General features: G+C 42.1%; 2 protein-coding genes across 3 annotated transcripts in view; both read right to left on the bottom strand.

Annotated features, from left to right (window-relative positions):
* trappc14 (trafficking protein particle complex subunit 14) overlaps window positions 1-10,849 on the bottom strand; it is a 26,186-nt gene extending 15,337 nt beyond the window's left edge. Inside the window, exons 1-7 of the mRNA XM_041882690.2 lie at window positions 10,075-10,849; window positions 8,720-8,815; window positions 8,298-8,427; window positions 7,914-8,000; window positions 2,436-2,556; window positions 1,844-1,991; window positions 1,470-1,531 (exon numbers count right to left, since the gene is read on the bottom strand). Coding sequence (XP_041738624.2) covers window positions 1,470-1,531; window positions 1,844-1,991; window positions 2,436-2,556; window positions 7,914-8,000; window positions 8,298-8,427; window positions 8,720-8,815; window positions 10,075-10,566 — 1,136 coding nt within the window. The 5' untranslated portion in view covers window positions 10,567-10,849. The remainder of the gene's footprint in view (window positions 1-1,469; window positions 1,532-1,843; window positions 1,992-2,435; window positions 2,557-7,913; window positions 8,001-8,297; window positions 8,428-8,719; window positions 8,816-10,074) is intronic.
* A 6,144-nt stretch (window positions 10,850-16,993) lies between these two features.
* gal3st4 (galactose-3-O-sulfotransferase 4) lies at window positions 16,994-68,348 on the bottom strand. 2 transcript variants are annotated; one of them, XM_041882692.2, is made up of 7 exons: window positions 67,996-68,348; window positions 30,165-30,284; window positions 22,373-22,523; window positions 22,091-22,237; window positions 19,872-19,992; window positions 19,358-19,560; window positions 16,994-18,915 (listed from the first exon to the last, which is right to left on the bottom strand). In XM_041882692.2, the coding sequence occupies exons 2-7, from the start codon at window positions 30,278-30,280 to the stop codon at window positions 18,184-18,186; spliced, it is 1,470 nt and encodes a 489-aa protein (XP_041738626.2). In that variant the 5' UTR covers window positions 30,281-30,284; window positions 67,996-68,348; the 3' UTR covers window positions 16,994-18,183. The 2 variants fall into 2 exon arrangements, with proteins under 2 accessions (XP_041738626.2, XP_041738625.2); XM_041882691.2 differs by lacking the exon at window positions 67,996-68,348 and adding an exon at window positions 32,713-33,075.
* Window positions 68,349-72,089: the final 3,741 nt, after the last annotated feature.

The following is a 72,089-nucleotide window of genomic DNA, read 5'->3' as shown; positions in this document are numbered from 1 at the left end:
CAGAAGCGAGTTACGGGGACGGTAAAAACAGCTTGATTGCCGTAGCAACATCAGGGAAACTGGGCAGAAGTGAGTGGTGCTTGAAATACAGCAGTTCTGCAACATCTTTAATTGCGCCTCTCATTCTCCTTAATTGCCAGCCTAAACACGGTACGGAAATAGATTAACTGTATAGGATGCTCTGGGAACAGGTCGTCTGGATACTGGACAGCCAATAAATTGGCAGATGCAAACAGATGATCATCTTTAGCAGACAACAGTTCTTGAGGGCTTGCGATTTCGTTCATAATGGTGAACTGATGTTTGAGTTGTGTGGTTGCAATATCAACAGTCCCTTATCTCTGGGGTATCTTGGCATGCATCATTCAAGACTAAGTTTAAATTGTGTGCAGCGCAATGGACATATAATGCACAATGTCTCAGGAAATACTGTCTGGGTTGGCAATACTCAGTATAGAAAACAGTCGGGTTCGGGGGCCAAACTCGGACCTTGCGGGGGTCCACTGTGTTACGCCAGTGTGTAGCCTGTCACATCTGTCAGCAGCAATCGTGATTAAACACTCTTAAAAACAATGTTGAAAAGGGATCACGTTAGCTAGCTACACTAGGTAGGCCTATTGAAAAAGTACATTAGGTCTATTTACCACTATGTTAAGCCAGCTGTACTAAGTTTCTACCGGTCTGGTAGCTTGCAAAGTAAACATTATCAGCTAACAGTACATCGGCAAATGCGCCCTTCTGCTGCTTGACAGGCAGAGCCCACAAAGGATGGGATATTACCCTAAACCACTCATACTTGTCTAAGGTATAATTCACTTAGTTTATATCACTCAAATATCCAATTAACGGTGGCCAATATTGAGAGATATACTCATGCATCTGAAATTACATGATCAATTGATGTTAACTGATCATAAAGCATGCAGTTACTTGCTGTAAACTATAACTCTGAAGATAGAGCTAAATGCGCGCAATTGTTTTGCCTGGAATAATCAGATATGTGTAGTTCTGACTATACTCTTCAAGAGGTGATGATATTATAACCAAATAGTTAACATGTATTTAACAATCCCTTGAAAACGGCACACACTTGTCAATGGTTTTAGTCTCCTTGCCCCCCAGCAGGCAAATCGAACGCATAACAACCTACAGGATTTCTATGGTTGGGCCATTGAGGTTTCGTGTATTATGGTGCATTTACATGACACTACAACATTCTATGGCAGCCATGCTAGCGCACCATTAACATTACATGGGGAATATTTAAGCAATGCTGTGTAACTGAATGTCTAGAACAATATTCTTAATTATATGGCTCTGGTTGCAACTAATAGTGGGTGGAGATGTACATGGGGAAGGGAAGGCTAGTAGTTGTAATGGGGTTGTTATAATGGAGTAGGTATAGTGAGTATGTGGGGTAGTTATAGTGATTATGAGGCAGTTCTATCTATTAGTAGATGTAGACCTACCTGGTAAAGGGAAGTTTAGGGGTGGACCACTGCAGCACAGCTACCAAAGGAACCTCCAGACCCTTAAGCAGAGAGCAAAACACATTCCCATTCCTCACATGATTTCATGCTGTATACATAAGGACATTCTTGGCAGATTTTTCATGCATATGTTTCATCTAAGACAGATGAAATGATCCCACACTAAGTATGATATCATAGTACCTGAAATGAATCTCACTGACACAGACACTCCCTTCACTGCCCTTTACATCACAGACTAGGACCATTTTATTTAATATTACACATTGCTCTTGTTTTTCCCTCTCCCTCTGTCCCTCTCTCCTCTCTCTATACCCCCACCTCTCTCGCCATTCCTCCCTCTCTCCTCTCACCTCGTTGCTCTCTTCCTCCGGCTGGTCTCTGAGCTGCAGCTGAAACAGCAAGTTCTGCTCCTCCAGGGCAGAAAGCATGCTGGGAAGGTGGGAGGAGCTACTGTTCATCCTGTGGAAGGACGCCATGGCAACCTCTGCTGATTGGTGGCTGCAGACAGGAAGTAATGGACGTCATCGCCATGGTTACAAAAGTTATGTACTTTTTATATTCTGATCGAGATTCATAAAAAAAATAAACAGTAGTATGGCAAACAGACAACATTCAGACACTCATTATATCTTTAAGCAACATTTTAGAACAAAATATTGAATATGTTTCAACACTTATAACTAGCGTCCCTGAAAAGCACTTGTGTGAGCGTACCAGACCTTGTCCGGCAGACACTGATGCTTTTTTACCCTTAACGGCAAAAGTTGGTATTAATGGTACTGTAATCTGATCCTAGATCTGTGATTAAGGGAGTGTACTAGATATTGTCCACCAGAAGGACAGAGCCATCAGGCACTGATCTACGGTCAGTTCTGTTTCACCCCTAATGGTTAAGTTTAGGAATGGGGGTCCCAAAATCCTAGATCCTAGATCTGTACTTACCAGACATTGTCCACCAAAAGCACAGAGCCATCAGGCATCATGGGGAGGTAGGACGCATTGAAGTTAGGAATGATTCTCACGTCCCTAACACAGACCTCCTCCTGGGAACTGGAGTTTAATACTGGAGAAGGGGGAAGGAGAGTGAGGGATGGGAGTTAGAAAAAGGACAGAGGGGGAGGGGGACAGGAAAGCATAAGAGAGGAAGGAGTTTAGGTGATGTCATAATACTATTGTCTTTAAAACATTTGGGCACTATTTATATACCGTACACACATCGTATATACAGTGCCTTCGGAAAGTATTCAGATCCCTGGACTTTTCCCACATTTTGTTACGTTAATTCTAAAATTGATTAAATAAAAAATCTACACACAATATCCCATAATGCCAAAGCGAAGAAAAAAGGGTTTTAGAAAACAGAAATACCTTATTTACATAAGTATTCAGACCCTTTGCTATGAGACTCGAAATTAAGCTCAGGTGCATCCTTTTTATATTGATAATCCTTGAGATGTTTCTACAACTTGATTGGAGTCCACCTGTGGTAAATTCAATTGATTGGACATGATTTGGTAAGGCACACACCTGTCTATATAAGGTCCCACAGTTGACAGTGCATGTCAGAGCAAAAATCAGGCCATGAGGTCGAAGGAATTGTCCGTAGAGCACCGAGACAGGATTGTGTCGAGGCACAGATCTGGGGAAGGGTCCCAAAACATTTATGCAGCATTGAAGGTCCCCAAGAACACAGTGGCCTCCATCATTCTTAAATGGAAGAAGTTTGGAACCACCAAGACTCTTCCTAGAGCTGGCCACCTGGCCAAACTGAGCAATCGGGGGAGAAGGGCCTTAGTCAGGGAGGTGACCAAGAACCTGATGGTAACTCTGACAGAGCTCTGGAGTTCCTCTGTGGAGATGGGAGAACCTTCCAGAAGGACAACCATCTCTGCAGCACTCCACCAATCAGGCCTTTATGGTAGAGTGGCCAGACGGAAGCCACTCCTCAGTAAAAGCCTTGGAGTTTGCCAAAAGTCACCTAAAGACTCTCAGACCATGAGAAACAAGATTCTCTGGTCTGATGAAACCAAGATTGAACTCTTTGGCCTGAATGCCAAGCGTCACATCTTGAGGAAACCTGGCAGGATGGTGGTGGCAGCATCATGCTGTGGGGATGTTTTTCAGCGGCAGGGACTGGGAGACTAGACAGGATCGAGGCGAAGATGAACAGAGCAAACTACAGAGAGATCCTTGATGAAAACATGCTCCAGAGCGCTCAGGACCTCAGACTGGGGCGACGGATCACCTTCCAACAGGACAACGACCCTAAGCACACAGCCAAGACAATGCAGGAGTGGCTTCGGGACAAGTCTCTGAATGTCCTTGAGTGGCCCAGCCAGAGCCCGGACTTGAACCCGATCTAACATCTCTGGAGAGACCTGAAAATAGCTGTGCAGCAACGCTCCCCATCAAACCTGACAGAGCTTGAGAGGATCTGCAGAGAATAATGGGAGAAACTCCCCAAATACAGGTGTGCCAAGCTTGTAGCGTCATACCCAAGAAGACTCAAGGTTGTAATCGCTGCCAAAGGTGCTTCAACAAAGTACTGAGTCTGAATAATTATGTAAATGTGATATTTCCGTTTCTTATTTTTAATAAATTTGCTAAAGTTTCTTAAAACCTGTTTTTGCTTTATCATTATGGGGTATTGTGTGTAGATTGATGAGGGAAAAAAACGATTTAATCAATTTTAGAATAAGGCTGTAATGTAACAAAATGTGGAAAAAGTCAAGGGGTCTGAATACTTTCTGAAGGCACTGTAGCTATATATACAATAGGGTTGGGCGGTATCCAGATTGTCATATGATCATACCGTTTCTGTACCATACCGGGGTATACTGTAATACCGGAAGTGCACAAGGGGGCACTATAAAAACATTTTTACGCACAAAACTATTTAGGCAACAGGGATCTTGATCCAGGAGGGGATTGAATGTCTGCTGTATCCAAGAAGCTTGATCTTGGCATCTAGCCACTTAGCTAGCAAGTTAGCAAACCAAATGCCCTGAGCTGGATCTAATTATTTGACACATCTTAGATTTCTTATAGTTATACTTAAAGGTGCAATATGCAGAAATCGCTCCGCCATTTCCTAGTTGCTTGAATTCTAATAGTTTGCCTAATTTCAGTTTATGTGATAAAACAAGCAATCATTGTACCATCTAAACCGCTGTAAAATATATTTTCAATAACCCAAAATATTGTATTTTCAGCTGTTTGAAGCTGGTGTACAAAACTGAAAGTAAAAGACGCAAAAATTAAACTTAAGAACGGGAAGCATTGAAATAGAACAGATGTACAGCTTCTTAGACTTGCTTTCAATGAGAATGACATATCTATAACTCCCATTTCTATGTGAATTTGGTCGGGTTGCCCAAAAAGTTATACATTGCAGCTTTAACTTAAATGGTAGAAGCAGTGGCGTAGTGTTTTTACAGTATTGAAAATCATACCGTCGGTATTTCAAAATACCCCAATATACGGTATAAATGGTATATTGCCCAAGCTTAATACACAACCCTCACTAATGTCATCCACATCCCATAAAGACAATACACAATACTGTAAAATTCTACTATACATACTGTAAATATACATCCACATACAGTGGGGAAAAAAAGTATTTAGTCAGCCACCAATTGTGCAAGTTCTCCCACTTAAAAAGATGAGAGAGTCCTGTAATTTTCATCATAGGTACACGTCAACTATGACAGACAAAATGAGAAAAAAAGTCCAGAAAATCACATTGTAGGATTTTTAATGAATTTATTTGCAAATTATGGTGGAAAATAAGTATTTGGTCAATAACAAAAGTTTCTCAATACTTTGTTATATACCCTTTGTTGGCAATGACACAGGTCAAACGTTTTCTGTAAGTCTTCACAAGGTTTTCACACACTGTTGCTGGTATTTTGGCCCATTCCTCCATGCAGATCTCCTCTAGAGCAGTGATGTTTTGGGGCTGTCGCTAGGGCAACACGGACTTTCAACTCCCTCCAAAGATTTTCTATGGGGTTGAGATCTGGAGACTGGCTAGGCCACTCCAGGACCTTGAAATGCTTCTTACGAAGCCACTCCTTCATTGCCCGGGCGGTGTGTTTGGGATCATTGTCATGCTGAAAGACCCAGCCACGTTTCATCTTCAATGCCCTTGCTGATGGAAGGAGGTTTTCACTCAAAATCTCACGATACATGGCCCCATTCATTCTTTCCTTTACACGGATCAGTCGTCCTGGTCCCTTTGCAGAAAAACAGCCCCAAAGCAAGATGTTTCCCACCCCCCATGCTTCACAGTAGGTATGTTGTTCTTTGGATGCAACTCAGCATTCTTTGTCCTCCAAACACGACTTGAGTTGAGTTTTTACCAAAAAGTTATATTTTGGTTTCATCTGACCATATGACATTCTCCCAATCCTCTTCTGGATCATCCAAATGCACTCTAGCAAACTTCAGACGGGCCTGGACATGTACTGGCTTAAGCAGGGGGACACGTCTGGCACTGCAGGATTTGAGTCCCTGGCGGCGTAGTGTGTTACTGATGGTAGGCTTTGTTACTTTGGTCCCAGCTCTCTGCAGGTCATTCACTAGGTCCCCCCCGTGTGGTTCTGGGATTTTTGCTCACCGTTCTTGTGATCATTTTGACCCCACGGGGTGAGATCTTGCGTGGAGCCCCAGATCGAGGGAGATTATCAGTGGTCTTGTATGTCTTCCATTTCCTAATAATTGCTCCCACAGTTGATTTCTTCAAACCAAGCTGCTTACCTATTGCAGATTCAGTCTTCCCAGCCTGGTGCAGGTCTATAATTTTGTTTCTGGTGTCCTTTGACAGCTCTTTGGTCTTGGCCATAGTGGAGTTTGGAGTGTGACTGTTTGAGGTTGTGGACAGGTGTCTTTTATACTGATAACAAATTCAAACAGGTGCCATTAATACAGGTAACAAGTGGAGGACAGAGGAGCCTCTTAAAGAAGAAGTTACAGGTCTGTGAGAGCCAGAAATCTTGCTTGTTTGTAGGTGACCAAATACTTATTTTCCACCATAATTTGCAAATAAATTCATTAAAAATCCTACAATGTGATTTTCTGGAGAAAAAAAATCTCAATTTGTCTGTCATAGTTGACGTGTACCTATGATGAAAATTACAGGCCTCTCTCATCTTTTTAAGTGGGAGAACTTGCACAATTGGTGGCTGACTAAATACTTTTTTCCCCCACTGTATGTAAGCCAATGTGCTGCACAGCATGTATACGTAGGAGCTATTACATATATAAACTATTGAGCTATTGTGTAACACTGTGATAACACTGTGATAACACTGTTGGCGGTGTAGTTATGTACTTGGGACATGTTTCCTAACCATCTGTTAAGGAGGGTCTTGGTTATTTGTCATACTTTTCTTTCCTTTTGCCCTTTTAACATTGGGTGGAGCTCTGCTATTGTCCAGGGCCTGTATTCACAAAGCGTCTCAGAGTAGGAATGTTTACCTAGGATCAGGTCCTCCCATTTATGGAATTAAAATCTAAAAAGGCAACACTTCTACTCTGAGACGGTTTGTTAACATGGGATCATAATCGCTAGCTGGGGACTTTGCGTGGGCCCAACCCAACTATGAACCTGCACTATCACTGGGTCAGTCTCGGTACCACCAGAGAGTCAGTGATTATCCTGGCGGTTGATGAATTAAATACAGTGAATTAACAGGATTTTACACACATGAGAGGGTTGTTATTGATCTTAGCCCTGCGCTGAGGACTAGGATACAGTTCCGTGGATTTATGTGGCTAAACCCCTTTCATAAAAGGCTAAAGCACTTCCTTAAACCAGCTAAGCCTTGTTTCAATCTTAACTTTGGTCACCAGGAGTCATGAGCTCTTGGCTCTGCTTCAGAGTAGAGTTATCGGACTCATAAATTCTAAGCCCCTACCCTCACAGTTACAGGCTACAGCGAGGGCCCAAATTATTCTATTTTCAGGTGGTCAGAAAGAACTCCTGGTCATAAGCATTTGTGGTTAAGTATAGAATAGGTTGTATTCAAACAATAAGGCATGTGAACCCGTGGATTATAGTGAATAATACACATCTAAGGGGAATTATTTAATAAATAAATAAACCACACTATAGCCCAAGTTTAACAGAGTTAGTCCCCCTCTGCTCCCTATCTTTGAGAACGATCAGGTGCGACAATGTTAGTATTCCCCCACCACAATATAGCAGCGTGTAAAAGTATTACACTCTTAGAAAAAAAGGTGCTAACTAGTAAATAAAAGGGTTATTCGGCTGTCCCCATAGAATAACCCTTTTTGGTTCCAGGTATAACCCTTTTGGGCTCCATTTAGAACCGTTTCCAAAAAGGGTTCTACCTGGAACCAAAAAGGGTTATCCTATGAGGACAGCCGAATAACCCTTTTGTAGTCTTCCCCCACCTTTGAGGACGGTCAGGTGCTTCCCGGAGACAGTCATCTGTTGACATTTCACAGTTGGTGGAGGAAGAACACTCAACGTGGTGCTGACTGGACGGGGGGACGGGGGGGTATGGGGGAGAAAGAGAGAGAGAAAAAGAGAGAGGGACACTTTTAATACACATTACACTGAATGTATATTGCAGTTGTTCATCATCGTGAATTGCGTTGTTTTACTTTATATTGAAAATGTATTTTAAATAGGTAGGCCTATACTCATTTGGTAGGCCTTACAGTGAATTTAGATAATGTTTTAGAATCTAAGATAGTAATTATCCTTCTCAGTCACAACCCAGAGGGGGCCACTGGAGAGGCAGTGTAAGCTGCAAGGCAGTGTAGGACTCTGACCCTGGGCTTTGAAGGTATTAAGGTCTTGTCTGAAGGTGTGTGTGGGGCTCCTCAGCTGTAGGATGGTGAGGTAACCATGTTCCCTGATCTCTGCCTTTTCCACCTCCTGCTTCCACACCGTCACTATGATCTGACATAGACAGGAAACTAGAGGTTACAACAAGGTTATGAACATGCATAGAGGTCATATCAAGGTTATGAACATGAATAGAGTCACTCCAATCTGACATAAACAGGAATAGAGAGGTTATGACAAGGTTGTGAACATGCATAGAGTATAGTCACTACAATCTGAGACAACACAGAGTGGGGGAGGAAATGGAGAGACGATGGGAACACGGATAGAGAGACGAGTAGAGAGAAAAAGTCTCTCTCTATCACTCACTCACTCACACACAGACACACACTGCATGACTTCTCACCTTGACCTTGAGGGTGTTGACGGGGAGTTTGTCCAATGAGACGGTCAGAGGGAATATGACCTCATCGTTCAATACCACTGGCTCGTCCATGGGTGACTAGGAGAGAGAGGAAGAGACAGAAATACGCTATTACAAACAATGAGAAAGCAAGAGGGAGAGACAGGGAGGGGGAGGGAGAGAAAAAGAGAGTGTGTGTGTGAGACAGCGAGTGAGAGTGAGAGCGAGAGAGAGAGAGAGAGAGAGAGAGAGAGAGAGAGAGAGAGAGAGAGAGAGAGAGAGAGAGAGAGAGAGGATTATGTAAACAATGGAGGAGGATGTATGGACAAAGAAAGTTTGTATTCTATATTTGCACTATAGATTACCGATTGAGATGTGAGTCATTCCACCTGCTAGTACACTATTATTATGATCAAATGTAATAGAAGAGGGATCTATCTTTCACAAAGGATATGGCAAATAGGAGTGTGTGCAACAAACACTCATTCATTCGCTCTATTTGTCCCATGCTTACTATTGACTTTCATAGTGGGTGGTTGTTACCCTGGATTGCCAACACCTCAAGGTTAAGTTAATTTGTTTGGCTATGAGGTTGAGTTGGCATGTATGTCTGAATTCTCTGCCAATGTAGTCTGAAAATAATTAATAGGTTATTGTTGTCTGTCTTGCGAGGCTTGATAACAGGCAAGTGTGAGCAAATACTCCTTACACCATCTCTCTCTCTCCCTCTCCCACTCTCTCTCAATGTCAAGTTTGGACAAATCGAAATAAGTGTTGGTTGGTTAAGACTCAAGAAAGTTTGAGGCGTCTATTTCACAGTGACTGTAGCTAGAACCAACCTGTGCTCCTTGCCACAATAACAAGCTGTCTGTCAGACACACCTGGGTTCACATACTACTTGACATTTTTCACATACTTTGAGCGTTTGGTTTAGTCTGCCTGGAGTGCCAGGTGGGCTGCGTTTATATTTTTGGAACTGTTCTATTAGTGCCATTGCAACAGGAATGCTCAATCAAGCACAAAGTAGGTTATTTGAAATTATTCCCAAAAGTATTTGAACCCAGTTCTGCTGTCAGATAGTATTTTAGATTGTTCCAACTGTCATAGGTCAGTGCTTGCAGGAAGTTGAAAAAAGGTCTGGTTGACTGTTGTGGTTTACATTTGTACTTCTGCTGCACGAGCGTTGCACTTTCTTATATGCTCAGGAAATGTCAGCACTTCCTATTTTACACAGCAGGTGTACACGTAGCCTATTATAAACCTCAATACGCTATTAGCTAGTTGTTATGTTTATAGTCCAATCATTGTGCCATATTTTCCTCCAATTATGACTACTGCCATTCATAATTTCATATTACCTGAACCGGTGCGCGCCGATACTGCCGTCCATCACTCCCCGTGTTATTGTGTATGAGAAGTGGCTTGCATTCTCTGAAACCTCGATTCCTGGACTCCCTTCTGGCTGTGTGGACTGTACCCGAAGCAAAGTCAACCTCGTCGGGATCCTCGTCTACACCGTCGTCGCTGTAGCTTCTCTGGAACTCGTGGGGGTGAAGTTGGGAGCGATGTCGGCTCTCTCCAGGGCAGACACTTGCTACAGCAGAGAGGGACCCTACCAGCTCCTTCCAAGCACGGGTACCGCTGTCACTTGACCCGCTTCCCTTTGTCCCGCTCGAGCCCGACACTCCATCTCTGGACCGCAGGACCAGCAAGAACTGTACCGTTTCGCCGAGGTAGAGGTGACTGCGCCGGGGGAGAGTTCGGTATTTTGACGGGTCGGACAGGTCCGTGATGGGAACGGCAGGGAAATACATAAAATACTCGCATTGCGATTCCATCATTAGAACCATGGCTAGCTAGCTTCTTTATCCTGTTGATAGCTTGCTATAGAAGCACACAAGCTAATACTATTCAAACCCCTCTCGGAGTTAATATTCTTCGTGTACGACCTGCATCGACAGCTGGCCTATTTTTTTACAAATATCTCTATAATAACAAACATTTAAAATCCAATTCACTGTGTCCATCAACAGTCGGTGAACCTGCGACTGACGCTTTCACTGTGCAGCATAGCTGTGCAGTGGACTCCAGTACAACTAGTCGACCACAGAGAAAAATAGCAGAATATTTAAACTAGGCAGCAGTATTCAACTGCCGATAAGTGGAGATAACAGACGCCCACATAGCAAGCCTTTCTCTCACCATTCAGGTAGGCCCAAATAATCTCCCAATACATTTGAAATTGTGTTTCACCCTACATGTTATAGCAAAATAGTTAATGTATTATTAAAAACTGTGAACTTGTTTGACAGTGAATGAAATACACTTGATCTTGTCAGTTGAAAATCCCTTTAATCCCATTGTAAAACTTGATCATGTGATCAATTTGCAACAAAGGCTAGAGATTTGCAATTTCTATTTAAATAGATAAGCCACTCAAAGCCATACTAGGATCACAGACAAAAACTTTGGTCAGGAAAGAAAAATGGAAAGAAAAAAACAATGAATGAATGCACGCATATATATATACCAAGGTTTCAAATGAAGTATAAACTACTTTTTTACATTTTTTTTTTTACTTCAAGTAACAAAGAAGATAGTGATACAATAAATATGGTTTTCTGAAATATTACCTTTGATGTCTGCAAAATGTATGCTCTCAAGTATGGTAGAATAGTCCCAATTTAAATGAGAATTCAATTCCTATCAAACCAGTACATTATGGGTTTTGTTTATACATTTTAGGCTTAGAGAAGTACTTTTGTATTCCCTCGGTTTACAATTCAATCATAATGATATCAATTCAATCAATAATACTCAATGGTGGAGGGACAATGTATTTAAGTTAAATTTCAATGCTTCAAGACCTTATTCCACTTTCCAGAATGATCCCTATTTAATATGTTTTTTTTTTAATGGCAGTGAGAAAACTTTGAATAAAGAGAAAATAAGATGTTCCATGATTCCAGGTGAGTATACTTCAACTCGACATGAGACAAGAACCCTTTATTTCAGTAGTGTACAGTACCATTAATTCTCAAACAGACATACAATATGTAACATGGTTCCATTCAAGTCAATAGTGGAGAGGTCAACAGAAAAGTATTATTGTCACAGTACCATAGCAATCCGCACAAGCGGGAAATATGCCTTCAAACTAGCCTTTGAGGCAGCTCAGCCTCCAAGGATGATGTTTAACCAACTCAATCCAGAGTTGGTAAACATCAGTCTGGCAGGCAGAGCTGTGTGTGTGTGGTGTGTGTGTGTGTGTGTGTGTGTGTGTGTGTGTGTGTGTGTGTGTATGTGTGTGTGCATGCGTGCGTGTGTGCAGTGGTGTAAAGTACTTAATTAAAAATACTTTAAAGTACTACTTTTTAAATACTTTTCTATACTTTTACTTCACCACATTCCTAAATAAAATAATGTACTTTTTACTCCATACATTTGCCCTGACACCCAAAAGTACTCATTACATTTTGAATGTTTAGCAGGACAGGACAATGGTCCAATTCACACACTTATCAAGAGACCATCCCTGGTCATCTCTACTGCCTCTGATCTGGGGGACTCACTAAACACAAATGCTTTGTTTGTAAATTATGTCTGAGTGTTGGAGTGTACCCCTGGCTATCCATAAATAAATAAAAACACTACAATTGTGCCTTCTGGTTTGCTTAATTTGAAATAATGTATACTTTTACTTTTGATACTTAAGTACAGTACCAGTCAAACGTTTGGACACACTTACTCATTCCAGGGTTTTTCTTTATTTGTCCTATTTTCTACATTGTAGAATAAACTATGAAATAACACATATGGAATCATGTAGTAACCAAAAAAGTGTTAAACAAATCAGATTCTTCAAAGTAGCCACCCTTTGCCTTGATGACAGCTTTGCACACTCTTGGCATTCTCTCAACCAGCTTCATGAGGAATGCTTTTCCAACAGTCTTGAAGGAGTTCCCACATATGCTGAGCACTTGTTGGCTGCTTTTCCTTCACTCTGTGGACCAACTCATCCCAAACCATCTCAATTGGGTTGAGGTCGGGTGATTGTGGAGGCCACGTCATCTGATGCAGCACACCATCACTCTCCTTCTTGGCCAAATAGCCCTTACACAGCCTAGAGGTGTGTTTTGTGTCATTGTCCTGTTGAAAAACAAATGATAGTCCCACTAAGCGCAAACCAGATGGGATGGCGTATCACTGCAGAATGCTGTGGTAGCCATGTTTGTTAAGTGTGCCTTGAATTCTAAATAAATCACAGACAGTGTCACCAGCAAAGCACCCCCACACCATCACACCTCCTACTCCATGCTTCATGGTGGGAACCACACATGCAGAGATAATCCGTTCACCTACTCTGCATCTCACAAAGAGGTTGGAACCAAAAATCTCAAATTTGGACTCCACCGGTCTAATTGCTCGTGTTTCTTGGCCCAAGCAAGTCTCTTCTTATTATTGGTGTCCTTTAGTAGTGGTTTCTTTGCAGCAAATCGACCATGAAGGCCTGATTCACGCAGTCTCCTCTGAACAGTTGATGTTGAGATGTGTCTGTTACTTGAACTCTGTGAAGCATTTACTTGGGCTGCAATCTGAGGTGCAGTTAAGTTTAATGAACTTAACCTCTGCAGCAGAGGTAATCTGGGTCTTCCTTTCCTGTGGCAGTCCTCAAGCGAGTCAGTTCCATCATAGCGCTTGATTGTTTTTGTGACTGCACTTGAAGAAACTTTAAAAGTTCTTGAAATATTCCGGATTGACTGACCTTCATGTCTTAAAGTAATGATGGACTGCCGTTTCTCTTTGCTTATTTGATCTGTTCTTGCCATAATATTTTACCAAATAGGGCTATCTTCTGTATACCACCCCTACCTTGTCACAACACAACTGATTGGCTCAAACGCATTAAGAAGGAGAGAAATTCCACAAATTAACTTTTAACAAGGCACACCTGTTATTTACATTCCAGGTGACTACCTTATGAAACTGGTTGAGAGAATGCCAAGAGTGTGCAAAGCTGTCATCAAGGCAAAGGGTGGCTACTTTGAAGAATCTAACATCTAAAATATAGTTTGATTTGTTTCACACTTTTTTGGTTACTACATGACTCCATATGTGTTATTTCATAGTTTTGATGTTTTCACTATTATTCTACAATGTAGAAAATAGTAGAAATAAAGAAAAACCCTTGAATGAGTTGGTGTGTCCAAACTTTTGACTGGTACTGTATATTTTTTCGTATATTTTAGCAATTACATTTACTTTTGATACCTAAGTATATTTAAAACCAAATACTTTTAGAATTTTAGTCAAGTAGTATTTTACTGGGTGACTTTCACTTTTACTTGAGTCATTTTCTATGAAGGTATCTTAACTTTTACTCAAGTATGACAATTGGGTACTTTTTCCACCAGTGTGTGCGTGTGTGTGTGTGTGTGTAGTTGCATTCTTGCCATTCTTTTCATGCATAAATACTTCATAAACTTGGGTCAAGTACCGTAAATGTTGTGTGTTTTTGCATGAATGTATAATATTGTTAATATTATAATACTAATTGCGATAATCAACATAATGAAATGGTGTATCAATGTGTGTATGTTTCCAAAAACAAAAATGAACAAACAGTTCAAAACTTTTTACACTATTTACCTTAAAATAATAAATACAATATATACAACAATATAACGATAAATACAGCAAGCTGTTGTTTTTAAAGCCCTTTTCCGAAATGTGCTGTTTTCTAAGGCAAGAAATAGCTGTTTTATTAGTGTTTGTTTGTTTGTTTCTGAAATGGTTGTAGTTCCTGGATGGTACATTGAATTGAGTTTGTAATGGATTTTGTAACATATTAAAATGATTCGTAATAACATGTTCTTGAACAATCACCATCATTCAACATCTCCTTTTTCTCTTAAAACCACCAAAAACCTCCATCTCTGTCACTCTTGGTCAAGACATTCAAAAACTACAAAAAACAAACAAACATGGAGGCAGTGAAATGGGCTTCTAGGTTAAGACACCCGCCATAACTGTAGTTCATAAGGATGTAAGACATAGAAAAGGCAGATAGATAGACACAGTGAAAGACATAGCAGTTGTTGTAACTTCCACATTCTATAGACGTTTTGAATCTAACAGTTCAAATAAATTCAAAAACATATTTCTGTTATTCCCTGGGTATGAAAACAGAAAACGTTTAAAACGGAAATTAGTGTTTTCATTGGACAAATTCTGGTAGTACCTCCTCCATTTCAAGATCATTTCTTCAGTTTCCTACTGAACATGACCCTATTTTGATCATACATGTTGTTAGCCATAGACACTGCCGATATTGTTTAAAAGATTACTTAAACATTTTCAGACAGTCACAGATTCTATCCAAATAGCACAGCTTGTTCTGCCAAAGACATTTGTACCTTTGTGTACACATGTTTTATACCGATTCCTACGCGCTAGTAAGATATTTAATAAATATTGACATCCTGGTACTCAGAGGATTCAGTGGCATTGCTATAGCCTGGTCCCAGATCAGTTTGTGCTGTACAACCAACTCCTATGGTTGTTGAGTGACGATCATAGGAGTGGCTAGATAGCAGAGACAGATCTGGGCCCGTATTTATCTAGTCTCAGAGTAGGAGTGCGGATCTAGGATCAGGTCCTCCCTGTCCACAATGATCTGATTAATTATGATCTAAATGATAAAATACTTTGAGATGCTTGATACATATGGCCCTAGGCTACCGTTACACTTCCACACCAGCAGATGGCGTACCTTTATATATATGCGGCCCATGGTCACCTGACACCACCTGCGCTGCCTGGCTGGCTGAGCCACTGAGACCTGTGAGAGTGCATTTCAATGAGCTTCCATGACTCACACTTAAGCGGTCAAGCATGACAAAGTAAAGTGTGTGCGCGCTATAAAAATGTATGCACTCACTAACTGTAAGTCGCTCTGGATAACAGCGTCTACTAAATGACTAAAATGTAAATGTTAAATGTACTGTATATAGCCAGGACAAACATATTTTCACGATTTCACTAATATCATCAAAATCAATGAATCATAGCATGTTTTTGGGCTCATTCGGTAGTTTTTACCTGATAATGTAGAATCCTTCTGGAAAATAATGTTAAAAGTACCATTTATATTCCTAAAACATACATTGAAAGTTATACTGTGGCTGCTTCCTGTTGTTATGGCTTTTTATTCATGGCCCAGTGTCAAAACACCGGTTTTAGATGTACAAATTCATTATCAATTTGTTGAAATAAGTTGTGATATTTTGAAGACCAATACATAAAAGTTACTCCCTACATATGTGTCACACTTGTGTTCAGATGACTTGTATTTTGCTAAATAAGTACCTTATAAACTGCACACAGGCCAACATTTACCAAGCGGTCACTCAAGACTGGAATTGATGAGCTTGTTTTACTGTACTCAATATCACGCGCAAATTAATCACTCACATCGATATTGTTTTGAAATCAATGGAACTGGGACAATAACCGCGGCGACATGTACTGTTTGCGCTTTTCTAACAGACAAACCTCAATGAACTTGGGTATACTACATATATCTGTCGATAGATAACAACTTTTCGCAGCCATTTATCAACGTATATCTCTGTGAGAAGATTATTTCGGTAGATAGCCATTGGCCAATAAGGAAAAGGAAACAGCACTTTTTGGACTGGATCATTTCAGTGAATCACCACCTCACATTGATTTCTAAATAGCAACAGGGGTTGGCTTTCATTTGAATGATAGCTTAACCCTCAAATCCATGAATTCATATGAGGCCACTCGTCCAGTGTCTATACAGGTCCACATTTTTCAGTGTTAAATTAGCACACTGCTTAGTGTACAGCCTTATTTGCATATTTCCCAGAGTGCCTTGCCTTTTGAGTGAATTGTAGTTTTACCACCTATAACTGTATTTGTTAGTGACAGAGACATGGTTGTTGCATTCATCCATTTAGTGAGATCCTAAGCGAATATGTTATCATTAAAATTACATTATTTAACACAATACAAAAAGTATTTAATAAGGCCTTATTTTGAGGGCCTTGTTTTACCCTGATACAGTGGCCTGAAACTCATGGTTTTCAGGCCTGCAAGTCACATTATGATGGCTTGCAAAGTGATGTGTAATTCCTATTGGAATCCAGCCAGATTGGTATATCCAACATTTGAATTTCTTATTTACCTGCAACCTGCATTCAGAATGACTGCTGGGTTAGGAAGACAAAGATATCAGAAATATGATTATGATGGATGTGGTTTTAGTTTAACACTGGTTATTAACACCAACACTGGGGTTATTTTACACCAAACAGTGTTAATGTAACACTTACCGAGTTAATTTAACATCTGAATCAACACTAGAAATGTTACACTGAAAAATCAACACTAAGTAACACTGGCCCATTTGCTGTGTAGCTCGCATTTAACACCCGCATTGAGTCAGGGAAACACTGTGTATCCAATATTACTGTATCTATTGAAAGCCACACTAAAAGGTTCAAAGTCAGACATGCTAGCTATCCATTCAACCACATTGCTTCAGTTCAGATACAGTACATTACTGCTGTACACTTCCATTCCTATCAAAGTACCATGGGTTAACTTAAGAGTTTTCTCTCCTAACTCCCATCTTGGATACATCACAGTTAGGCCTATTCTGAGATTCACTGCTCTCCAATGCTGGCTTCGTAACAGTGGAGGCTGGTGAACGGAATGAATAGAACGGTATCATGTGTTTGATACTGTTGCTTTCATTGCATTCCAGCCATTATGAGCCGTCCTCCCCTCACCAGCCTCTACTGCTTCATATGGTTTTCTACACCGGACACACTGCGTTCAAAGGGATGGAGTCCATTCCTATTCCTATTCTCAGTCAGAACATGCAACTCACATCAGTTGGGAATCCTTCCTCTCCCATATGTAGCTATGTCTGACTGCCTGGCTGCTGGCTGCTGTCATATCATATAGGCCATCTGTGTTAGTGTTCAAGAAAGGTAATAGCCTAGTTATTATTCTAAAAACAAAAACCGACTGGCTTAGTTCTCGATCGTGCAGGAGACTATGTTGAACGTAGCAGTTGGACCACCAAATGTAACTTTCTCTCTCGATCAGAGAAGCAGACGTTTTGAACGACATCTGGCCCACTGAATGCAATGCAATTCCATTTCAAGTCCCATTGAAAAACAGCCACAGCATTCATAAAGTCCATATGAACATGAAATAGTCATAACCAGTCGTAAGTTCAGCCAGAAGAAAGAGAATGTACAGTAAAGTAGAGGTGCAGCAGGGTTGGAGGAAGAATGGGTATTTTTTCCAACAAGTCTCTTGAGTACTTTAGTAATAGAAATACTCAACAAGTGCTTGAGTAAGAATACACAGGCTCAGTCAGGGTTTTTGTCTTCTCCATTCTCTCAAGGCAGTGAATTCTGGATGGAAAACTATCTTATCCTCCCTTTCCCTCCTCCTCCTCCTCGCAGCAATGTCTGGTTATTATTATTATTACTACGAGATAACCGACTCCCGTCCTCCCCCGTCCTCACTCCTACTCCTCCTCCTTCCCCCACCCCCAGCTCTCCTGTCCTGAGTTGGGAGGAAGGGTCTTTCCTCACGTAGGCTCCCCCAGCAGGGATAGCCGGGGCCTGAGCTTGGGCAGCCTGGGGAGCAGCCCTGGGGAACTGCCTGGCGTCTAGCAGGTCTTTATACTGGATCTCCGGCCTGATCATCCTCAGACAGGCCTGATGGGTAGCGTTGTCCAGCCCAGGCTGGAGCTCATATCCCAGGATCTTCACCAAGCCGCTCTGGAAGGGCCTGATGGTCTTGTCGCGGATGCGGCTGGCCTCCACAGGTCTCCCGCCGTCCCTCAGGCAGGCCCGGGCCAGCACCTCCCGGCGGGTCCGGAGAAGGGCGACCTCCTGGTCCATCCTGGTTCTCCCGAAGCGATCCACCTCGTTCCAGAAGGAGCGGTTGAAGGCCTGGTAGAGGTGCCAGTCCAAGGCGTTCCACTCGCGGAGCTTTAGACGTTGGTCGTCTGTGAGAGCCAGGGCAGGGGGCTGCGCAGCAGCCGCTTTACCCACCCAGGAGCTGCCTCCGCTGGGCTTCTGCTGGCGGGCGTTGAGGCTGAAGGAGACGACGGCGTCCAGCGGCCAGCAGAGGGCGTGACGGAGCAGGACCTGTATTCATAAAGCGTAGGTAAGAGAGTGCTGATCTAGGATCAGGTCCACCTTGTCCATTAAATCGTCTTCACTGTATCGAAAAGGCAAAACCTATCCTAGGTCAGCACATTCATAAAGCTTCTCAGAGTAAGAATGCTGATCTAGGATCAGGTAATCTTATTCACTAAGGCAAAATGTATCCTAGATCAGCACTCCTACCCTGAGACGCTTGATACATATGGCCCCAGGACCTGTATTCATAAAGCGTAGATCAGGTCCACCTTGTCCGTGCATGTAATCTTATTCGCTGTATCTAAAAGGAAAAACTGATCCCAGGACCTGTATTTATAAAGGGTCTCAGAGTAAGAGTGCTGATCTAGGATCAGGTCCACCTATGGATAAAAGCTAAAAGCGTCTGCTAAATAGCATTTATTATTATATATTATAATAGTATATATACCATGGATTGGTCAAAGTGCTCAGAGACCAAGATGAGTTTGAAGGCGCGTCGGACAGCTGCTTCGCCACGTCGAGCCAGTGTGGTCGAGAAGTTGGCGTTGTGGTCCAGGCCGAAGTCGAACCAGAGCAGGTTGCGGGCGTAGTGGTTGTTACGGAGACGAGGGTCGTAGTACTTCCTGGGGTTGTCGGCAAAGTCTCCCAGGCCTGTCAGATTAGATTAAAGTTAAAATTAGATTAGAGATTACATTAAAATTAGATTAAGAAAACGTTATTGTCCTCAATGAGGCAATTCATTTTGCAGCATACAACCTCAATATATACAAATAACTGATTTCCCAGACAGATTAAGCCTACTCCTGAATGTAAAATGCATGCTCAATGGAGAATCTCCAATGAAAGTTATTTTGATTCCTGGACTAGGTTTAACCTGTGTCCAGGAATCCGGCCCAAAAAGTAACAGAACAGCAGACATGCACGAGCATTAAACAGTAGGCTAGATTGGCTACATGATGTACCTTTGGCCTTCTTGAAGGCGGGGGCGACAGCTTTGTAATAGGCGTAGGATGACTCGGCCAGCGCTACAGGGTCACGCATGATAGAGAAGTAGAAGGTGTCCACTGGCATCACCTTCTCTACCTGGAGGACCACAGAAGAAGAGGTCAGAGGTTAGCGTAAGGGTCAAAGGTCATGGGGAAAGAAAAGGAGTGATGGAAGCCAGAGTCAAACGGTTTGAATTACTTGAAATGACCCTGTACACTGTATAATTAAAAACATTGAAAATAAACTGTTTGCTGGATGTAAAAAATGAAATAATGAACTAAAGAACGGACATCATATGAAGTTAGGTGCTGCCTAATGGTGCTCACTAATGTAAAAGTAATGAGTCACACATAGGGCTATGGTGGTCATGAAATTTCGTCAGCCGGTGATTGTCAAGCAAATAACTGTCGGCCTCACGGTAATTGACTGTTAATTAACATAAACACATTTAGCATCTCCTGCCTTCCACACATAGCCTACAAGCCACTGATGCTGACCTTTATAACATCTACATTTAAAAAAGTCAAATAAATCCATGTAATATAGCCTACAACTTCACAATAAATCCATTATCTATTTTAGACAGGTCTAAAGAAGTATGATATGAAGAAAATACAGTCTATTTCAGAAGAACACAATAGCATACTCTGAGTTGTCCTTATGCGGCTATGCCAAATGGCTGTGGGCTACACTAGTTCATTTAGCAGACAAGATTTGCTTAGAATTCCGTGGCATTATTTTATAGTATGAAGAATACAATTGAACAAAGCTGAATAAAATATACATATTTTCTCCAAACGATTTGAGGGAGTGCGCACACGCGGCTATTCTGTGTTGAGCGGTTAACAAAGAAATACGTACTCCTATATGCTTAATTTAGAGTTATTAATGTAATTTAGTTGTTGACCTATTCTATTCTGTGTGAGAAATAAATATTCCAAACATAGTCTGGGACAGTTGTGGGATGCAATAGATCCCAAATTAATACAAACACTAGCATAAAAAATAAAAAAATACGCAATGTGGCTGACGCAACAGATCAGAACGTTTAGCTTAAAATGTTGATAAACTATTAGGCTATTTCTTCACTTTATAAGCGCAGCAATGCGCACATGGCAGTAGACCTGGCCTCCACAATCACCCGACCTCAACCCAATTGAGATGGTTTGGGATGAGTTGGACCGCAGAGTGAAGAAAAAGCAGCCAACAAGTGCTCAGCATATGTTGGAACTCCTTCAAGACTGTTGGAAAAGTATTCCTCATGAAGCTGGTTGACACATACACACACCGTATGCGCCGTCAGTGATGATTCTAAGATACACTATATATACAAAAGTATGTGGACACCCATTAAAATGAGTGGATTTGGCTATTTCAGCCACACCCGTTGCTGACAGGTGTATGAAATCGAGCACAGTCATGTAATCTCAATAGACAAACATTGGCAGTAGAATGGCCTTACTGAAGAGCTCAGTGACTTTAAACATGGCATCGTCATAGGATACCACCTTTCCAACAAGTCAGTTCATCAAATTTCTGCCCTGCTACAGCTGCCCCGGTCAACTGTAAGTGCTGTTATTGTGAAGTGGAAACATCTAGGAGCAACAACGGCTCAGCCGCGAATTGGTAGGCCACACAAGCTCACAGAACGGGACCGCCGAGTGCTGAAGCGTGTAGCGCGTAAAAATCATCTGTCCTCGGTTGCAACACTCACTACCGAGTTTCACCATCTGGCAATCCGATGGATTTTGGAATGAGATGTTCGACGAGCAGGTGTCCACATACTTGCTCCAACCTGTTGAAACGTTCACCTACAACTGTCACTGTCCTTTTCTTTGCCAACAACAGAAGCAGTTAACAAAACACAAGGGAACCTGCCAAACCTACAAAAGATATCATCAGCTCCATGCAAATAATAATATGTGTTAAGCTAACGTAAAAAAAAAAAAAAATGAATGCTTCTGTGCTGTGGTTTTGTTTGTTTCCTCAATAAATAATAGGCCAACGTGTAAATATAGAATAAAAAATGTCCTCACATACACATGAATATAGGAAAAAATACAATACAATTGATCTTGTGTCTTGCCCTGTTTTTGGTTTGTTTGTTAGTACATTCTTTGCTGTTCAAAAACCTCAATAAATACACATTGGAAGAAAATATAGAAATGCACAATTAATAATTTAAAGCACGTACCTCTGGTTTGTTGAAGCGCATGTGGTTTCCCATGATGCTGAACTCGGCCACGTGGGGCCCTCTATAACCTTTGACCCTGTGTGCGTTGAAGGGGAGGGGGTAGCCAAACTGGTACCCCAGAGGCAGGGCGAAGCACAGATCCCTCTCCTAGAAGAAGAACAACAAGAACAGGAAGAAGACAATGGATTTGAAGCTGCTTTCAAAAAAACAAAATAAATGGTACAATATAACACAAAAAGAGGTTTGCTGAAGGAAAGCCAAACTGAAGATAAAGTAGTCTACCTCTCCGTATCGGTAAAGCATGTTGAGAACAGTGCTGCTGGCTGTCTTGTGGGTCTTCAGGAACATAACGTGGCTGTGGGGCCGACAGGAGCCCAGAGACGAGCCCTGGCCGTCGGACGAGAACAGCGGCCGCGACCTATCCTGCTGGAGGCTGCATGAGGGGAGGGGGAAAATATGATAATTTAAAAATGGTTTGAAACAAAAATAAAAAAGATTTTTATGCAGTTCCACATGTGTACTTAGAGGAATAAATGTGAATATATGCAAATTGGCCCATAACTCCACCTATACAACAACATAGGCCTATGACTATACAGGCTGGAGACTCTTATCTCCCTCACTAACTTTAAGCATCAGTTGTCAGAGCACCTTACCGATCACTGCACCTGTACACAGCCCATCTGAAATTAGCCCACCCAACTACCTCATCCCCATATTGTTATTTATTTTGCTCATTTGCACCCCAGTATCTCTATTTGCACATCATCTCTTGCACATCTATTATTCCAGTGTTAATACTAATTGTAATTATTTTGCACTATAGCCTATTTATTGCCTTACCTCCATAACTTGCTACATTTGCACATACTGTATATATATTTTCTGCTGTATTTTTGACTTTATGTTTTTTTTTACCCCATATGTAACTCTGTGTTGTTGTTTTTATCACACTGCTTTGCTTTATCTTGGCCAGGTCACAGTTGTAAATGAGAACTTGTTCTCAACTGGCTTACCTGGTTAAATAAAGGTGAAATAAAAATAAAAATAATAATTATTTAAGCAGGGTTCATACAGACATTGGTAAGTCAAATTCAAGGACTTTCAGGGTCTTTTTCAAGCACTTAATTGTAATTTTCAAGGACCTCAATGTTATACAATTGTATAATTTACATAATTGTACATTTGGGCCTAATATAGAACCCCTCCCCCCAAAAAGCAAAACATGTAAAATTAAAAGTAGGCCATTACCACTTTAAGAAAAATGCATGTTTTATTCAAATTATTATTACATTCTAAAATATGTGAGAATAATGTGGACATTGCCTGACTAAATAGCGATTTTACTGTGTGGCCAATGCAGGCACACATAATAAAGCCATGAATAGTGGTAGCATTAATCTCACCATTGCTGTTTTTATAATGAGAAAGTGACCAAAAACCAGGTTCCTTTTTTAATGGAAGGATTTGTATGGAAAGCCAAGTTGAATCCAACATTAGATGTTGTCATCCTCATAAGAACCGCATATGGTTTTACCACAACAAAGTAGCGCAACACCCTTCAATTGAAACCGCGAAAACAAACGAAAGTGGCCACATCTCTCACAAAAACGGATTAAAAATGAAATTACGGATAATTATAAGGGAGCAGGGGAACTTATAAATTGGCTACAATAATTACAAGGACCTTTCAAGCACCAAATTGAGGAAATGTCTGATTTTCAAGATAGGCCTATTCCAGTACTTACATTTCTGAGCTCCAAATTCATGCCCCTTGCACTGTTTGACGTTGCAGGTGTAACATGGAAAACAAACTTTATTTGTTATGTTATTTCATTACCAGATCATATTGTCAATAAGCCCACTAGGCTATGTAAATTGTTGTCATTATATCCAGAATATTTAACAGGAAGAGAGTTGGGTGTTGCCCAATAGTCTATCCTACACAATTGCGCACAGTAGACTCAGTGTCCAATCCGAGGTACAAAAACATATGAAAACATGAACTCATGACCTTGATGCTTTCTCTGTTAAATCTAACGAGACCCTGCTGTAAATCAAGCAGACAACAACAGATGATCAACCTCAATTCACTTGGGATATTAGATCCAATGTGAATCCATGCACAACTCGCTTCACTGGCGTAACAAATGAGACACCAAAATATTCCTCGCGAACACCTTTTTTTCCAGCACTTGTGCTGTTGTAGCATCGCATGCACTATCACAACAGCTGTTCATCACTTGGATGTCATTCTGAAAATTCTTTCCTGGATCAGATGATGGTGAATGCTGAAAGCTGAACGAAAAGCTGAATGAGAGACCTCGGTTTATTGTTGTTTTTGTAAAGCTGCCAGTGTTTTTATATACTTTAATTTTATTTTGGATCCTGCGGCTCTGTTGGGCTTAGCTGCTGTGAGCGCTGCTGTCTGTCCTGGATCCTGCCAGATTCTTCATAGGGGGAGAGACACGGAAGCCCAGCTAGCCTAGCTGGCTCGGCGGTCTCAAATTGAGGTCGCTATTGAACGTTTCCAGCGCTACAGGAGCTGTGTTTACTTTGCTTTGTTCCGGGACAATGTGGACCGCGCTGACTTTCAATGTATCAACTGCTTGCTTGCGGAGCACTACAGGGGCGAAGTGGCTACTCTTAGCAAGCAAGTAGCAAACCTACACAAGCTACTGGGGAATCCACGCCCGCCTACTTTTTATTTTTCTTCCACTCCAGTAGCCGGACGCCGCTCTGGTCTGGTGGAAGTGTCGCCGCCGTGTCAGCTCTCCACAGCCGACTGGCGGGTGCTCAGCAGGGATCCATCGCGAAGGGGTCTCCCAACCAGCCATGGAGATACGTCACTCGCCGTGGAAGTCGAAGAAAGCGTCCTCTGGCAACGGGGGTCTCCTTGGAGATGTTAAGCCCGGACCTGACACAGACCAGAAACGGCTTTGCCGCCCTAGATCCAGAGGTTCCGGTGCCTTCTTCCTTAGGGGATTCCCATTCAAGATTGGAACCAGAGGTACCTGCGTCTTCATCCTCTGTTCTGTCTCCCTCTCCGGTGGCTTCTACCTCAGGTTCAGATCCTCAGAGCTCCCACCGTTCATCAGACCGTGAGCCTGCCTGAGAGACCGGCCCATTCAACATCACCAGCAGCTCTATGGTGAGAAACATCTCGGTTCCCAATGCAAAAACCCTGTGCTACCCAGGAGCACGAGTACAGGACCTCACAAGGCTGCTTCCGACTGTTCTACGACAGATGCCGGGAGCTGACGCTGTCGTAGTCCATGTGGGGTCAAACGACATCAGGAGGGCTAGCTCGGAACATCTGAAAATTGATTTTAAAGAACTGATTTTAGCATTAAAAGACTCCAAAAAACGGCCAATCATTTCAGGTCCAGTACCATCGTTGGGCCGCGTGTGTGAAAGATTCAGCAGGTTACTGGCATTACACATCTGGCTAAAAGATTACTGTAGCTCTGCTGGAATCACTTTTATAGATCATTTGACACCTTCTGGAAACAGAAGATACTCTACAGGAATGATGGAGTCCATCCAAATCATCTTGGCTCCTGGACTCTGTCCACGCATTTCAAGGCTGCGTTGAAACAATGACTTATCAAAGACCCAAGACCAGCTCAGTTAATCCCTACCATTGTGACAATGAGTCGTCATAATGCAGCATCAAATGTACATTATCCTAGGGGCGTTGGCAGACATATGTAAGTAACTTAATTGATGTCCCCCTAATTGCCCTGAATACCTCTGTTGATCCTACAGCTATTGTATGCAGTAATCATGAGCCTATGAACCAGAGTTACACTGTTAGCACTGAGGCGGTGTGCCCTAGTAGGAAGACCACTGTGTGCAGCTCACCCTGCACATAACATGAGCAAGTCTACTTCTGATAAGCTTTACATTTACATTCTAGTCATTTAGCAGACGCTCTTATCCAGAGCGACTTACAGTTAGTGTGTGCATACATTATTATTATTATTTTCTATTTTGTTTTTTTCATACTGGCCCCCCCGTGGGAATCGAACCCACAACCCTGGCGTTGCAAACGCCATGCTCTACCAACTGAGCTACATCCCTGCTGGCCATTCCCTCCCATACCCTGGACAACGCTGGGCCAATTGTGCGCCGTCCCATGGGTCTCCCGGTCGCGGCCGGCTACGACAGAGCCTGGATTCGAACCAGGATCTCTAGTGGCACAGCTAGCACTGCAATGCAGTGCCTTAGACCACTGCGTAAAGCTTCCCAGTAAAGCATTAAAAACAATCAAGCAACCCAGAAAAGTGCTAAAAATAGCCCATATTAACATGTGCAGCCTGAGAAACAAGGTCCACGAAGTCAATAACTTGCTTGTAACAGATGACATTCATATTCTGACTATCTCTGAAACTTAGATAATACCTTTGATGATACAGTGGTAGCAATACATGGTTATAACAGCTACCGAAAAGACAGAAATGCCAACGGGGGCGGTGTTGCGGTCTATATTCGGAACCCCATTCCTGTAAAGCTTAGAGACAATCTCATGTTAAATACTGTAGAAGTAATATGGCTACAGGTTCATCGGCCTCACCTAAACCCCATTATTGTGGGAAGCTGCTATAGACCAAGTGCTAACAGTCAGTATCTGGATAATATGTGTGAAATGCTTGATGATGTATGTGATGTCAACAGAGAAGTATATTTTCTGGGTGATTTAAATATTGACTGGCTCTCATCAAGCTGCCCACTCAAGAAAAAACTTCAAACTGTAACCAGTGCCTGCAACCTGGTTCAGGTTGACAGTCAACCTACCAGGGTATTTACAAACAGCACAGGAATGAAATCATCAACATGTATTGATCCCATCTTTACTAATGCTGCAGAAATTTGCTTTAAAGCAGTATCCAAATCCATAGGATGTAGTGATCACAATATAGTAGCCATATCTAGGAAAACCAAAGTTCCAAAGGCTGGGCCTAACATCGTGTATAAGAAGTCATTCAAGAAGTTCTGTAGTGATTCATATGTTGATGATGTAAAGAATATTTGCTGGTCTGTGGTGTGTAATGAGGAGCAACCAGACGTTGCACTTTAAACATTTATGAAATTGCTTATTCCAGTTACTAATAAGCACGCACCCATTAAGAAAAGGACTGTAAAAAAACTGTTAAATCCCCTTGGATTGATAAGGAATTGAAAAATTGTATGGTTGAGAGGGATGAGGCAAATGGTATGGCAAATAAGTCTGGCAGCCTAACTGATTGGCAAACGTACTGCAAATTAAGAAATCATGTGACTAAACTTTATAAAAAATAAACTATACTATGAAACAAAAATAAATGATAGAAAGAACGATAGTAAAAAGCTTTGGAGCACCTTAAATGAAATTTAGGGGAAAAAGGCAAACTCAGCTCCATCATTCATTGAATCAGATCGCTCATTCATCACAAAACCCACTGATATTGCCAACTACTTTAATTACTTTTTCATTGGCAAAATAAGCAAACTTAGGTATGACATGCCAGCAACAAATGCTGACACTACACATCCAAGTATATCTGTCCAAATTATGAAAGACAAGAATTGTACTTTTGAATTCCGTAAAGTCAGTGTGGAAGAGGTAAAAAATGTATTGTTGTCCATCAACAGTAAACAAATTGACAACAGACTTTCAGCACGCTTATAGGGAAGGACACTCAACAAGCATTTACACAAATGACTGATGATTGGCTGAGAGAACTTTATGATAAAATGATTGTGGGGGCTGTCTTGTTAGACTTCAGTGCAGCTTATGACATTATCGATCATAGTCTGCTGCTGGAAAAACGTATGTGTTTTGGCTTTACACCCCCTGCTATAATGTGGATAAAGAGTTACTTGTCTAAAAGAACACAGGGGTGTTCTTTAATGGAAGCCTCTCAAACATAATCCAGGTAGAATCAGGAATTCCCCAGGGTAGCTTTTTAGGCCCCTTACTTTTTCAATCTTTACTAATGACATGCCACTGGTTTTGAGTAAAGCCAGTGTGTCTATGTATATGGATGACTCCACACTATACACGTCAGCTACTACAGCAACTGAAATGACTGCAACACTTAACAAAGAGCTGCAGTTAGTTTCGGAATGGGTAGCAAGGAATAAGTTAGTCCTAAATATTTCCAAAACTAAAAGCATTGTATTTGGGACAAATCATTCACTAAACCTCAACAATATCTCGTAATGAATAATGTGGAAATTGAGCAAGTTGAGGTGACTAAACTGCTTGGAGTAACCCTGGATTGTAAACTGTCATGGCCAAAACATATTAATACAACAGTAGCTAAGATGGGGAGAAGTCTGTCCATAATAAAGCGCTGCTCTGCCTTCTTAACAACACTATCAACAAGGCAGGTCCTACAGGCCCTAGTTTTGTCGCACCTAGACTACTGTTCAGTAGTGTGGTCAGGTGCCACAAAGAGGGACTTGGGAAAATTGCAGTTGACTCAGAACAGGGCAGCACGGCTGGCCCTTAAAAGTACACGGAGAGCTAACATTAATGACATGCATGTCAATCTCTCATGGCTCAAAGTGGAAGAGAGATTGACTTCATCACTACTTGTTTTTGTAAGAGGTGTTGACAAGCTGAATGTACCGAGCTGTCTGTTTAAAATACAAGCACACAGCTCGGACACCCATGCATACCCCACAAGACATGCCACCAGAGGTCTCTTCACAGTCCCCAATTCCAGAACAGACTATGGGAGGCGCACAGTACTACATAGAGCCATGACTACATGGAACTCTATTCCACATCAGGTAACTGATGCAAGCAGTAGAATCAGGTAAAAATAGTTTATCAATGAATTATCAACATCTGTAACAAGTTGTCCTGTGTAGGAAATCCTCACTGGTACCCTAGTTTATAGAAAGACCCATATAGATACTGTAGTCATTTACTGGACACACTTATATCCAAACAACAGTTGGGTCACTCTAGAAGAGAACAGGGACCAGGTCATTTCTCCAAATACAGTTACATTTTTTAAAATGTGCATGGGCTGCGTCACAATCCACCGCATCTGCCTATGTCGGACTTCGCATCTGTGGTGGAAGGTGGCAGAGCTACAGCAGTGTTTGTCAGACCATGAGACATCCTGAAAATCGGCCTTCTCACGAAGATGCCTGTAGCGTCCAAACGGTTTGGCCTACAAACTCTATGGAAAGATGAGACTCTCACCAACATGATGGTGTTCTCCGTTTTGCTCTACAACCCCCACAAGTGTCACGGGACTCGTCTGAAAGTAACCCATACAAATGAATGGAAGTATGGAGGTAGTTTTGTGCCAACAAAAATAAGGGGTTAAATATGTGTAAAAAATAATTTCCTGAGCTCTCTTATATCTCCTAGATATAGGACAGACACTTCAAAACCTTGTTCCTTATGATTTATTTTTTGACTGTCTTTTTTGCCATTTATGAATGTGTTATTCAATGTGTTTCTATGGGCTATAGTAGTAAAGGCCAAATTCAATATTTTATTTTATTTTATAAATATATTTTTTTATACCTAAAGGGGTCCTAAAATTTAAATCAAATAGCTAAATGATCCATGGTATGATCATCTTAAAACAATTCCATATGTTAGTTTAGTATAACCCCCTAACAACTTAGACTTTTAGAGGTTATTAATGAGCCAAGACATAACATACAGTACATGGTAAGTCTCTAAAATGTAGGTGCTACTACAATGTATTTTTCTACTTCATTGTTTTGCTGATGAAAGCAATATGAAAAAAAGAGAAAGGTGCAAATAGCAAATTACTCAAGTTGCAGGTCAAAGTTGACTGAACACAACATACTGCTGTATTGGTTGGCCCTATACTGGTTGGGATAGGGAAGTTGATTCTATTCTCTATTGAAGAATGGAATGAAATCAGAAGAAGAAGAACAAGAACAAGAAGTTGTTGTTACAAAGAGCTCCAGAGTGGGTATAGCCTGATCCCACAGCTGTTTGTGCTTTTTTGCCAACTCCAACGCTCATTGTCAAACAGGAGTTTGCAAAGACAGCAGAAACTGATCTGGGACCATGCTAGGGTGGAGGACCTCTGACCTTTTGTTGAAGATGACCCCCAGTAGCTGTCCAGCGAAGGCGATAGCCACGAACACCAGCAGGGCCTTCCAGAGCCACATAGGCCCCACCCGATAGCGCCCCAGCCCTAGCCGCATCCTCCTGGAGAGAGGGAGAGAATTATAAATATTATAATAATAAATAATATGCCATTTAGCAGACGCTTTTATCCAAAGCGACTTACATTATTGTTGTTGTTATTTATTTAAGGGTCCAAAGCCACCTGGGCCCCAGCCGCATCCCCCTTGTGTGTGTGTGTGTGTGTGTGCGTGTGTGAGTGGGAGAAAGAGAGAGAATTGCATGGGTCACCAAACAAATATGATATAACACACCAAACTAATATAAGGGTTAGGCTCAGAGCCACGTAGGCCCCAGCCACATCCTCCTGGAGTGGGGTGGGAGAGGAAGGAGAGGGGGGAGAAGGGGAGAGGAGAGGGTAGAAAGAGCAAGGGAGGAGAGATAGAGGGGAGTGGAAGAGGGACAGAGAAATAAGGAGAGAGAGGGGAAGGGAGGGAGGGAGGGAGAAAGATAAAGGAAAGTAGTGTGAGAGAGGCAGAGTTGCATGGGTCACCAAACAATTATGACTTGAGGGTTGTGATGACCATCAAAACACACCAGTATCAGCGACTACATTCTCTGAGTATGTAAACAGAACAAGGTATAATTGACCTAAACAACAAGTCTATAGAGGGTAGGGGAATTTCGTGAATTCGTGTGTGTGTGCACGCGGTTTAGTCACTCTCTATTGATGTGTTTGTTTACTTTCCTCCATTTGTCAGGGGTACAGTTCTTGCAAAATCGTGGAAGTAGGCCTATACAGTACTTCTAAATAGGGTATCTGGTTCAATACAGTATCATATGTCATCATAGGAGGAATTGGTTTAGCGATACTGTAATGATATCACTGTACTGTGCAAACCTGTCACTGACTCTCTGTTCACAACTGGATATTTTGCATGAAGAATTCAAACAAATACCAGACTCTTTCTGCCACAACAGTAACAGCTAGATAGCTTGCTACAGTTCTAGCCCACTGTCCCCACTGTAATGTTTATGTCACAGTATTAACCTCACCTCTTCTGCTGTGTGCTACAATACATGTATTTATTGTTATAATAAAATAATGATAAAAACTAAAGATAGAGTGGGGATCTACTGGGTGATCTGAAAAGTCATAGTCAATCGATCAATAATGTAATTGTATAATAATACTTTTAGCAAAAATGTTTATTTTCAATTTACAATCTGTAGAAACAATGAGAATAGAAGGGTTCAGAACTTTTGTGAAACATCACAGTACATTTGAAAAATATATGGCAAATAGAAATCCAATATGGATGGTGTTAAGAGATAGATGGGAGGTGTTGAATGGAGCTGAAGGATGGGACTAATAACAACTAACAACAACTAATAACAACAAGATAACTAATGTAAAGCATACTGTGTCCATAATAAGTATATAGGTTATAGGTTGAAAGCTTTTGTGAAAGAGCACTGTTAGAAAGATATGGCATTTAGAAGCAAACCGGATGGACATCATGAAAATGATCGGAGAGGTTGAGGGTAGAGGAAGTTCAGGAGTAAAAACAAACAAAATAGAATTATTGTAAAATTGACTGTGTCCATAAAATATATATAGTATGTATAAGCTGGAAGTAGAGGCCTAAGCGTTGTTGTTCACTGGTTTACTCCAATTAGGGAAGGGGTCGTGGGGTTGGAAAGTAATAAAGGGAAATACATTTTTTTAAAGGATATGTATATATATATATATGTATTTATATGTATGTATGTGTATATGTATGTATGTATATGTGTATATATATATATATATATATATATATATATATATATATATTTGCGAGAAAAAAAAAACATGGGGGATTGGAGGTGATGCAGACAATTACATTGATGGAAGTTACAATCTATCTGCAATTTTGAAGCTGATCTACCACCAAAAAGCAAAAACAAAAACAAAAAAAAGATAAGAGTGGGGAAATATACTTGAATGTTCCCAGATGTTCAATCAAGCACAAGGGATTTTTGGGCTGAGAGGAGGCGAAGCTGTATGCAATAACCACAGACAAGAACAGCACACTGCTGATTGAAAATTAATATTTCTAGCTACACCACAAAATCGTAACAGACAGACCGAAAGCACGGATTTCAGTTTGTCACACAAGCAAGCATGGTGATGAGTCGACCTGCTAGTAAGCAAGGCAAGGCAAGCAAATGCTTAAGATAAATTACATTGTGAGACGCCCTAATACAAATTATATAAACGGAATGCTCAATGAAGGGTATAGCCTAAGCAAGAGACATTATCGCAAGGACGAGGGGGCCTTAGTTTGGTAGGATTCTCCTTTCAGTATCCCGACCATAAAAAACAACCACCGCTGTCTGTGTCACTATATCAATCTCAGCTCAGAAAGCCCTGTATCTATCAACCTCCCTTGTCCGATTCCGCCGCCGGCTTGGATTGCAATGCAAGCCCCGTATCGGTCCCAACTGAACACAAACCCGGTGTTCTTACCTCGCTCTCCGTTTGAAAGCCATGATAGAACCGGGCCGGTGGCGGTTTCCGTGGTGTGTTGCAGCGGTTGGCGGCAGCAGGAGCCACCGTGCATCTCGAAGGCACGAGCCCTGGCCGTGCCTTTACCGAAACCCACCGACCGAAGATAGGATAAAATCAAGCCATCGATATAGATTAACGAGTATTATTGTCGTCTGTATAAAATACCGGAGGTTTTACTTAACGATTTTAGGCTGCAGTAGGCTGCTACGTGACGCCCTCGCAGTGCCGTTTGTCAAGCTGCATTCGCTTGTATTATTGCGCCTTTCTCCTTGCTGGCTAGCTGCACCTTCAGGGCTCTGGGATAAAACAGGTTTGGACGGAGAGAGGGGCTGGCTTTGTGAGTGTAAATGTTTATGTGCAGTGGAGGGGTCGTGAGAGGCGGCGGAGTCACACACAAACATACACAGACACAGCACAGCACAGCACAGCACACATGCACACAGGGTTCGATACTGCGACCAAAAAAAGTCCAATTTGCGACGGTTTGACTTGGCAGTGCAACACTCATTTTTAATAGGTTGCAAGGGTGCCAGTGAAAATGTTTTATATGGTCATGTTTTTTTAATCATCATGATTTATTCAAACAGTAATGTGCAATTGACCAAAAATAAACCAACTTTCTGAAGAAACAACAACAGCACGGGAATGCCCCTGTCTGTGTCAGGGCTCGACAGACAGGGGAGGTTTTGGAAACCAAGTTGATCGTCCCGTCAGTGGGCAGCTAGGGCCAGTGAAAATGTTTGTTGTTGTAATAATGCTATTTTTTTTATCTAGGCTATATAATTGGTTTAAAAAACGGATGGATTCCCGAAGCTGTTCGTTCATTATTATTTATTACATGCGGCCTGCACACATACATAGCACCGACAGAGCTCTCAAACAGCATGGGGTAGGAAAGTAGAAACTAAGAAATATGTTCCAAGTAATGATATCAAACAGTAAATGTTAAAGAAAGAATGGGTATGCAAACCTGGTATTTATTGAACATGAAATACAGAAATATCTCATTTACATAAGTAACCTTTGGCTGCAAGTACCACTGTGAGTCTTTCTGGGTAAGTCTAAGAGCTTTCCACACCTGGATTGTGAAACATTTGCCTATTATTCATTTCAAAATTCTTCAAGCTCTGTCAAATTGATTGTTCATCATTGCTAGACAACCATTTTCTGGTCTTGCCATAGATTTTCAAGTAGATTTAAGTCAAAACTGTAAATCGGCCACTCAGGAACATTCACTGTTTTCTTGGTAAGCAACTCGAGTGTAGATTTGGCCTTGTGTTATTGGTTATTGTCCTGCTGAAAGGTAAATTAATCTCTCAGTGTCTGGTGGAAAGCAGACTGAACCACGTTTTCCTCTAGGATTTTGCCTGTGCTGAGCTCCATTCTGTTTCTTTTTTATCCTGAAAAACTCCCTAGTCCTTAACGATAACAAGCATACCCATAACACGATACAGCCACCACTATGCTTGAAAATATGGAGTGGTACTCAGTAATGTGTTGTATTGGATTTGCCCCAAACATAACACTTTGCATTCAGGACAAAAAGTTAATTGCTTTGCCACATTTCTGGCAGTATTACTTTATTGCCTTGTTGCAAACAGGGTGCATGTTTTGGAACATTTTTATTCTGTACAGGCTTCCTTCTTTTCACTCTGTCAATTATGTTAGTATTGTGGAGTAACTACAATGTTGTTGATCCATCCTCAGTTTTCTCCTATCACAGCCATTAAACTCTGTAACTCTTTTAAAGTCACCATTGGCCTCATGATGAAATCCCTGAGCGGTTTCGTTCCTCTCCGGCCACTGAGTTAGGAAGTATTGTTTTAGTGACTGGGTGTATTGATACACCACCCAAAGTGTAATTCATATCTTCACCATGCTCAAAGGGATATTCAATTTATTTTTAACCATCTACCATTGGAAAACCTCCCTGGTCTTTGTGGTTGAATCTGTGTTTGAAATTCAGTGCTCGACTGAGGGACCTTACAAATAATTGTATATGTGGGATACAGAGATGAGGTAGTCATTCAAAAATCATGTTAAACACTATAATTGCACACAGAGTGAGTCCATGCAACGTATTATCTGACTTGTTAAGCACTGTTTTACTTGTGAAATTATTCTGGCTTGCCATAACAAAGGGTTTGAATAGTTATTGACTCGAGACATTTCAGCTTTTCATTTTTTATTATTTTGTAAAAATGTCGAAAAACATAATTCCACTTTGACATTTTGGGGTATTGTGTGTAGGCCTGTGACCAACAATCTAGATTTAATCCATTTTAAATTCAGGCTGTAACACAACAAAATGTGGAAAAAGTCAAGGGGTGTGAATACTTTCTGAAGGCACTGTATACCTACCTGGCAGAATCATGATTATTTGCATCAATCCAGTGGCCATTTGTTTTGAAAACTTCCAAGTGCACTACAGAAACACCAGGGCGCACCTGAATTAAAGGGAAGTGAAAGGGGATACCTAGTCAGCTGCACAACTGAATGCATTCAACCGAAATGTGTCTTCCATATTTAACCCAACCTCTCTGAATCAGAGAGGTGCGGGGGGCTGCCATAATCGGCGCCCGGGAAATAGTTGTTGGGGGTTAACTGCCTTGCTCAAGGGCAGAATGACAGATTTTTTCACCTTGCCGGCTCGGTGATTCAAACCAGCGACCTTTCAGTTACTGGCCCAAGGCTCTTAACCGCTATGTACAGTGCCTTTGGAAAGTATTCAGATCCCTCGACTTTTTCTACATTTTGTTTTACATTACAGCCTTATTCTAAAATTGATTTTTTTTTCCAATCCTCATCAATCTACACACAATACCCCATAATGAAAAAGTGAAAACACGTTTTTAAAAATGTTAGCAAATTTATTAGAAATAAAAAACAGAAATACATTATTTCCATAAGTATTCAGCCCCTTTGCTCTGAGACTCGAAATTGATCTCAGGTTAATCCTCAGGTCTCAGGTGTGGTCCTCTGTAGCTCAATTGGTAGAGCATGGCGTTTGTAACGCCAGGGTAGTGGGTTCGATCCCTGGGACCACCCATATGTAAAAATTTATGCGCACAAGACTGTAAGTCGCTTTGGATAAAAGCGTCTGCTAAATGGCATATTATTTTTATATTATTATTTATCCTGTTTCCACTAATCATCCTTGAGATGTTTCCACAACTTGATTGGAGTCCACCTGTGGTAAATTAAATTGATTGGACATGATTTGGAAAGGCACACACCTGTCTATATAAGGTCCCACAGTTGACAGTGCATGTCAGAGCAAAAACCAAGCCATGAGGTCAAGGAATTGTCCGTAGAGCAACGAAACAGGATTGTGTCGAGGCACAGTTCTGGGGAAGGGTACCAAAAAATGTCTGCAGCATTGAAGGTCCCCAAGAACAAGTTGGCCTCCATCATTCTTAAATGGAAGATGTTTGGAACCACCAAGACTCTTCCTTGAGCTGGCCGCCCAGCCAAACTGAGCAATCGGGGAGAAGGGCCTTGGTCAGGGAGGTGACCAAGAACCTGATGGTCACTCTGACAGAGCTCTAGAGTTTCTCTGTGGAAAGGGGCGAACTTTCCAGAAGGACAACCATCTCTGCAGCACTTCACCAATCAGGCCTTTATGGTAGAGTGGCCAGACGGAAGCCACTCCTCAGTAAAAGGCACATGACAGCCTGCTTGGAGTTTGCCAAAAGGCACCTAAAGACTCTCAGACCATGAGAAAAAATATTCTCTGGTCTGATGAAACCAAGATTGAACTCTTTGGCCTGAATGCCAAGTGTCACGTCTGGAGGAAACCTGGTACCATCTCTACGGTGAGGCATGGTGGTGGCAGCATCATGCTGTGGGGATGTTTTTCAGCGTCAGGGACTGGGAGACTAGTCAGGATCGAGGCAAAGATGAACGTTACATAGAGATCCTTGATGAAAACCTGCTCCAGAGCGCTCAGGACCTCAGACTGGGGGCGACGGTTCACCTTCCAACAGGACAACGACCCTACACACACAGCCAAGACAACGCAGGAGTGGATTCGGGACAAGTCTCTGAATGTCCTTGAGTGGCCCAGCCAGAGCCTGGCCTTGAACCCGATTGAACATCTCTGGAGAGACCTGAAAATAGCTGTGCAGCAACGCTCCCCATCCAACCTGACAGAGCTTGAGAGGATCTGCAGAGAAGAATGGGAGAAACTCCCCAAATACAGGTGTGCCAAGCTTGTAGCGTCATACCCAAGAAGACTCGATGCTGTAATCGCTGCCAAAGGTGCATCAACAAAGTACTGAGTAAAGGGTCTGAATACTTATGTAAATGTGATATTTCATTTTCTTATTTTTAATCAATTAGCAAAAAAAATCCCAAAACCTGTTTTTGCTTTGTCATTATGGGGTATTGTGTGTAGATTGATGAGTAAAAAAATGTTTGAATCCATTTTTTAATAAGGCTGTAACGTAACAAAATGTGGAAAGTCAAGGGGTCTGAATACTTTCCGAAGGCACTGTTGACTGAACAAAAATATAAACACAACATGCAACAATTTCAAAGATTTTACTGAGTTACAGTTCATAGAAGGGAATCAGTCAATCAGGATCTCACAGGTAAAGAAGCCGGATGTGGAGGTCCTGGGCTGGCGTGGTTCGACGTGGTCTGCGGTTGTAAGGCCGGTTGGACGTACTGTCAAATTCTCTAAAACGACATTGGAGGCGGCATATGGTAGAGAAATTAACATTACATTTTCTGTCAACAGCTCTGTTGGACATTCCTGCAGTCAGCATGCCAATAGCATGCTCCCTCAAAACTTGAGACATCTGTGGCAATGTGTTGTGTGACAAAACTGCACATTTTAGAGTAGCCTTTTAGAGTAGATTGCTGTGCCCTGTGAGTTGGCCGCACTCTGACTTCATGGATCTAGCCCAATGATTTATATATACACTAGATGACTAATAGGGGGCATTGTGTTGAAGCCACCGTGCCTCCATCTTGGCACTCCCCCACCGTTGTAAAAAATATTTAGGAAGCTATAGAAATGCCTTTATTAATGTCTACATTTGTTTTTTTGCCACATTTATTCAATTACAGACCCTTAATGCATACTTTTAAATTATATTCTGTGATCTAAACATAAAAACATACAAATATATATATAGAATAACATTTTCATTCAAGTATAATTTTTTGAGAATACTAATGTTACTGTCCCAACTACAACAACACAATACTTAAATAGATTGAATTGTGTCATTGAAACCTTTAATTGAAATACTGAAATTGAAATACTCCATTCCTATGGAGGACTGCTCCTACTGGGGAGTGCCAATATGACCAACTGGTGTCTTCAAAGCCTCTCAATGGCTAATACATAGCATCAGCAATCCAGGGTTTAAATACTGTACATCATTGATGTAGCCTCGGTGCTCGGTTAGTTTTCTACCTTTTCCCGGAGGATCCTTTTATGGTTTTAAGGTTGCTATAGGAACCTTTTATGTCCCATGTATGCTATTATGAATAATAGTAATAATAATCATAAAAACAATAATACTATTAACAATAATAATACAAATAACATTAAGTGGCAAACTTGTAATGTCACAAATTCATTTTATTGACTTTGAAAGTCACAGAAATCGAAATATGCAATCAATAAATAAAGTACAATGTCAACCGTTGACGAACATTCATATTTGATGTGTATCGACAACAAGATAAGAGCCTATACTATAAATACAACAATAACTATTGCCATCAACTATACCAATCAAAAGACCCCAGCTTACTGATAAAAATTATATGTTTAGATATATGGAGAATATTTCACAGGTCAATAATAACATTCATAAGCATGTAGACACTAACAAAGCATTAGCACATCGAATAACAGCTTTCTCAGTAGTTTATCATTTGAGTAATTTGGCTGTTACAACTGACCTCGTGTTACTTTGTGCTCTGGTCTCCCCTATCCCTCTCTACGGCATTTGTTGGTAATTTACCCCCCTCATAAATTCCCAGAACACGTTTCTGAATGCTCAGCATAGTGTTTTTCACTGATGCTGCATACTCAATATTAAAAAGAAAATGGACCCCCATTTACACTCCCAATCCCATGGAGATGTCCTCTGGCTCTTTAGTGAGTAGCTCCTCTCCATCCAGGAAGAGTTGGACGTGGCTCTCATCCGCAAAGAGATCCCCTATTATTTTGGTAGGTGATGGGGAACTTTACACACTGTAAGAAGTTTAACAAATAAAATAAAAAATATATTATGGTTACTCAAGTCATATTTCAAACAGTACGTTAACAACTGAGCACACCTTACACAGTATTATTGGGACTGAGGTCAGAGGAGCAGAACAATTACATAACTAGAGATGGTATTTTTATGCTGCTGGAAATGTGATGGAATAAACAATGTGAGAAGAAAATATCCAAGACAGCACATTATGGTCTGGGTAGGCACAATAGTGTAAAAAGGTTATTAGTGTGTGAATTAATGTGGGTAGGAAAATTCAAGAATGCTTACATATCCCTTCCCTGTCTGGTCTCTCAACAAGGAGTACTTTTGAATGAGCACTGTGCACACATCCATGTATTGCCGGGTTGTGGGGTACCTATAGCAAAAGAGAAACATACAAGACTACATTTAAATTAACAATTCGGTTTGTAATGCAAATTACTTTGATTTATGCCGTTGATTATCATCAAGTAAAAGTTGAGTATGTGCTATGCTATCAGCTGCAGTGATTATGACGAGACAGTATTGAGAGGGAGAGTATGGAGGACAGAGACAGGAGTAACAGAACACACAATAATCACATTGCAAATACATTAGACATAAACACAACATAAACAACATGAGTATTCGATATCAAATGCATCTCACTAATCGTATTTATTTATTCTTCTTTTGTCAAGTTTAACATAACATACATTGGGTCATCTCGCTCTCTCTGTGTGTGCCTTACCTGTTTGTGGAGGTTGATATATTTCTCTATCATAGCTCACAGCTCCCAAACTCTCTACAACTTAACTGGACAGGGGCAGGATAAGACAGGGACTAAAGGGATGAGGATGGAGAGAGATGGTAAGAGAATATATCACGGGTTTAAATCGTTTTGTCAAGTTTACAACCAAGTATCCTGGGTTGCAAGTCTAACATAACCTAGACTGGGTCATCTGTGTGTGTCTGTCTTACCTGTTTGTTGAGGTTGAGATCTGACCAAATTCACATAGAAATGTGAATTATAGATCTATCATTCTCATTGAAAGCCAGTCTAAGAAAGGTAGATCTGTTCTATGTGCGTTATTTCTATGCTTCCCGTTCTTAAGTTTTGTTTTTGTGTCTTTTTCTTTCAGTTTAGTACACCAGCTTCAAACTACTGAAAATACAATATTTTGGGTTATGGAAATTATATTTCATAGTGGTTTAGATGGTACAATTATTCTTTACACAATGACTGCTTGTTTTGTCACATAAACTGAAATTAGGCAAACTATTCGAATTTTTGCAACCAGGAAATGGCGGAACGATTTCTGTATATTGCACCTTTAACATAACCTAGATTGGGTTATCTCTCTCTCCCTCTCTCTGTGTGTGTGTGTGGTGTGTGTGTGTGTGTCTTACCTGTTTATGGAGGCTGAGTTTTTCACAGCACCCAAACTCTCTACAACTCAACTGGATGGGGGCAGGATAAGACAGGGACTAGTCTTAAAGGGAGGAGGATGGAAGGAGTGGTGAGAGAGTGTATTATGGGTTTAAATGAGGATTAACATTTTGCAATATTGAACCTAGCTAGCTAAAGTTAGCTAACGTTACAGTAACTTTAACTAGCAAGCTAACGTTAGCTAAGATGTACCAACAATTATACAACAATTACCAGCTAACATTACAGGCTAGCTGATGAAAAACGAAGAGTACATTACATGATGTACTGTTTTTTATATCACTTTGATGAATAATTATTTTAGCTAGCGAATAGCTAACGTTTACTCACCTTTCTCATCGATCCGTTGCAAGTTGTCTCTCACCAGTCGGGTCTACAACCATCCACGCGCTTCCCGCTTCCAGTGAGTCTTTTGACCAACCGTTTCAATTTGAATTATACGCACGAGCGCCCTTTACTCACGAGAGCACTGCTGGCTCCAAAACGCACCCCTCTTTTGAAAAGGGTTCTTCAAAGCACCCCTTAAGTCTACAAAGGTTCAAACACGAACTGATGGCAGAGTATGGGTTCTTAAATTAACCTTAAGGTTCATTTTTTAACCTTAAATGATCATGAAGGATCCTCCAGGGGAAAAAAATGTTTGAGTGCAGAGCAGAGACCAAGCAGAGCGCGTGACTGAACCTAGCTGAACTTACCACCTGATACTGCATTATAGTACGGGTAATAATAATACTGGTGTAGCTGTAATAATACCCAAATAGTGTAATGTCTGATTGCTGGGGCAATGTCTTTTGGGTGATATCCCTTGTTATACATTTTTTAATCTCAATGGGATCACCTTAAAATAAAGGATAAATTATAATACCCCCAACTGTAGTGTTTGATTGCTGGGCATGTGGCAATCTTGTTGGGACAGGTGTCCCCTTGAAAAGATTGATTTTAGTTTTTTAATCTCAATGGGATGAGATCACCTGTATTAAAATAAAATCTAAATGAAAAATAAATAAAAGGATAACCTAAAAATGTATCATCACTGCAGTGTAGAGACTAATCTGTGGCAACCAATAAAAAAAAGAACACTAGATTATTTTTGACAAAATTAAAGGGATGGTTCACCAAAATTAAATATTGGTTTCCTTACTCTATAAGCAGTCTTAGGACAAGGAGAGACAGTATCAGCAATCAATGTTTTGGGTTTGATAACCTGGCTGCTATGTGTAATTTTGTAATTTGGGTGAACTATCCCTTTAATATCGACATATAATAAATACTACATTACATAATAATGTTAAGGACCTAATGTACAGTACAGTATCTATTACCACACTGAACAAAATATAAATGTAACATGCAACAATTTCAAAGATTTTACTGAGTTACAGTTCATATAAGGAAATCAGTCAATTGAAATAAATTCATTAGGCCCTAATCTATGTATTTCACATGACTGGGCAGGGGCACAGCCATGGGCGGGCCTGGGAGGGCATAAGCCCACCCACTGGGGAGCCAGGCCCAGCCAATCAGAATGAATTTTCCCCCAAAAAGGGCTTTATTACAGACAGAAATACTCCTCAATTTCATCTGCTGTCCGGTTGGCTGCTGGACGTACTGCCAAATTCTCTAAAACGACGTTGGACACGGCTTATGGTACAGAAATGAACATTCAATTCTCTGACAACAACTCTGGTGGACATTCCTGCAGTCAGCTTGCCAATTGCATGCTCCTTCAAAACTTTAGACATCTGTGGCATTGTGTTGTGTGACAAAACTGCACATTTTAGAGTGGCCTTTTATTGTCCCCAGCACAACGTGCACCTGTGTAATGACCATGCTGTATAATCAGCTTCCTGATATGCCACACCTGTCAGGTGAATGGATTATCTTGGCAAAGGAGAAATGCTCGCTAACAGGGATATAAACAAATGTGTACACAAAATCTGAAAAAATAAGCTTTTTGTGTGTATGGAAAATTTCTGGGATCTTTTGTTTCAGTTCATGAAACATGGGACCAACACTTTACATGTTGCGTTTATATTTCTGTTCAGTATAAATGCATGACGACCATTAGGCAACATTCAGTCCCTTTAGTCTTACTCAAAGGGTTCTTATGCACATAATATGCACTTGTATTGTAGCTATCCATTACTGAATGCATGATGAGCATTAACCTACATTCAGTCCTTCAGTCCGTTCAGTCCTAGACAAAGAGATATCATGTGTAAAGGTAAAGTATTAATTGGACCTAATGTACAGTATTATAATTACAGTACTCAGATCCAGAATGACCATTACATTCAGTCCGTTCAGCCTAATATAAGACAAACAGATATTTTAATATGCACATGATGCAGAAGTCAAAAGGTCTCTGTCACTCACTTCGAACGCTGAACATCCAAGACGACTTTGTCTAACTACTCATTACAAGTCCGCTACTTCTACACTAGCCCTATGGGCCCTGGTCAAAAGTAGTGCACTACATAGGGAATAGGGTGCATATTTGGGACACAGCCTTCAGATCAAGCAGTAGCAGTAGAGTGGACTCGGCGCTAATTCTGCGCTGCAGAGTTCAACGGGAAGCAATGGAATGTGATAATGGAGGGGAAGGCTACGGCGGGTCCTTATCACTTCTAGTGAAGTGTGTCTCCGTGCCATGGCAAGCTGTGCAGGCTGTGCAGGGCCTGGGGTGAAACATTCAGAGCACTGCACATAGAAATATAATAATTAGAGCAGACAGTTATCAGTTCTAGTGAAGGGCGTCTTCTCTCCGTGGCTCAGTGGCTGGCCATATAGGGCCTGGGGTGAAACGTCCATAAGGCTTACTGCACATAGAAAAGTATAGAGATTGCATATAGAAATGTAACATATAGAGCGGCAGACTCAAACAGATAAGGCAGTCCTATGATCTGTTCTACACATTTCTATCTGAACATTCTGTAATGTTGCTCCCTTGCACCTTCTTAGCCAGGGCCTGGGGTGAAACATTCTGAATGTTGCAGATAGAAATGTAATGAGTAGACCAGCAGACATCATTCCCTATAATTGTAGGCATACATGACAGACAAGACGGTGAGACTCATATATATACAGTACCAGTCAAAAGTTTGAACACACCTACTCATTTAAGGATTTTTCTTTATTTGTACTATTTTCTACATTGTAGAATAATAGTGAAGACATCAAAACTATGAAATCACACATATGGAATCATGTAGTAACCAAAAAAGTGTTAGTAGCCACCCTTTGCCTTGATGACAGCTTTACACAAGAAAAACTGGAATGAGTAGGTGTATCCAAACTTTGACTGGTACTGTATACAGTGGGGGGGAAAGTATTTAGTCAGCCACCAATTGTGCAAGTTCTCCCACTTAAAAAGATGAGAGAGGCCTGTAATTTTCATTATAGGTACACGTCAACTATGACAGACAAATTGCGAAAAAAAGATCCAGAAAATCACATTGTAGGATTTTTTATGAATTTATTTGCAAATTATGGTGGAAAATAAGTATTTGGTCACCTACAAACAAGCAAGATTTCTGGCTCTCACAGACCTGTAACTTCTTCTTTAAGAGGCTCCTCTGTCCTCCACTCGTTACCTGTATTAAGGGCACCTGTTTGAACTTGTTATCAGTATAAAATACATCTGTCCACAACCTCAAACAGGCACACTCCAAACTCCACTATGGCCAAGGCAAAGAGCTGTCAAAGGACACCAGAAACAAAATTGTAGACCTGCACCAGGCTGGGAAGACTGAATCTGCAATAGGTAAGCAGCTTGGTTTGAAGAAATCAACTGTGGGAGCAATTATTAGGAAATGGAAGACATACAAGACCACTGATAATCTCCCTCGATCTGGGGCTCCACGCAAGATCTCACCCCGTGGGGTCAAAATGATCACAAGAACGATGAGCAAAAATCCCAGAACCACACGGGGGGACCTAGTGAATGACCTGCAGAGAGCTGGGACCAAAGTAACAAAGCCTACCATCAGTAACACACTACGCCGCCAGGGACTCAAATCCTGCAGTGCCAGACGTGTCTCCCTGCTTAAGCCAGTACATGTCCAGGCCCGTCTGAAGTTTGCTAGAGTGCATTTGGATGATCCAGAAGAGGATTGGGAGAATGTCATATGGTCAGATGAAACCAAAATAGAACTTTTTGGTAAAAACTCAACTCGTCGTGTTTGGAGGACAAAGAATGCTGAGTTGCATCCAAAGAACACCATACCTACTGTTTTTCTGCAAAGGGACCAGGACGACTGATCCGTGTAAAGGAAAGAATGAATGGGGCCATGTATCGTGAGATTTTGAGTGAAAACCTCCTTCCATCAGCAAGGGCATTGAAGATGAAACGTGGCTGGGTCTTTCAGCATGACAATGATCCCAAACACACCGCCCGGGCAACGAAGGAGTGGCTTCGTAAGAAGCATTTCAAGGTCCTGGAGTGGCCTAGCCAGTCTCCAGATCTCAACCCCATAGAAAATCTTTGGAGGGAGTTGAGAGTCTGTGTTGCCCAGCGACAGTCCCAAAACATCACTGCTCTAGAGGAGATCTGCGTGGAGGAATGGGCCAAAATACCAGCAACAGTGTGTGAAAACCTTGTGAAGACTTACAGAAAACGTTTGACCTGTGTCATTGCCAACAAATGGTATATAACAAAGTATTGAGAAACTTTTGTTATTGACCAAATACTTATTTTCCACCATAATTTGCAAATAAATTCATTAAAAATCCTACAATGTGATTTTCTGGATTTTTTTTCTTCTCATTTTGTCTGTCATAGTTGACGTGTACCTATGATGAAAATTACAGGCCTCTCTCATCTTTTTAAGTGGGAGAACTTGCACAATTGGTGGCTGACTAAATACTTTTTTTCCCCACTGTATATATATTCTGATATTTTGAAAAATGTGACAGGCATTGCACTGAATCATACAGTATGATGCTGGTTCAAAGAGGAATTTGGATAAATTTTATCAACACACTTGTCACTCCTGTTTAACAACTAATCACTTTGGTACAGTAGGCATCAATTCACATGCCGATAACGTTGCATAAAACATTTGAAAGGTCTATCATTTTCACCGAACACAATCAAAGTCAACAATGGCCCAAAAGATGTTTCAATTGCCCAACTTATAGGCATGCCCAAAAACAAATGAATTTTGATAATACCGTTTATCAAAACACTCGTCACTCCCATTCAACAACTCTAAATCGCTTTGTCATGCGCGCCAAAGGGATAACTTGAAATAACATTATATAGGTTAATGAAATAATCGAAAGAAAAATATGTGATTATTTATTAGCCCAGTGGTTATTTGTGGTTATAAGTATTTAGGCATATCATGTGAATTAGGCCTCATGAAATCATTGTCAAAAGCATGTAGGTCTAGATATTATTTCTGGGTTGATCATACAGAAATATCAAAGCATTCTTTCAACAACTCCAAAGCAATTGCCTGTCTATGGCCAGGAACCACTGACTCACTGCCTTTTTCTATAATCAAGACACCTGCTGGTAAGTACCCAGGTAGTCCCATTGGTTCTGGGACGAAGCCATAAGTTTCCTGAACGGTAAAATTGAAAGTTCTGAGAACGGACGTGAAAATGTTGCCTGTTCTGGGAACGTACATTTTTAGGTTGCAGGGAGGTTCTGAGAATGTTTTACTATGGTTCCCTGAAAGTTTTCCTGGGAGGTTTCTGAGAACGGACATTATAGGTTATTTGAAGGTAATTAAATAACTGTCACACCCTGATCTGTTTCACCTGTCTTTGTGCTTGTCTCCACCCCCCCTCCAGGTGTCGCCCATCTTCCCCATTATCCCCAGTGTATTTATACCTGTGTTCTCTGTTTGTCTGTTGCCAGTTTGTTTTGTTTCATCAAGCCTACCGGCGGTTTTCCCCTTGCTCCTGTCTTTCTCAAGTTCCTGTTTTCTAGTTTTCCCGGTTTTGACCATTCTGCCTGCCCTGACCCTGAGCCTGCCTGCCGTTCTGTACCTTGTCACACCACCCTGGATTATTGACCTCTGTCTGCCCTGACCCTGAGACTGCCTGCCGTTTGGTACCTTTTGGACTCTGATCTGGATTACTGACCTCTGCCTGCCCTTGACCTGTCATTTGCCTGCCCCCTGTTTTTGTAATACACTTTTGTTACTTCAACACTGTCTGCATCTGGGTCTTCTCCTGAAACGTGATAGTACAAACTGGCCTTGACTGACCCAGCAGACTCGGACCAGCTCCGCAACACCATCTCCTCCCAAGGAGCCACCATTGGAAGGCACGAGGAGTTGCTTCGTGGTCTCATGGAAGGGTTCCAGACCTTGGTCGAACGCCATGACCGAGCGTTTAATACATTGCTGGAGCAATTCCGCGGGTTGTCTGTTAGGCTGCCTACCACGACGGTAACCTCCCAGCCCCTCAGTAACCCGGCTGTTAGCAGCACGGCCTCCCCGGCCACCCCGCATTCCCGAGAACCCCACTTACCTCCCCCGGAACGCTTCGCTGGAGAGTCGAGAACCTGTCTGGCATTTCTCACTCAGTGTTCGCTCATCATCGAGCTGCAGCCCTCCTCCTTCCCCTCGGACCACTCTAAGATAGCGTACCTCATCACGCTGATGTCCAGGAGGGCTCTCGCCTGGGCTACGGCAGTGTGGGAACAACAGTAGGCCCTTTGCTTCAGTCTGGAGGAGTTCATGCAGGAGGTAAAGAAGGTTTTCGGTGCGCCATTGTCCGGGAGAGAGGCTGCCGGAAGTTACTCCAGCTTTGGCAAGAATCCCGCGGTGTGGCAGTCTATGCACTGGATTTCCACACGTTGGCAGCTGAGTGTGCCTGGAACCCGGAAGCGCTGTTCGACACGTTCTTGCACGGAGTATCGGAGGAAGTAAAGGACGTGCTTGCAGCCCGGGAACTACCGCTGGGTCTCGACTCACTCATCGCCTTGACCATTCAGATCGATGGGCGACTACAGGAACGAAGGAAGGAGAGGAAGTCCGGTTCCACCTCGGCGTCCGAGCTGGGCATCCCCACTCAGCCCCTCTCCATTCCCATGGACGTTAGAGCGCTGGACGGGTGCTCTATAGGCCGGGTCACCCACAGTAGCACCCCCATCAACCTACGAGGAGACTTGTATTTTGTTTATTATTCAAACCTATGATCTTCTGTTTTCTATCCATGGAATTAGTCCACTGCGCCACCAGGATGGAGCTAGCATGCCATGATTTTTTTACTCATACAAAGCTGTTTTTGTCTATTCAAACAGACCCCATTTTAAAAGAAACAAGCACTCATTAAGATCAGATGTGGCCAATTAGTGGGCGCAGCTAACACACCTGAACACACTTAACGAGATAAAGGATAGAGTGAGTTTTGTTGATTCTGAGAAGAATGGAATGTATGAGAACATGAGTTTAAATGGAACCATGAGAACCTGTAGGAAACACTATTCTGAAGTACTGAAATTCCCACAGAAGAATGTTGTTTCGTAGCCCTTTACACTCGTACTCGTATGTTGAAAATTTGGGCACTGATAAACGCCTAAATTGGAAAGCAGTGGCTGTACAGTAACATGCTATAAAGTGCCTGCAGAAAGTATTCATACTCCTTGACTTATTCCACATTTTGTTGTGTTACAGCCTGAATTCAAAATAGATTACAAAAATAAATAATCTCACCTAATCTACACACAATACCCCATAATGACAAAGCGAAGACATGTTTTTGACCATTTTTGCTAATTTATTGAAAATGAAATACAATAATATCTCATTTACATAAGTATTCACACCCCTGAGTCAATACTTTGTAGAAGCACCTTTGGCAGTCTTGGGTATGTCTGTATAAGCTTTGCACATCATAAACCAAGTGCCATGGGAACGGAACATTGAAGATATCTTCCCAGCTTTTTTGGAACCTGTGTGGTGCAGCTGTCACCATTTTTGTCCTTAAATGGAACTGGAACATTTCTGTATTTATGCCAATTTTCTTCAGGCCATTTATTTTCTTTAATATAGGGCAGACAAACAAGTTCCCTACCTTCTCCCCCTTCCACATGCCTTCTCCATTTCAGTGGTAATGCTGCAATCAATTAATTGTAACTTTGTATTGAGCAAACATTCCTATATATCTGCATGTGTGACATAACTCCATCATTGTCTTATGTTGCACCTACCCCACAGGAATATTATTATCATGTTACTGAATGTATCCAGAGTGTTTTCAGATTTTGTTATCAACAAATGCACCGAAAAGTACAGTAAATGTAAAATGCACATAAAATCAACTGTTCTGTCCTCATGTTTGATCTAATAATTTTCCCATAATCTCCAAACTGTTCCCTTTCAATTGTTACATGGTTATGCATTTCATATTTCTTCTGTAAGAAACATTTTGCCTTATACATATAGGCCAATGCCCACGAGTGTAAAGGATTAATGTTCTCTGAACTATTTGAGAATATTCCCAATGTCAAACCACTTAGAGAACGTTCCTAGAACATTACCAAATTTGAAATGAAATATAACCATCTTTGAACTTTAAGAAACATTCTGTTAACGTAAGGACACTTTTTGTCAAGTTCCTTAAATGTGCTGAGAATGTTCTAAAGCCAAGCAACTATCCTGCACCATTCCCAGAAAGTTGTGGGAAGGTTGCATGCAGAATAACCATAGGACAATCACACTCTCACCAAGCTCTAAGAAACATATGGTTCTTAGAACGTTATGTGCTAGTTGGGCAATTTTCTACTCTGAGAGGCTTTGTTGATATGGCCCCTGTTTTATACAATACATTTATATCTGGATATTCTGCCACGTTTGCACCCTGATGAATAGGCCCCTGGTGTACTGAGTATTGCAGAGTTGAGGATGCATTTCAGAATAAATGAGATGGACAGCAAGGCTATCCAAAAGGTTATCTTCAATAGGATGCATTTCAATCATTGGGGGAACCGACCACAGCTCTTATTTCCTACTGCTGCTGTTCAGTAATTGTATACTGGTGCTGTCAGCAATGTGTACCAAGCCACTTGCAAGTATGCAATCACTGCTGCACACATGAACACGAGACTGTCTTTCGTTGCACCAACTAAACTGTGAAAAAAATAGAGATAGCAACAAAGATAGCTCAGCTGTGTGAGTGCCTTTTGAATTTTGAACCAACTAAACTGTCCCTTAGTGGTAGAGCGTGCTCACCCCCTGGATGTTGTATGCTGAAGTTTGTATGGTTCTCATACATTTCCTAATCACAAACAATTAGTTATTCTTCGGATTGCTTGGCCTGGCTATAACAATAAGTAAGATGTCTAACTCGACCAAAACGACAAAGGCTAACAAGCCGGGTTGTGGTTCGCGACCACGCCCCAATGAATTAAAAGATACTCACGTTTGTTGCCTAGTATGTCTTGGCTCGGTGCATGCTCAGGCTGCCCTCGCTCGAATCAGTTCATGGGCGAGACTTGGGGACGGTGGGCACTGTTCCCCTACTAGTCCGTGGCGCAGGTTCTCTTGACTATCGGGTAGCATTCTTTAGGGAGCTTGGTGTTTCCGATAGTAACTTCCTCTCCCAGTTGCCCGTACCTCGGCTGAGTTTGAGTTGCGGTACGCGGAGATGCATTGGGTCTTTGGTCGGGTTGAATGTCTCCCGGCTCCTGTGCGCTCTGTCGCTGCTTACTGGAGGCGACCAGGTTCTGTGGGTATCCCCCCGCCGCCTGTGCTTGCCTCTTCCCAGAAGGGTCCGGGTCCCACCTCAGTGATCCGGTCCTACGTAGACTTTTGAGACCAGGCTAGCTACAAAGCGCTGCATAGCATGCTAGCCAGGTTGGCTAACTCTCAGAGTCGAGCTAGCAACTGCTAGCTATTCCGGTTTCCTAACGGTGGAATTGCTTGGGTAGCTCTCTTGTTTAGTATACGTAGCTAGCGTTAAGTCGCTTGGTTATTCTAAACCATTGTCGGGGGCCCCCCAGATAGCATATGAACACAATGGCAAAATTGCAGGAAATTAGCTTTACCGGTCGACTTTTGGCACGAAAAACAGTCCAACTCCTCCTCTTTCTCCATTTTCAAACAGAAATGGGGTGTGCCTTTGGTGGTTCATCAAGGTGTCATTCTGGTCATGTGCGCCGCGACCGACTTGGCTAGTTTGTTAGCTAAGCTAGTCACTTGAGCTAGCCAGTAACTCCTCCAGTATGTGTTGACGTCATTTCACAAGATTTGTTTTTGGATGGAAGCTGTAGAGCTCAGTAACAAATATCTTATTCATCAATTTTTTGGGTTAAGCATTAAATGACCTGGTATGGTGGTGCATTGGTCAGTTATACAGTTTAAAGCCATTCATTTAGCATTTTTGCCCAAAGTCGACCTTTAAAGTAACTGTGCAGTGTTTCCAGATTTCTGAGATACAAGTTTGAGGGTTTTGAAATGTTTTTTCTCCCATTTAATCTTTAGTCACAAATATGAGTATAGGATGAGTCAATAACATTATTTGGGTATGAGTTAATAGAATATGAGATTTTCACTGGACAGTTACTTTAAAACTGCAACATTTTCTCTCAGCCTCATGGCAAAATGTGAAGAATAGCATGAGATGAGCTATAAATAAGCATTTATTTCTCTCAGCCCCATTGTAAAATGTGTAGAATTGCAAGAATTTGGTTTTAAAACTGCAAAACATGAGAAAATGTGTAGCATAGCATTATAAAACTGCACATTTTTCTGTTTTCCCCCCAAAGAAAATTAGTTTTCCCTAAAGAAATATATATCGACACATTTTTGGGGGGTTGGGGGTCTTCCACTTATCCTTCCACTTACATTGTGTTTTCAAAATACCCCTCAAAACCCCCCTCCAGAGAGTAATTTTACTGAGTTACAGTTCATATAAGGAAATTCATTAGGTCCTAATCTATGGATTTCACATGACTGGGAATACAGATATGCATCTGTTGATCACAGATACCTTAAAAAAAAAGTACGGTGTGGATCCGAAAACCAGTCAGTATCTGGTGTGACCACCATTTGCCTCATGCAGAACGACACATCTCCTTCTCATAGAGTTGATCAGGCTGTTGATTGTGGCCTGTGTAATGTTGTCCACCCCTTCAAATTAGTTGATTCGGCTATTTCAGCCACACCCGTTGCTGACAGGTGTATAAAATCGAGCAGCCATGCAATCTCCATAGACAAACATTGGCAGTAGAATGGCCCGTACTGAAGAGCTCAGTGACTTTCAACGTGGCACCGTCATAGGATGCCACCTTTCCACCAAGTCAGTTTGTCAAATTTCTGCCCTGCTAGAGCTGCCCCGGTCAACTGTAAGTGCTGTTATTGTGAAGTGGAAACGTCTAGGAGCAACAACGGCTCAACCGCGAAGTGGTAGGCCACACAAGCTCACAAACGGGATCGCCGAGTGCTGAAGTGCGTAGCGCACAGAAATCGTACATTTTGGCCATGTAGTGTACTTTGAAATAAATTCTATTAGATTTCCTGATATATAACGAATACGTAGTTTACGTGATGCCGAATATGCAAGCAACAGATATTTATTTTCTTAATTTTAGTTCTTTCCAACACTCTCCCCCCCAATAATCAGCGTTGCTGATAAATAGGCTATGGACATGTTGCATGTATTTGTTTCTATTTTAATGATTGTCAATTTCATCTTTATACTATAACATAACTGTCCTCTTTCCTTCTCAATTCATTATCTTATAGCCTACTTTCGGAAAGCCTAAGGTAGGCCTAGGTTTTTTAATATGTTTTAAGGAAAGGATAAATATTTGCTCTTGTGTCTGACATACGCTGGTGGCTTTGATTGATGGGTGCTTTTACGGGGGTGTGCGTGTGTGAGTTCACTGAATAGGCCTATATATTACCATTCAGATAGTTTCCTAAAGTAGCCTGTCTGGACTCCATCTCTTTAATATGAATCAAATGCTTCTGTCATGATTTAATCTTGTAAAATACCTATTTTCAGTAGCTTAGGCTACAGTATTTCTCTCATTACGGCGTCCTTTCTTTATCGAATGACCGCAGCAGCAGGGTTTGTGACGTTATGTGAATATTTTGGGAAAAGTGGTTTTGTGTGTGAAAATAGGATCTACAGTTGAAGTTGGAAGTTTACATACACCTTAGCCAAATACATTTCAACTCAGTTTTTCACAATTCCTGACATTTAATCCTAGTAAAAATTCCCTGTTTTAGGTCAGTTAGGATCACCACTTTATTTTAAGAATGTGAAATGTCAGAATAATAGTAGAGAGAATTATTTATTTAAGCTTTTATTTATTTCATCACATTCCCAGTGGGTCAGAAGTTTACATACACTCAATTAGTATTTGGTAGCATTGCCTTTAAATTGTTTAACTTGGTTCAAACGTTTCGGGTAGCCTTCCACAAGCTTCCCACAATAAGTTGGGTGAGTTTTGGCCCATTCCTCCTGACAGAGCTGGTGTAACTGAGTCAGGTTTGTAGGCCTCCTTGCTCGCACACGCTTTTTCAGTTCTGCCCACACATTTTCTATAGGATTGAGGTCAGGGCTTTGTGATGGCCACTCCCAATACCTTGACTTTGTTGTCCTTAAGCCATTTTGCCACAACTTTGGAAGTATGCTTGGGGTCATTGTCCATTTGGAAGACCCATTTGCGACCAAGCTTTAACTTCCTGACTGATGTCTTGAGATGTTGCTTCAATATATCCACATAATGTTCCTTCCTCATGATGCCATCTATTTTGTGAAGTACACCAGTCCCTCCTGCAGCAAAGCACCCCCACAGCATGATGCTGCCACCGCCGTGCTTCACGGTTGGGATGGTGTTCTTCGGCTTGCAAGCCACACCCTTTTTCCTCCAAACATAACGATGGTCAGTATGGCCAAACAGTTCTATTTTTGTTTAATCAGACCAGAGGACATTTCTCCAAAAACTACGATCTTTGTCCCCATGTGCAGTTGCAAACCGTAGTCTGGCTTTTTTATGGCGGTTTTGGAGCAGTGCCTTCTTCCTTGCTGAGTGCGGCCTTTCAGGTTATGTTGATATAGGCTCGTTTTACTGTGGATATAGATACAGTGAGGGAAAAAAGAATTTGATCCCCTGCTGATTTTGTACGTTTGCCCACTGACAAAGAAATTATCAGTCTATAATTTTTATGGTAGGTTTATTTGAACAGTGAGAGACAGAATAACAACCAAAAAATCCAGAAAAAACGCATGTCAAAAATTTTATAAATTAATTTGCATTTTAATGAGGGAAATAAGTATTTGACCCCCTCTCAATCAGAAAGATTTCTGGCTCCCAGGTGTCTTTTATACATGTAATGAGCTGAGATTAGGAGCACACTCTTAAAGGGAGTGCTCCTAATCTCAGTTTGTTACCTGTATAAAAGAAACCTGTCCACAGACGCAATCAATCAATCGGATTCCAAATTCTCCACCATGGCCAAGATCAAAGAGCTCTCCAAGGATGTCAGGGACAAGATTGTAGACCTACACAAGGCTGGAATGGGCTACAAGACCATCGCCAAGCAGCTTGGTGAGAAGGTGACAACAGTTGGTGCGATTATTCGCAAATGGAAGAAACACAAAATAACTGTCAATCTCCCTCGGCCTGGGGCTCCATGCAAGATCTCACCTCGTGGAGTTGCAATGATCATGAGAACGGTGAGGAATAAGCCCAGAACTACACGGGAGAATCTTGTCAATGATCTCAAGGCAGCTGGGACCATAGTCACCAAGAAAACAATTGGTAACACACTACGCCGTGAAGGACTGAAATCCTGCAGCGCCCGCAAGGTCCCACTGCTCAAGAAAGCACATATACAGGGCCGTCTGAAGTTTGCCAATGAACATCTGAATGATTCAGAGGAGAACTGGGTGAAAGTGTTGTGGTCAGATGAGACCAAAATCGAGCTCTTTGGCATCAACTCAACTCGCCGTGTTTGGAGGAGGAGGAATGTTGCCTATGACCCCAAGAACACCATCCCCACCGTCAAACATGGAGGTGGAAACATTATGCTTTGGGGGTGTTTTTCTGCTAAGGGGACAGGACAACTTCACCGCATCAAAGGGATGATGGATGGGGCCATGTACCGTCAAATCTTGGGTGAGAACCTCCTTCCCTCAGCCAGGGCATTGAAAATGTGTCGTGGATGGGTATTCCAGCATGACAATGAACCAAAACACACGGCCAAGGCAACAAAGGAGTGGCTCAAGAAGAAGCACATTAAGGACCTGGAGTGGCCTAGCCAGTCTCCAGACCTTAATCCCATAGAAAATCTGTGGAGGGAGCTGAAGGTTCGAGTTGCCAAACGTCAGCCTCAAAACCTTTATTAATGACTCCAACCTAAGTGTATGTAAACTTCCGACTTCAACTGTATATTAAAATATATATATATGCGGAAAAGCCAACAGACAAGGACAAGGTCTTTATTTTGACTCTGTTAATGTTGTGTCATTACGAAAATACGAAAGATCCTCTCCAACCTGGCATTGGGTCAATGGCGCCGGAGGGGATGGCTGCCGTTTTATGGGCTCTTAACCAACCGTGCTATTTTGTTTCTTTTTTCGCATTGTTTGTAACTTGTTTTGTACATAATGTTGCTCCTACCGTCTCTTATGACCGAAAATAGCTTCTGGACATCAGAACAGCGATTACTCACCTTGAACTGGACTAATATTTTTTCTTTCATGAGTCGGACGAGAGGGATTTGCTCCAGACACCCGACGGGGCCCTCATCCCCGTCATTCGCAGTAGAAAGAGAAGGAGATATCGCGGAAGGAGATGGTAAGGAGCCGGCGACGAGTGGCAAATCTGCCTTTGCCATCGGTACTATTGGCTAACGTACAATCGCTTGATAATAAAGTGGACAAACTACAAGCACGTATATCCTACCAACGGGACATTAAAAACTGTAATATCTTTTGTTTCACCAAGTCGTGGCTGAACGACGACATGAATAACATAAAGCTGGCGGGCTATACACTGTATCGGCAGGATAGAACAACAGCCTCTGGTAAGACAAGGAGTGGCGGACTATGTATATTTGTAAACAACAGTTGGTGCACGATATCTAAGGAAGTCTCAAAGTTTTGCTTGCCTGAGGTAGAGTATCTCATGATAAGCTGTAGACCGCACTATCTACCAAGAGAGTTTTCATCTATATTCTTCGTAGCTGTCTATTCACCACCATAAACCAATGCTGGCACTAAGACCGCACTCAATGAGCTGTATACGGCCATAAGCAAACAGGAAAACGCTCATCCAGAGGTGCCGCTCCTAGTGGCCGGGGACTTTAATGCAGGGAAACTTAAATCTGTTTGACCTAATTTCTACCAGCGTGTCAAATGTGCAACCAGAGGGAAAAACAACTCTAGAACACCTTTACTCCACACACAGAGACGCGTACAAAGCTCTCCCTCGCATTCAATTTGGTAAATCTGACCATAATTCCATCCTACTAATTCCTGCTTACAAGCAAAAACTAAAGCAGGAAGCACCAGTGACTCGGTCAATAAAAAAGTGGTCAGATGAAGCAGATGCTAATCTATAGGACTGTTTTGCTAGCACAGACTGGAATATGTTCCGGGATTCTTCCGATGGCATTGAGGAGTACCCCACATCAGTCAGTGGCTTCATCAATAAGTGCATCGACGACGTCATCCCCACAGTGACAGTACGTACATACCCCAACCAGAAGCCATGGATTACAGGCAACATCCACACTGAGCTAAAGTGTAGAGCTGCGGCTTTCAAGGAGCGGGACTCTAACCTGGAAGCTTATAAGAAATCCCGCTATGCCCTCCGACGAACCATCAAACAGGCAAAGCGTCAATACAGGACTAAGATCGAATCATACTACACCGGCTCCAATGCTCGTCGGATGTGGCAGGTCTTGCAAACTATTACAGACTACAAAGGGAAGCACAGCCACGAGCTGCCCAGTGACACAAGCCTACCAGATGAGCTAAATTCCTTCTATGCTCGCTTCGAGGCAAGTAACACTGAAACATGCATGAGAGCATCAGCTGTTCCGGACGACTGTGTGATCACGCTCTCCGTAGCCGATGTGAGTAAGACCTTTAAACAGGTCAACATTCACAAGGCCGCAGGGCCAGACAGATTACCAGGACGTGTACTCCGAACATGCGCTGACCAACTGGCAAGTGTCTTCACTGACATTTTCAACCTCTCCCTGGCTGGGTCTATAATACCAACATGTTTCAAGCAGACCACCATAGTCCCTGTGCCATAGTCCCACCATAGTCCCTTAAAGGTAACCTGCCTTTAATGACTACCGACCCGTAGCACTCACGTCTGTAGCCATGAAGTGCTTTGAAAGGCTGGTCATGGCTCACATCAACACCATTAACCCTAGACCCACTGCAATTTGCATACCGTCCCAACAGATCCACAGATTATGAAATCTCTGTTGCGCTCCACACTGCCGTTTCACACCTGGACAAAAGGAACACCTATGTGAGAATGCTATTCATTGACTACAGCTCAGCGTTCAACACCATAGTGCCCTCAAAGCTCATCACTAAGCTAAGGACCCTAGGACTAAACACCTCCCTCTGCAACTGGATCCTGGACTTCCTGACGGCCGCCCCCAGGTGGTAAGGGTAGGTAACAACACATCCACCACGCTGATCTTCAACACGGGGGCCCCTCAGGGGTGCATGCTCAGTCCCCTCCTGTGCTCCCTGTTCACTCATGACTGCATGGCCAGGCACGACTCCAACACCATCATTAGGTTTGCAGATGACACAACAGTGGTAGGCCTGATCACCGATAATGACGAGACAGCCTATAGGGAGGAGGTCAGAGACCTGGCCGTGTGGTGCCAGGTCAACAACCTCTCCCTCAACGTGATCGAGCCGACTAGGTGAAAAATCTGTCGATGTGCCCTTAAGCAAGGCACTTAACCCTAATTGCTCCTGTAAGTCGCTCTGGATAAGAGCGTCTGCTAAATGTATAATAAATAAATAATAAATCAAGACAAAGGAGATGATTGTGGACTACAGGAAAAAGCAGGTTGAGAGCTTCAAGTTCCTTGGTGTCCACATCACCAACAAACTAACATGGTCCAAGCACACCAAGACAGTCGTGAAGAGGGCACGACAAAACCTATTCCCCCTCAGGAGACTGAAAAGATTTGGTATGGGTCCTCAGATCCTCAAAAGGTTCTATAGCTACACCATCGAGAGCATCCTGACTGGTTGCATCACTGCCTGTTATGGCAACTGCTCGGCCTCCGACCGCAAGGCACTACAGAGGGTAGTTTGTACGGGCACTGTCAGAGGAAGGCCCTAAAAATTTTCAAAGACTCCAGCCACCCTAGTCATAGACTGTTCTCTCTGCTACCGCTCAATTACCTCAACTAACCGGTGCCCCCGCACATTGACTCGGTACCGGTACCCCCTGTATATAGCCTCGCTATTGTTATTTTACTGCTGCTCTTTAATTATTATTATTATTTAATTTTTTTGGTATTCTTTCTTAAAACTGCATTGTTGGTTAAGGGCTTGTAAGTAAGCATTTCACTGTAAGGTGTCCCTGTTGTATTCGGCACATGTGACAAATAAAATGTGATTTGATTCGATTTCTTAATTTGTTGATTAATATTTATAAGTAATAACCTGAATAATAATGAAACGCCATGATAATAACGAAGTGTAATGGCTTGTTTCAAATAGGTTTTATTAAGAAGCATATCCATGTAAACAAGTGAACAAACAGAATTGTTACCTGCCTTTTTTTTTACCTCCCCCCTGAACGGTGAGCATGGCCTGGCCAATTACCGTAACCTCAAATTCCAAGACCGTCACAGCACTAACTGAAGCACAACTTAGTTTGGAAGCTTGCTCATGTTTAATACCTCTTATGTTACCCCGGGTTCCATGGTGTTCACAGGGTTCAAGGGGTATATCAATATCCCCAGGGTGAGAGTAATAAATTGGCCGATTCGCTCTCTGTCCACAAGGGGGCAATCCTCCCCCATAGGTGGCTAATTACTGAGCTTCATTGCTGATTCATGCCTGTAGCTCACTAGTCCCTATGAGGTGCTCAGTGATTCAGGTGATGGGTTCTATAGACGATTGGTTTCATTGCTGGGAATTAGATTAAATTACGAATCCCCCCGTCTGTTACCACAGAAGTGGTCCGTTTTTCAGTGCTGTCTGTCCCTTTTTCCAGCTGAGTCACAAGTTGCTGTGGCACCGGTAGCTATGACTTGCGGATAACCTTCATGATAGTGGTTTTCCATCTTACCACCTAAACCAAGTGAGGATCATTGTGACAGAAGTACCCCCAAGGGACACTGCCAATCGGGGTACGTCACTGATTGCAAGAGCCCCCGAATCCAGAGTGGACCGGGCTTCAGGCAAACCTCACTGTCTGCTCCACCAATGGCGGGCATGTGCAGTGTTGCTCTGGATCATGCGAACAGTGACGTTGGGATACAGGCTACAATTTATTGCGCGTCCCCCATGCTCCTGCGGCATCATCACCTCAACTCTTCCCGAGGCCTCAGTACCCGTTTTGAGGGAGGGAATATCCTCCTGTCTCCAGACGCAGCCAATCCGAGTGGTTTCTATGTCGGATCCAGGACGGCTGGTACAGACGGTATTTCCTAGTTCCGAAAAGGGATCGGGAATTTACGCCCCGTTCTAGACTTATGTGTCCTCAGCAAGCACCTCAGAGTCTATTCATTCAGAATGCTCACGAGCCACTGGCTATTACAGTCGACGGGCTGGGGGCAAGCAGTGTTACACACATACATGCTGGAGTCCCATACTCAGTCTCTAGGCTTCATTGGACACCAGAAAAAGAGCTGTCTGACTCCATCTCAGCGCATTCCATTTCTGGGTCTCGAGTTAAACTCACTCGCGAATAGCGCTTTTCTATCCCCATATGGGGTGTCCAGGTTCTGGCTCAGATTTGCCCAATTTCGGGTGGGTCACGCAATGCGTTTTCGGCAGTGCCTACGCCTACTGGGGATGATGACTTCTGTGATAGAAGTTGTTCCCCTGGGGCTATTGTTGTTGCAGCCTTTCCACTCACCTAGACGCATCTCACAGCCTGTTTCCCAGGGGTGGGAGCTCCCATGGTTTCAGTTGTTCCCCGCAGGTGATCACGACAGACGCATCCCCCCCGAGGGGGAGCTCAATTCGTGGGGGAATGGACAGCGGCGCGGAGCGCACTGCATATCAATTACCTGGCGCTCCTAACCATGTATCGGGCGCTGAGGCGCTTCCTACAGGCTTCGTCAGGCCGGCTTGTGCTGGTCAGAACCGGCAATATTTATGGGGGTGGTGGCAAACATCAACTAACAGTGAGGGACTCAGTCTCTCTCCCTCCTAAGGATCTTCTATCCAGGTGGGGCCCTAGAGCATTGGCCCAGTAACCGAAAGATTGCTGGTTTGAATACCTGAACGACTATGTGAACATCTGTCGATGTGCCCTTGAGCAAGGCACTTAACCCTAATTTGCTCCAGGGGCACCGTACTACTATGGCTGACCCTGTAAAACAACACATTTCACTGCACCTATCCGGTGTAGGTGACCATATCTTTTTGGGTGGGGGGGGGTGGGTACACCCCTGGGTGGTCTCACAGATATGGGAATGTTCGGTAGGGCCAAAGTAGATCATTACGCATCGCAAGGAAGCGTGCTTTGTCATCTGTTTCTCTCGATGAGGTACTCGAGTGCTTCATTGGGAACGGACGCACTGGAGCACCAGAGGCTTCGGACCCTCCTTTACGCATTTCCCTCCCGTGGAGCTGGTTCAGCCCACGTGAAGAGGGTAAGCCTGGAGGGCATGTTGTTGATTCTTGTGGCACCCCATTGGCCAAAGCACAGAGATCATTTGCCTTTTAGGCGGAGACCCCTGAGGGGGCCAATCTGTTGGCTAGAGGATTACCTCCGAACGTTATTGCTACTATTCAGTCTGCAAGGGCGCCCTCCGCGGGGGGGCTGTACGCGTATAAAGTGGCAAGTGTTTGAGCTCTGGTGCCAAGATAAAGGGCTGGTTCCTTGTCAATGCTCTGTGAGGGAAATCCTTATGTTCCTACAGGAGCTTTTTGAGCAGGGCATGGCGCATTTCATTTGCGAGAGTGCGACACGCCATAGTATGTTGTACCACGTTTCCCTCCTTCAGGCCTATTCACAGATTTTACCGAAATATTGGTTGGACGATTCCCAGAATCAGGAGGTTCCCATAATCAGGAGGGAATAAGAAGAGAATCCAGGAATCGTCCAATCCTACAATTTTGGGAAAAGGTGGGAATTTTGGGAAAGTAATTTTTCAACCCTAGAAGGAATTGTAAACATGAACACATTACCTCCATTCAGAAGCATTCATAGCATTAACCTATTTCCTCAAGTGACCCATTGGCACGCCAGTCAGACAGGGTAGTGTAGGTAGGATTAATTTGGAGACAGTATAGTACTATAGGGTTAATTTGGAGGCATTTCTCATTATGATTCCTTAGGCCTATAGTGTGGATCAGAAAAGCCCTTGTTCATAAAGGAAATAACAAGAGAATAGAATAGAATAGAATAGATGTGGCTAAATGGAGCTAAATTAAATTGTAGGGTAACAACGCATCAAGAGCCCAAAGCACATGACCAACCAATCCGATTGCGGTCCCATAACATTGACCCTGAACTTCTCGTAGAGACAGAGCGTGTGATAGATTTAAACATGACTCGGCAGACTCGACATTCTTGCGTGTGTATGTGTCTATGCGTGTGTCGTCAACTCAAAATGATGAACTAGTTCACACAATCGTGTCAGCAGGAGGTGTCACTCACAGTGACTTCCTAGTTATGGTCGCTACGGTTACTGTCTTGGCCATCCTCCATTGGGTGCACTAGTGAAGGCTTAGGGGTTCAAACTGTATTTTAAATCTTTCCTGGAGTGCCAACTCGGCCAGGGTTGGAGTTTGCACTTTGGGATTTTTGGGGACTATTCCATTGGTTCCAGTTGTGCCATCAAGCTCAATTAAGCACAGATAAAGTTATTTTATCTTTCTAATACTATTTGAACCCAGATCTGGCTTAGGGAAGGAAGACCTTAGGTCCTGAAGCTGAAGATATATTTAGCTTTAAAGCCATTAATCGTTTAACTGTAGCTGGTCCTTGGCAGAGCATGGCCCCTAGGCTCTAAGCCCCAACACACCAGCTGCCTAGGGATGCATCCCAAATGGCACCCTATTCCCTATATAGTGCACTACTTTTGACCAGACCCCATTGAGCTCTGGTCAAAAGTAGTGCACTATACAGGGAATAGGGTGCCATTTGGGATGCAGCCCAGACCTTCCTCCCTCACAAGAAGCATATGTGGAGGAGGAAAAGGTGCCATGTGGTGGAGATAATGATCACTCAGATCTGTAAGGCTGATCTGAATGCCTCAAGTGTTTCTTTCTTTACCCTGGTCTCCACTCGTGACCTAGTAAACTGTGTTGTTGAGGATCTCTCCCTATCTGTGATTGATTGTCTTTATGATAGAGTCATGAGAGCTGTTGTTTGACAGGTTGTAAGATTTCAGATAGGCCTATAGGCAAGCCTACATGTTGGTATGTACTGTACCTTCATTACACAATTAAGAATATAGAGTACATAAGCTCGCTATAGGTTGCAAGTGTTTCCCCAGCAAATTGCCCTCCATCTGTTAGGGATGGCCATGGAGGCAACGAGAAACACTGAGATAATGTGCAAACAAGTAGGGGTTTCATTCTCCAAGTTTGCAAAAATACAAATTATTACTAGAGAAAATAAACAAAAAAGTGCTTTAAAATAGACTAAATGGATAACTGAATTGAAATTAAAGAAAAAAACGGACTGTCCTTTAAAGTTTTAACTTAAAACATTACTGAGATCTAAGGTGCAGGAACAGAAGGTTCATAAACTCTATCTATTCAAAATTAAATAGGTTTAAGCTGTTTGTCTGCCTACCTGTTTCTGCCTGACTGCCCGTCTGTCCGTCTGGCTGTCTGTCCATCTGTCCATCTGTCTGTCTGTCTATCTGTCTGTTTCTGCCTGTCTGTCTGGCTGGCTCTACCTTGTCCCATGGCACAGTTTTTTCTATGCATTAATATTTAACTGTTTTGGAGCCACACACGTTGTAAGGACTGTTTATTATTCAGCAGTGTATATGTAGTAGTGTGTGTGTGTACTGTAGTGTGGTTCGCAGGCTGAGGAGAGTACAAGATACAAGAGGCTGTACAGGACGGGGTGGAAGGTTAACAGATTGTGACATTTTCAATAGGGCAGAGAGAGAGATAGTGAGAGAGAGAAAGTGTGAGAGGGAGAGAGAGAGAGAGAGAGAGAGAGAGAGAGAGAGAGAGAGAGAGAGAGAGAGAGAGAGAGAGAGAGAGAGAGAGAGAGAGAGAGAGAGAGAGAATATCCAAGGCCTGAGGTCATCTGCCTTTGGCCTTAAGAGCAGGAAACTGGACATCACCAAAGAAATCGGAAATACAGACATTGTCATCCAACAAGAAACATGGTATAGAGGAGATGGACCCACTGGTTGGCCAATAGGTTACAGAGAGCTGGTAGTCCCATCCACCAAACTACCAGGTGTGAAACAGGGAAGGGACTCAGGGGGGTATGCTAATTTGGTATAGAGCAGACCTAACTCACCCTATTAAATTAATCAAAACAGGAACATTTTACATTTGGCTAGAAATTCAAAAGGAAATTATCTCAAAGGAGTAAAATTTCCTCCTGTGTGCTACCTATATCCCCCCACTAGAATCCCCATACTTTAATGAAGACAGCTTCTCCATCCTGGAGGGGGAAAATCAATAATTTCCAGACCCAGGGACATGTACTAGTCTGTGGCGACCTAAATGCCAGAACTGGACAAGAACCTGACACCCTCAGCACACAGGGGGACAAACACCTACCTGGAGGTGACAGCATTCCCTCCCCCATATGCCTCCCTAGGCACAAATGCCAGACCCATGGGGTGGCGCACAATTGGCCCAGCGTCGTCCAGGGTAGGGGAGGGAATGGCCGGCAGGGATGTAGCTCAGTTGGTAGAGCATGGCGCTTGCAACGCCAGTGTTGTGGGTTCGATTCCCAAGGGGGGCCAGTATGAAAAAATAAAACAATTATGTATGCACTCACTAACTGTAAGTCGCTCTGGATAAGAGCGTCTGCTAAATGACTAAAATGTAAATGCACAACTATGACAACATAACCAACAAAAACGGGTCACAACTCCTGCAGCTCTGTCGCATGCTGGGTATGTTCATAGTCATGGTAGCTTTCGCGGGGACTCCTATGGTAGGTACACCTATAGCTCATCTCTTGGCAGAAGTACTGTATACTACTTTATCACTGACCTCAACCCAGAATCTCTCAGAGCGTTCACAGTCAACCCACTGACACCCCTATCAGACCACAGCAAAATCACAGTCTACTTGAACAGAGCAATACTCAATCATGAGGCATCAAAGCCAAAGGAACTGAATAATATTAATAAATGCTATAGATGGAAGGAAAGAAGTGTCCAAATAACAATTAGGCAACAACAAATTCAATCCCTTTCAGACAACTTCCTGGACAAAACGTTCCACTGTAATAGTGAAGGTGTAAACTTGGCAGTAGAAAACCTAAACAGTATATTTGACCTCTCAGCTTCCATATCAAATCTAAAAATCTCTAACAGAAAACAAAAGTAAGAAACAACAATAACAAATTGTTTGATGAAGAATGCAAAAACCGAAGAAAGAAATTGAGAAACCTATCCAACCAAAAACATAGAGACCCAGAAAACCTGAGCCTACGCCTTCACTATGGTGAATCACTAAAACAACAGCATGTAAGAAATCAGCTCAATGTAATTGAAGAATCCATTGACTCTAACCACTTCTGGGAAAATTGGAAAACACTAAACAAACAACAACACGAATAGCTATCTATCCAAAACGGAGATGTATGGGTAAACCACTTCTCCAATCTTTTTGGCCCTATAACAAAGAACAAACATCAAAAAAATATACATGATCAACTGCAAATCTTACAATCAACTATTAAAGACTACCAGAACCCACTGGATTCTCCAATTACATTGAATGAACTACAGGACAAAATGCAAACCCTCCAACCCAAAAAGGCCTGTGGTGTTGATGGTATCCTCAATGAAATGATAAAATATACAGACCACAAATTCCAATTGGCTATACTTAAACTCTTTAACATCATCCTTAGCTCTGGCATCTTCCCCAATATTTGGAACCAAGGACTGATCACCCCAATCCACAAAAGGGGAGACAAATTTGACCCCAATAACTACAGTGGGATATGCATCAACAGCAACCTTGTGAAAATCCTCTGCATTATCATTAACAGCAGACTAGTTCATTTCCTCAGTGAAAACAATGTACTGAGCAAATGTCAAATTGGCTTTTTACCAAATTACCGTATGACAGACCACGTATTCACCCTGCACACCCTAATTGACAAACAAACAAACCAAAGCAAAGGCAAAGTCTTCTCATGCTTTGTTGATTTCAAAAAAGCATTTGACTTAATTTGGCATGAGGGCAATACAAATTGATGGAAAGTGGTGTTGGGGGAAAAACATATGACATTATAAAATCCATGTACACAAACAACAACTGTGCGGTTAAAATTGGCAAAAAACACACACCTTTCTTCCCACAGGGCCGTGGGGTGAGACAGGGATGCAGTTTAAGCCCCACCCTCTTCAACATATAAAATCCAGAAAAGAGCTGTTAAATTCTATAACCACTTAAACGGAAGCGATTCCCAAACCTTCCATAAAAAAGCCATCACCTACAGAGAGATGAACTTGGAGAAGAGTCCCCTAAGCAAGCTGGTCCTGGGGCTCTGTTCACAAACACAAACAGACCCCACAGAGCCCCAGGACAACAACACAATTAGACCCAACCAAATCATGAGAAAACAAAAAGAGAATTACTTGACACATTGGAAAGAATTAACAAAAAAACTGAGCAAACTAGAATGCTATTTGGCCCTAAACAGAGAGTACACAGTGGCAGAATACCTGACCACTGTGACTGACCCAAACTTAAGGAAAGCTTTGACTATGTACAGACTCAGTGAGCATAGCCTTGCTATTAAGAAAGGCCGCCGTAGGCAGACCTGGCTCTCAAGAGAAGACAGGCTATGTGCACACTTCCCACAAAATGAGGTGGAAACTGAGCTGCACTTCCTAACCTCCTGCCAAATGTATGACTATTTTAGAGACACATATTTCCCTCAGATTACACAGATCCACAAAGAATTCGAAAACAAACCCAATTTTGATAAACTCCTTTATCTACTGGGTGAAATACCACAGTGTGCCATCACAGCAGCAATATTTGTCACCTGTTGCCACAAGAAAAGGGCAACCAGTGAAGAACAAACACCATTGTAAATACAACCCATATTTATGTTGATTTATTTTCCCTCTTTAACTATTTGCACATTGTTACAACACTGTATATATACATAATATGACATTTGAAATGTCTTTATTCTTTTGGGACTTCTGAGTGTAATGTTTACTGTTAATTTGTATTGTTTATTTCACTTTTGCTTTGGCAATGTTCAAATAAGTTTCCCATGCCAATAAAGCCCTTAAATAGAAATTGAATTGAGAGAGAGAGAGAGAGCGAGAGAGAGCGAGAGTGTGAGAGAGTGAGAGAGAGAGAGAGAGAGAGAGAGAGAGAGACTTTCATCTAATTATATTCTAAACCAGTGTTCTAGAGTTCCATCTCGAACTGTAAACACACCTAATCACCTAATCATAAAGCCTTTGATGAATTAAATGAGATGTGTTAGTCTTTTCCTGGGGCAGCAGGGGTGATTTACACTAATCTAAACCATGTCTCAGCACTGAAGGGTCAGTCAGTATCCTTACTACTACAGACCAGAAGTAGCCTACACTCTATTGGAAGCAGGGGAGTTGTTGTAGAGACTTTTGACAGAGAAATGAATGTGTATTGTCCTATCCAATGTCTATAAGGTGGCCAGAGAGAGTATCATCTGATAGATGAACAGCCTAGCTAGCGACTGAAGTGGTGTCCCAAAGGGGACCACTACTTTTGACTCTCTATGTTCATGTATCATCACTCAACATTCACCACTCCATATAGCATGTCAGACAGTCTCTATGAGTTATATTTCTATAGCTAGAGATATTTATCGCTATTAGCTATAAAAAATACTTATATGTCTATGACCGTAACTAGTATCTCTATAACAAAGCACTGTTGAGAGCCACTGGTGGAGGCGGAGCCAGGGCCTCGGCTCCAAGCCCCCACCCAGTATGGACATTATATAATTCAAACCACATGATACAATGCCTCATTGACCACATCAAATGGCTGTCAGATACTTCACAAAGATATTGATGTTTTTTCTGCTGGCAAATGTCAACCAATGTCAATGCCTACATGTGATCATTCAAAATGCATTAAAAATATATAGAGATTTAGCTGAAATAGCCTACTTCAGTGTGTTTATAACTGTTTAATAAATGAGTAATAACATTAGTATTAAAACGGTGGCTATTTGACAAGATTGATGGAGTCAAATTGAATTAGGGTTACGTTCAACATAAAGCAAGTTTATCAATTGCAATAAAATTGTTGACATTCCAACTTAGTTCCATATTGGCCTACTTTACAGTGAAAAACAGCTGTTTTGTTTAAAAGGGCCTAAATCAAATCAATACTCAAGGAGGAAGGAACAAAACAATATTGTGTGCATTCTTGTCCAACGAAAATGACACAGGTGAAGACCTGAGTTGTATCCTAACCATCCTATGCTATCATGAGAAGGCTAAATGCAAACATGTCAAAATTATCTTACTTAAGCAGTTGACTGAGACCTTCACCAGGGACCACAACAACACGTAGACATAGATATACTGAGCCATATGATCATTCTAAACTAGATTAGCCCATCTGATTGACCAAAAGCCCGGCCATAAGCTGTCTACTGACCAGAAGGAGTTCGACAACGGGGGATAGACCCATATCCCCCCACTGTCTAGTAGCCTAGTCAGTGACCGATCGATTCACCTATGTTTATCGATTACCTGATGTGATGCGTTCTAATCGATGCCATCGATAAGCTCATGACAGTCTGAGACTCAAAATCTATAGTGATCATTGCTAAAAACCCAATTATACAAGACTTAGTGATGTATATATAGTTAGCTAATACAACTGTGTGTGTGACTTGTGGTATAGCAAGGCGCTTGCAACGCCAGGGTTTTGGGTTTGATTCCCACGGGGCACCAGTACGAAAATTAATTCACTCACTCTGTAAATCGCTCTGGGTAAAAGCGTCTGCTAAATTACAACAAAATATGACTGTTAGTGCAAAGTATCTAGCTAGCCCACTTATGGAGAGTTAGTTGAAGACTTTATCGTGTGAACGTAACGTTAGTGTGTTTTCTCTATTTGTTTTCTCCCCTAAATTATTTTTAGCGACATGAATTACACGAGTCTGTCCCTTGTGGATCCAAATGGCTAGCAAGATCTGTACAAAAGTTGAAATCAATATTTTTCCAACCATAACTTAGAAAGTATGCACCATTGTTATGCAGACATTTTACTCACCCGATAGGTCGTTAAGTGGAATTCTCTTGCCAATGTCTGGACGAGGGTTTTCCTCGATATTCCCAACCCTTTCTACGAAATAATCCTTACTTCAGAAGCTAGCTAACGGGGTTTACCGCAAACTCATCTCAAATCTAGCGAGTTCGGACCTAGCACTCGCACTTTCAAGCTCTACAAGAAAAAACAGCGAATGTGGTCATATAGTTCGCTAAACGTTTATCCTAACGTTATCATCTGAAAATCCAATAGATTTCAACCAGACAGCATATCTTCTTGTAGAGTGCACTGCTTCTGAAGTACTCTCTCCTCAGCAGCTTACTTGCTCGAACAATCAATTCTTCCCCCACTCTCCTCCTCTTATCCCTCCCTGTCTCCGTCACTCACTCTATCCCAGATCAGTCTGTCACTGCTGCCTACTTCCCCTCTCTCTATTTCAACAGTAGGCAGTAGCCATAGAGAGTGTGTGCGTGTGTGTGCGTGTGAAGTCTATCGGTCATGCAAGCACGCGTGCTGGTTCTTTATTTGTGAGATATTAAACATTATGAAAGAGAAGGTGGCAGAGGTCAAAGAGGTACTTTTCTCTCATATTACATTTACATTTTACATTTTAGTAATTTAGCAGAGCGACTTACAGTTAGTGAGTGCATACATATATAATTTTTTCATATAAAACCAAACTTTTAAAATATGTATTTAGTAGGGGCCTAAGTCAATAGAGTAATATAGGCCCTAAAGTAAAGGCTATCTGTTTTATTCTTCCACAAACAATAATGGCAACTCTGGTGCTTGGGCAAAAATATTTAGGCTAAAGAATTTAAAGCCTTATAAAAACGTTTTTAAATGGATGTAGACTAGACTAGAGAGACTCCTTGCAGTCAGTCAAGAGAAGTTGAGCACAAGTCAGCATCCAAGCTCTTGTGTCATAGTCTGTCTGTCCCTGTTCCTCTTTCTCCATCCCCCATCTGTTCACCAAGCATTATATTCCACAGAAAACAAACGCTCCATTCATACAAGCTCCTCTCGCGCGGCTGGCGGAGGAGAATGGAACTCGAGGGGCTCTGGGGATCACGAGCCCCGCACGAGAACAGAGACTTTCTGGGCCCCTGTGAATGAAAGAGCAACCTGGACTCAGGGGTAGACGTAACATAGAAAAAGTAAATCCGGGACACCCCAATCATTATTGTTACGTTACGTTTCGTATGTTATGTATTCATTTGTGGATGTCCATCATTCATTTCAAATAATATATTACGTATTTTCAAAATGTACGATATGTTACAAATTCCAATTTGTTTTGGGTAACGTTATCTTGGTGGCTAAGGGTAATGTTAGCTAGGTGGCTAATGTTAGCTAGGCTAGGGTTTAGAAGTTAAAGCAACCTGGTCTCAGAGCATTTCATAGTATACTGTACGTAAAGCCGAGACACTCCATTTAGTATGATATGTTACGTTTCGTATGGTATGCAGTGCTTGACTTGGGCCGAAGCTGTCCAGAACGCTGTACCGGCACTTCACATTTTTGGGGAATTGCATACCAGCTCCTCTATAAAAAACAAAATAGCCTATTGCTGGCCAAGATTCATACATCGAGGCAAAAAAGGTTGTACAAAGCGGAATGAAGGCGGGATCTTCATTGAATAGTAATCATTTCCTGATTCCGCTTTCTTCAAGTTTATTTGCCGCTAGTCTGTGAATCTGTGAGTGACAGTAGGCTGTTCGAGATTGTACAGATTGAAAATGTGCCAGCCTGAATTACATGATGCGCTGTTCCAAGTTGTCAAATGAGGGTTTGTAAAGTCATGAAAAGTCATGGAAATTTGTTTCATAATTCTTGTTAATGTAATTCATGAAAGCACACTTTTAAATATGATCAATCAATTAAAAAACAACATATCAGCCATTATAGGAATGATCCTTCAGTGCATGTCTGTGGTGCTGCTTGTTTGCCAGTGAGAGTGGGCCGTTGCCCGAGGAGAGAGAGCGCAACATTTCAGCACCAAGTATAACATAATGACAGACTAACTAATTAGATCACAAATTCAAAACATAACTTTTAGCGGTTATCACGCTAGTTAACTATAGCTAACTAAGTAATCATTTCGTTGTTGCCTTTCCACCGGCACTGTAGAGCCTAAATAAATCTGTACCACTGGAAAGCTGGGATTCCCCTCTATTAAACAGTAGCCATGTAATTGCGACAACGTTAAAAATATTCTAAGAATAGCCTAATTGACAAATAACTTGCTGTGCATAGCTCTCCCCTGAAATATAAACATTTTAGCCTTATATATACAGTGCATTCGGAAAGTATTCAGACCTTGACTTTTTCCACATTTTGTTACGTTACAGCCTTACTCTAAAATGGATTTTTTTTATATATTCTCATCAATCTACACACAATACCCCATAATGACAAAGCAAAAACAGTTTTTTTGACATTTTTGCTAATTTATTAAAAGAAAAAACCAGAAATACCTTATTTACATACGTATTCAGACCCTTTGCTATGAGACTCGAAATTGAGCTCAGGTGCATCCAGTTTCCAATGATCATCCTTGAGCTGTTTCTACAACTTAATTGGAGGCCATCTGTGGTGAATTCAATTGATTGGACATGATTTGGAAAGGCACACACCTGTCTGTTACAGGAGGGGGTCGCAGTTCCAAAGCGACCCACTAGGTGTCATCCTCCGACAACCTTAGGCACCTCCTCACTCACAGTCTGGACTAATCATTATCTTATTGGTGTCACCTGTGTCTACCTGTTCACCTGTGTATTTATGCCCTCACTTCCCTGTGTTCCCTTGCTCAGTTTTCTCTGCTAGTTTCTGTATGTCCAGCAGTACTACGCAGTGTCTGATCGGAGACCTATGAACAGGTACTTGAGAAGTGTTCTCCCTGTTTCGTTATTTGTATCAGTCTTAGGTAGTATTTCGTATTTTGGCTGTCAGATGGTTTTTGGAGACTTATTTGCTCCCCCTTTCTTTTATCGTGATAAGTCCGTTATTTTGTATTCTGAGCAATTGAGGGAGAAGGGTCTTGGTCAGGGAGGTGACCAAGAACCCTATGGTCACTCTGACAGAGCTCCAGAGTTCCTCTGTGGAGATGGGAGAACCTTCCAGAAGGACAGCCATCTCTGCAGCACTCCACCAATCAGGCCTTTATGGTAGAGTGGCCAGACGGAAGCCACTCCTCCGCACATGACAGCCCGCTTGGAGTTTGGCAAACAGCACCTAAAGACTCTCAGACCATGAGAAACAAGATTCTCTGGTCTGATGAAACCAAGATTGAATTCTTTGGCCTGAATGCCAAGTGTCACATCTGGAGGAAACATGGCACCATCCCACACCATCATGCTGTGGGGATGTTTTTCAGCGGTAGGGACTGGGAGACTCGTCAGGATCGAGGGAAAGATGAATGGAGCAAAGACAACGCAGGAGTGGCTTCGGGACAAGTCTCTGAATGTCCTTGAGTGGCCCAGCCAGAGCCCGGACTTGAACCCGATCGAACATCTCTGGAGAGACCTGAAAATAGCTGTGCAGCGACACTCCCCATCCAACCTGACAGAGCTTGAGAGGATCTGCAGAGAAGAATGGGAGAAACTCCCCAAATACATGTGTGCCAAGATTGTATTATCATACCCAAGAATACTTGAGGCTGTCAAAGGTGCTTCAACAAAGTACTGAGTAAAGGGTCTGAATAATTACGTAAATGTGATATTTCAGTTTTTTATGTTTCATAAATGTGCTAACATTTCTAAAAACCTGTTTTTGCTCTGTCATTATGGGGTATTGTGTGTAGATTGATGAGGAAAAAACAAACAATTTAATCCATTTTAGAATAAGGCTGTAATGTAACAAAATGTGGAAAAAGTCAAGGGGTCTGAATACTTTCCGAATGCACTGTAAACATGTCTAGTTAGATACCTTGCTTTGAAGTAGCCTACCTTATCCATTTGAGCCCTGATTTATTGAATGATTTTATAAAGACAAAAGTATTTGGTTGTAACATTGAAAAAGCCTGCACACCCAGGAGCTCTCCAGATGGAGGGTTGACTACATGTTGACAACATGTGAATAACAGTGCAGTTCTACAT

Source organism: Coregonus clupeaformis, chromosome 8 (assembly GCF_020615455.1).
Source record: "Coregonus clupeaformis isolate EN_2021a chromosome 8, ASM2061545v1, whole genome shotgun sequence".
NCBI lineage: Eukaryota > Metazoa > Chordata > Actinopteri > Salmoniformes > Salmonidae > Coregonus > Coregonus clupeaformis.
Note: the sequence above shows the minus strand (reverse complement) of the source record. Positions and strands in the feature narration are given on the sequence as shown.

Bases quoted from the DNA above. Each gene is read 5' to 3' on its own strand.
- gal3st4 (XM_041882691.2), bottom strand. From the start codon at position 32,735: ATGGCTTTCAAACGGAGAGCGAG. The intron at 30,285-32,712 runs GTAAGAACACCG...CCCTCTCTCCAG, and splicing joins GCTTTCAAACGGAGAGCGAG to GAGGATGCGGCTAGGGCTGG. The intron at 22,238-22,372 runs GTAGACTACTTT...TTCTTCTTCTAG, and splicing joins TGCTTTACCGATACGGAGAG to GAGAGGGATCTGTGCTTCGC.